Below are 62,534 nucleotides of genomic sequence, written 5' to 3'. Positions count from 1 at the left end.
GGACCAATAGGCAGGTGACGTAGGGGATGAATGATACCAAGCAACGGTCTTGACCGGCTTTAACATGGCAAAGCCCAGGATTTATCTTGGTCCCTCTTTCATCCACTGACCTCCCCGCGGTGTCACCTGGGGAACTGTCTATAACACCCGTTAAAGGTAGTGAGCTAACATGTGCCGCGTGTTCTCCCATAAGAACGTTAAAAACTTGGGTTTGGGCGTCGGGTTAGTAACCCTCCCCTAGAAAAAACAGCATACTATGAAAAAACGAAAGAAAAGAAAAACAACCCCCTCTAAAGTTGACGAACCCCGCAAACGTTTTAAGGACCATGATCTGCGAATCTGCACCTGGAATGTTCTCACACTTTATAGAGAAGGTGCAGTCTTCGCATTGGCAGACGTACTTGAAAAGTACAAGGCCGATATTACTGCCATACAGGAAATACGATGGATTGGGAAAGGCGTAGTTAGTCGGAGACTAAAACATCTGGTATCCAGCTTCACTCCAGTGAATTAAAGACTTGCTGCAATTCGAATAAAAGCTAAATTCTTCAACATCAGCTTTATTTGCGCTCATGCTCCCACTGAAGAAAATGACGAACAGACCAAAGATATATTTTACGAGCGCTTAGAAGAAACATATGACAGTTGCCCTGCCCATGACATTAAAATCATTCTAGGCGATTTTAATGCCAAAATTGGAAAGGAGAATATCTTTGGCCCAACAGTCGGGAAATTCAGCCTCCACAGTGAAACATCTGACAATGGTATGAGGCTGATAGACTTTGCAGCTGCAAAAACATGGTAGTTAGCAGTACCAGATTTAATCATCTCGATATTCATAATCAAAGATAATCAAAGATCAAGAGAAGAGAAACGTCTTTTCCTCAGGAAAAAGAGAGAGATGGAAAAGCGGGAGTGTGCACAAATCGAGATGTACAGGAGCCAGAATGAAGTCCGAAAATTCTACCAAAAAGTCAAGCATCAAACTGATGGCTTTGGTACAGGCACATCCTCCTGTAGCAAGGTAATTTGGTAACTGATACAGATAGTGTACTCAGGATATGGAAAGAACTTTTTTCAAAACTGTTGGTATCCCATAGCAGCGAAGACGACGAAGATACCACAGTCCCAATCCTAGAAGATGGTATGTATACCGCCCAGCCAAGATGGGATAAAGACAGCAATAAATCGGCTGAAGAATAATAAGGCTGCAGGAGCCGATGGCTTACCAGCCGAGCTGTTCAAAACCGGAGGCGACACGCTGATAAGGTGTATTCAGCAGCTAGTTAGCACCATCTGGCAGGAAGAACGAGTACCCGACGATTGGAACCTGAGTATTCTGTGCCCCGTCCACAAGAAGGGAGATAAGACTGTATGCTCTAACTATAGGGGCATAAGTCTACTCCCTATTGCCTACAAGATCGTGTCAGGGATATTGTGCGAACGACTAAAGCCTATGGTCAACGAGATAATTGGACCATACCAATGCGGCTTTAGACCTGGCAAGTCCACCATTGACCAGATATTTACCCTGCGGCAAATCCTGGAGAAGACCCAAGAGATGCAGATCGACACCTACCACCTTTTTGTCGATTATAAAGCAGCCTTCGACAGCCCGCTGCGTTCAAAGGTATTCCAAGCCATGTCTGAATTTGGTATCCCCGCAAAGCTCATCCGTCTTTGCAAAATGACTTTAACTGACACGAGATCCTCAGTTAAAATAGGAAAGAACCTCACCGAAGAGTTTGGTACCAAAAGAGGTTTCAGACAAGGAGACAGCCTTTCGTGTGATCTCTTTAACATACGAGAGGCAAACGTCAAAAGAAGTGGCACAATCTACACCAATAACCACATGTTACTTGCTTATGCTGATGATATAGACATCATAGGCCGATCAGTAAAAGAAGTAACTGATACCTTTATGAAGGTCGAAGGAGAATCTGCTAAAGTGGGTCTGGCGGTAAACGGTGAGAAGACCAAGTTGATGGTGTCGACGCGCAATGCGTCCATTGAACTCGGACCGACTGTGGAAGTTGGTTCCTATAATATTGAGGCAGTCAAAGACTTCGTCTACCTCGGCACCTCCGTAAACACAACAAACGACATCAGTTGTGAAATAAAATGAAGAATTATATTGGCCAACAGATGTTACTTTGGTTTAAATAAGTAGTTCAAAAACAAAGCCACATCTCGTCAAACAAAAATAACGCTCTACAAAACACTGATACTACCCGTGCTGATGTATGGCTCCGAAGCCTGGGTACTTGCGCAAGCAGACATGGTAGTGCTTGGTGTGTTTGAGAGAAAAATTCTTCGAAAGATTTACGGACCAATCTGCGTTGACGGTGAATATCGACGTCGCATGAACCAGGAGCTGTATCTGTTGTACAACGACATCAATATTGTTAAACGTATCGAGATGCAGCGATTGCGTTGGCTAGGCCATATCATAAGAATGAGCGATGATGACCCCGCTAAAAAGGTGTATAAACACGGACCGCTTGGCGGTGCACGCAGAATTGGCAGGCCAAGGAATAGATGGCGCAAACAAGTGGATGATGAGATGAAAAGGCGCGGTATACCAGAAAGCGAAGCAACAAATAGAGATAATTGGAGATCTTTTCTTAGTTCGGCCTATAGAACAAATGTTCTGTAATGGGCCAGCTAAGTAAGTAAATAATATTTTGTCCAAGCATAGTTTAAGTTCGAACATAAGCCATATCCGTCCACTCCTTCAGTTATCTCCCACACAAAAGTTCAAAAATGTTCGGAAAAATTTTTCACACGATAACTCTTAAAGGGAATGCCCGATTTGGTCCATACTTTAAAAATCCTAATATATCTACTAGATATATATCAGGTTCGAATATGGACTATGTTTGTCCACTCCTTTGGGTACCTATCACACAAAGTTACGGATAGTTTCACTTTAAGACCTGCTCTCGAATCAGTTTGATTTTTTTGAAGCAACTTGCATGAAGGTCCATGCTTCTTGAGAAAACACCCCGAAAGGTGTAAATCATACTTTCAGTTCGAAGATAGGCAATACAGGTAGTTCCCCGAATATTTAAAAATGGTATGCACGAATCTCTTGAATAAATGTGGTCCAAACTTTCGATTTCCTAAGTCCATAAGTTATATGATGACCCACTGAAATGACTAGTGGGCGCGGTATCTATCGAAAAGATTTGACTCCCAAAATAAGATCCACTTCATAATTGACTATGTCGGTCCATTCCTTTAAGTACCTCCTCTGCAACACTATTGAATCTTAATCCTAATCCATATTTTCATCGGCAAGTTGAAATGTCCAAAAAATGGCCACAAATTAATGAAGTGACCATAAATACATTCGATCTGACAGTAGATGAAAGTTTCAATTCGCATAGGCTGAGGGTATATCTGAAGCCGACTGATACTGTCTTACTTGTTTATTTTGTATTTTATATTTCATATTTTATTTGATATTTTCCCTTACCTAGATATCCAAACTCTAAATCCTACGGTGACCAACTAAAGTGACCGATAACTATCCCGAGGTGTGGGCACAAAATGACTCAGTGAAACTTCGAAAGTGCAGTTAAGTTCAAGTTTTTGTTTTTACATAGTCCCTTCCCATTATTACAATTTATTATGACATTTTTATAAATGATTTACATATTACAAACTTAGTCTATTTACAAAGTTTCGCCATGTGTTTCTATCGTTCGCTAAATACTGTAATTGATCAAGAGTTTGATTAGTTTCTGACATGATTGTTCTTCTCCATGTAGTTCTTGGTCTGCCTCTATTGCGACGTCCTTGTGGATTCCATCTAAGTGCCGAGTGGGAAATTTCGTCCTCGCTTTTCCTTAAAGTATGACCAAGCCAACCGTATTTTCTTCTGGTCATATCGGATCCTATTCCATGCTGCCTTGTAACTATCCACAGTCGCTCATTAGATATGGTTTGCGGCCACCATATTTTCAAAAGTCTACGGAGGCATCTGTTTATAAAAACCTGCAATTTGTTAGTGATGCTGCTGGTGACGAGCCAAGTTTCGGAGCCATATAATAGTGTAGATTTTACACACGCATTGAAAATGTCTATTTTTGTTTTTAGATCTATCGTTTCCGAAGACCAGATATTAGCAAGAGACGCAAAAGTACCTTGCGCTTTTCGTATGCGGCTTTCAACGTCTTCAATTGTTCCTCCCGATATAGATAAAATGCTACCGAGGTATTCGAATCGGTCTACATTTTCAATTTCTTTGTCATAGATTTTAAACGGGGTATTATTGTTTGCGTTGACTCTCATCGTCTTTGTTTTTCCGCAGTTTATCCTAAGCCCGATTTTGAGAGACTCCTCAGATAGTGCATTTAACTTGGTCTGCATATCCGAAAATGTTGTTGTCAGTAATACGGCGTCGTCTGCATATTCCAAATCACCAAGTTTGTCAAACATTCTCCAATTAATACCAGTTGGGGCGGAATCTAGGTTTTCGAATATTGTGTCAAGAACTGTTATAAAGAGTAAAGGTGATAGTGTACAGCCTTGACGTACTCCACTGGTGGTAACGAAGGCTTCACTCACATTGCCATCGTGCAAGACTCTAGACGTTGTTCCCTCGTAGTTTTTTTCTATGATATTCACAATTTTCTTGGGTATTCCTTTTGATGAGAGTGCTTCCCAGATATAGCTTCTATTAATGGCATCGAATGCTTTCTCGTAATCAACGAAGGCCAGATACAAACTTGCATTGTATTCAATCGATTGCTCAATTATAATCCTGGTTGTGCATATATGATCTATGCATGAGTTACCAGCTCTGAATCCTGCTTGGTTTTTTCGTAGAATTTTTTCCAAGGGATCTGCTATTCTGTTCAATATTATTTTGTTGAATATCTGTAATATTGATGGTAGCAACGATATGCCTCTCCAGTTACCACATTTAGTCTTAGGACCCTTTTTATGGAGTTTTACTATTATTGACTCTTTCCAGTCCATAGGGATACTTTCTTCCACCCATATTTGTTTGAATAGAGGAAATAATGTATCCGCCATTATTGTGCTGCATGCCTTATAACATTCTGATGGTATACCGTCATTTCCGGGAGCTTTTCCATTTTTTAGGCTATCAATAGCTTCTTTAATTTTCAATATTAATTTGCGGGTTTGATGGATGGGATCTATATATGTGAAATTGTTCCTGATGATGTTGACTAATATTCAAGGTTTTTTCGAAATGCCTTTTCCAAATTTTTATTTGGTCGTCTTTTGCTGTAACAAGACATCCCGTTTCGTCTTCTACCGGAGTACGATTAGTCTGAGAAGTAGCTTTTCCACTTAGCTTTCTAATGACATTGTATAGCTCTTTAGTGTGTCCACTGTTTGCTGCATTTTGGGCCTCACTACCCATTGTATTGTAGTAATGTCGTTTGTCTCGTTTTATCTGTTTCTTTATTTCCTTACTCAATTGTTTATATGTTGCTTTGTATTCTTCTATGCTGGTCTCTTCCTGTTCATTGAGCATTTTAAGCTTTAGGTTCTTCCTTTTGTCGATAAGATCCCAGGAGAGATTGGTCATCCACTCCGCATCTTGTTGCCGTTTCTTGAATCCTAAGACTTCCTTGCATATATCTGTCATCTTGTCTTTAAACCGCTTCCATTTTTCTTCCAGTGTTTCATTGGTATTTATGTTTATTTCTCTCACTTTGTTTGAAAATATACTTTTCGTTTGGCTCATTTTTAGTTTTTCAATATCAAATTTTCTCACCTGAGGTGATTGATTATTATGTTTATAAAATAATTTTAGTTTTATCTCCGCTAAAAGTATGTAATGGTCGCTACCAATTTCTGCGCTTCTTTTGTTACGAACATCGCATAATATGTTGCACCATCTCTTTGAGATACATATGTGGTCTATTTGATTTTCGTAATTTCCACTAGGTGCTTTCCATGTTGTTTTATGTTTCTGCTTATGGGGGAATAACGAACCACCAATCTTTAGGTCAAAGTTCATACACAACTCTAACAGCAATTCCCCGTTTATGTTGCGATTTCCTAGCGCATGAGCCCCAATTACATGTTCAAAACCATCAATGTTTGAGCCTATTTGGGCGTTAAAATCCCCAAGTAGTAATATTATGTTTTTCTTAGGTATATTTGTCAGTACACTGCTCAACTGACTGTAAAAACACTCTTTCTCAGTGAGATCACTCTCCTCCGTAGGGCCATAGCACTGAATTACTGTTATATTATTGCATTTTTCTTGTTCTTAAGGTGGCTGTAATAATTCTTTCGGAGATACCTTTCCAATTTATAAGTGCCTTGTACGCTGCTTTTTTTAAGAATATGCCTACACCTCTAATATGTGGATCATCCTGGTTCGACATACCAGAATATAACAGTACATCATCTTTATTGTTCCGGACTTCTCCGCTGGAGTTCCATCTTACTTCGCTCAGACCGCAAACACTAATATTTAATCTGTCACATTCTCTTGATAATTCGGCGAATTTTCCAGTTTGATAAAGCGTCCTCACATTCCATTGTGCAAATCGTATCCGTTTAACGTAGCGTTTATTCGTCATCAAATAATTCCGATCATTTTTTCTCTTTGTAAATACTCGAATCAGTGAAATTTCAGTAATCGATGGTAGATTAGACCAACGATACCTAGTTCGGTGATAGGGCTGCTATCTTTGGTTTTACATTTGCTTGCAAGTTCTGGCCTCCGAACATGCCATACTTTTGCTGTTGTTCCTAAACATTTCCTCTTAGAAACAGGTGTTATGGTTATACCGCCAATGGTCGGTCGTCAGAGCCTACTCTGCTAAAGACAGGGTCCACCACTAGTCGGCGAGGTTGACAGTAATGCAGGAGAGGCTTTAATTTATACATATAAGATATGTACGCTTCACTACACCTTAGACCCCATTTATTACAATAACCGTTATTATTGTTTTACACAACATCACATTTTACTCACCACAAAAGAAAAGACAAGAATTCTCATTGATGTTTACACGATTTTTTTCATATAAATTAACATTTATATATGTATATTTTTATTTTTTATATATTCTTTTTGGTTTTTTGTTGGTTGCATTTGTAAACATTATTCTTCAATGGTAAAAATAACTATAACAGAAAACAATTCGCTAATTATAACAAAGACACAAAAATAAATACATTGCTTCATATTTGTAGTAATAATAATAATTTCATATTTTTTGCACTATTACTTTTCTTTATATGTATATAATCGGTTATTTCCTATGTTTTTTGTTATTTTGGTAACTAGGTTTTGTAGGGTTGTGTTTGAGTGTATTTTTTTCAAAAAATTTTTCGTTACTTGGTTTTCTTTTTTTTTCAATGCAAATCGTTTTTAGGGGGCGTTGATTCTTTTTTAGTTTTCCATTTCAAGAGAGTTCAGCTTTTGTGTTCCGAATAAATCATTAAAAATTATTAATAAATAAAAAAAGAAATAATTGAAAAAATGCAATAATTGTTGAAGTAGGACCAAATATAGAATACCTTACATGACACGAATTAATTCATTCATATGCGGAATATGAATCCGCCACTAAATCTACTGCCACACTGTTCACCACCTAGACGGCTGAAATAAGGCTCCCGCAGAACATATTTGTCGATTGTGTCCCCACGATATAGGGTGTAAGGTTCGATGGAATGTTTAAGTCGTCAGCGCATGCCACTGCTATCTGTGATAAGATCACGGTTCTCAAGACGCTGGCCGGCAGCACTTAGGCTGGTGACAAAGAAAGCTTGTTGAACTCTTAAAGAACAGAAGACCGGTGTATTATAACCACTATGCTGCGCCTGTGTGGAAGAATATTCAAATCTGCTAGATAGACGATTTTTGCATTCCCGTAAAAAGATGTTGTCGATGCAATACTTGCTTTTGTGTTATCATCGTAAATATCCCTACCAGAACCTTTTGGAGTGTCTTTCCCCTCCCAGGCACAAGACATCTTCATGATTTAGAGAGAGAGGGACAATAGACAAACGAGAACATCCAGGTCAATACGCCTATCACATAGCCACTTTATACTTGGCTGTTCCTTTACTCTTTAAACGCGGTTCTGTTCTGCATTCTACTACTTTTTGAAGTAACGGAATTGGTAAAACTTGAACATAAGAACATACGTAGCTAATGATTTCAAAGACATTGTGTGAATATCGTACTCGTAAACCATTTCCCAATCCAATGCATCAGAAGAACCGTCAGGCTGTCAAGGCAAAAACGAGTGGTTTTTGGAGCCCTATTGGGTCCCAATTGACAGCACCATACCTAACTTACATATGTCCTACATATTGACTGGGACCGATCGATATGCTATATATTTGTATCTGTCCAGCAAAACCCACTCACATATCTCCCGAGGTTGTAGAATTTTTAAATGTGGACACAGAATCTGCTTCTTTCATAACTTATAACTGAAAAGCATACACGAACAACTCTTTACTATGATCAGTGGTAGGAGTATAGTGAGACTTCAGTGGTTAAATGGTTTCTGGAGGCACTAGAGTCGGCCACAGGGTGATGCATGCGTTATGCTGGACACACACCCTTGGTTGGTAAACGATATACATCGATACCCAAGACACAAACCAGATGTAGATAACATTCGACACAATATACGTATCACTATATTTTACACTAGGTGGCGCCAGTGTTAACAGATAGTTATTTTACTGATTTATGTTCCGGCTGACATAGGGGATAAAAGATACCAAGAACGAAATTCTGACCACATTCAACATATCAAAGCCCAGGTCTTATCTTGGTCCCTCTTTCATTTCATGTGTAAGCATTTGACAACGGAATGAGGTGTATAGACATCGCAGCGATAAAAACCATGGTAGTTAGCAGTACCTGATTTAAGCATCTCGACATTTATAACCGCCTGTCAACAGATCAAGAAACAAGAAAACAAACTGATCGAGCGTGTTGGATGTACGATTGTTCCGAGGATCACCACCGTGTTGCTACAAAGCTGCGCACTATATTAAACTTTCCGTACGAAAAGACACAACACGGAAGTTGAACATCGGATCAGATTGCTGCAGCATATTCCACCAATAGATCAAATTGCTTATCATGTAAATGGTCGCAAAAGCCAAAAGTGGATACTAAAAGGCTCCTCCAAGGAACCAATGATATGGCCAGAAGTGTTGTACTGCTGCCGAGTAGATGGAAGAATTGAGAAATGGAGAAGCCGGATTTTGAAACAGGAGCCAGAATGAAGTCATTCAGTCTACCATAGAGTGTAACATCAAACTGATGGATTTGGTACAGGCACATCCTCTTCTAGAGACCAGCAAGGTAATCTGGTAACATATAAGTACAGTGTGCTCATGTTATGGAAATAACATTTCCGATTCTAACAAGGATGACGAATATACCACAGATCCACTCTCAAAAAATGGTATTGTGTGTATACCGTCCGGCCAAGATGAGGTTAAGACTGCAATAACCCCGCTGTAGAATAAGAAATTAGATGGAGACGATACCTTACCATCCGAGCTGTTAAAGACTGGATACGACACGTAGATAAGGTGTATGCATCAGCTAGTTAGCACGATCTGGCAGGAAGAATGCGTACCCGATGATTGGACCCTTAGCATCCTGTGTCCCGTCCACAAGAAAGGAGATAAGAATAGATGCTCTTACTACAGGGGGCATAAATCTTCTCCCTATTTCCTACAAGATATTATGCGAACGTCTAAAGCCAGGCAAGTCCACCATTGATCAGATATTTACCCTACGGCAAATTCTGGAGAAGACCCAAGAGATGCATATAGATACCTACCACCTTTTTGTCGATTATAAAGCAGCTTTCGACAGTTTCGTGGCAAGTCCACCATTGACCAGATATTTACCCTGCGGCAAATCCTGGAGAAGACTCAAGAGATGCAAATCGACACCTGCATGCATGCGTTATGCTGGACACATACCATTGGTTGGCAAACGATATACATCGATACCCAAGATACACACCATATGTATTCAATCTACACGTATATATTTGACACTAGATGGCGCCAGTGTTAGCAAATCGTTATTTTACTCATGACTGATGTTCCGGCGGACATAGGGGATGAAAGATACCAAGAACGAAGTTCTGACCAGATTTAACATATCACAGCCCAGGACTTATCATGGCCCATCTTTCAATTCAATTGCATGTATCTGACAACGGAATGAGGCGAACTACTAAAGCCTGGCAAGTCCACCATTGACCAAATATTTACCCTGCGACAAATCCCAAGAGATGCAGATTGACACCTACAAGATTTTTGTCGATTATAAAGCAGCCTTCGACAGTCCCCTACGCTCAAATGTATTCCAAGCCATGTCTGAATTTGGTATCCCTGCAAAGCTCATTCGGTTTCGTAAAATGACTTTAACTGATACCCGGTTCTAAGATAGAATAGGAAAGAAGCTTTTCAAAGACTTTAGTACCAAAAGAGGTTTCAGTTAAGGAGACAGCCTTTCATGTGACTTATTCAACATCCTGCTGGAAAAGGTTATACGAGGACGATCAGTAAGTAACTGATACCTTTAAAAACGTCGAAGGAGAATCTGCTAAAGTGGGTCTGGCGGTAAAAGGCGGCATGGGTAATATTAAAATAATGGTAATAATAATAGTAATTGTTCCTCAAACATCCCAGATGGGACAAGGGAGACAGACCTCTCTCATATCAATGAGTGCACCCCAATTTGCATTAGCTCAATGATATGCGCCGAGTCCGAACGTTCTTAAGACACCACTTGTAGATAAGTTCTACATGGCGGAAATACTCAGGAAATGTCCACAACATTACTGAGGGGTATTTTGCCACCGTTAAAAATTTTTTTATGTTGCCTGGCCGGGGAAACGAGCCCACGACCTTCAGCGAGCAAGGCGGATGTGATGCATACTATTGCATCACGGTGGAACCCAAGTTGATGGTGTTGACGGGAAATGCGCACCCAGGACTGCGACCAGCTTTGGAAGCTGGTTGATATAATTCTGAGGTAGTTAAAGATTTCGTCTACCGTGGCACAGCCATAAACACAACAAACAACATCAAATGTGAAATTAGAAGAAGAATTGTATAGTAATGACGTAGTATGAAAAACGAGCTGTAGCGGCTATACAACGAGTTGCAACGATTGCGTTGGCTAGACCAACTCATAAGAATGAGCGATGATGATCCACCTAAGAAGGCGTATAAATTCAGGTGGCATGGCGGTACATGCAGAACTGGAAGGCCAAGGGTTCTATGGAGTAAACAAGTGAATGACGAGATCGAAAGCAAAGCAACAAATATGTTCTTTGTTCGGCTTATACGAGTGCGGCACGAAAACTATCTGGCCTAGGCAACACCGTGTGTTGCCAGGCGCCATTTGAAATTATTTTGGACAGTTTGACAGTTTTGAAAAAAATCACTTTGCCCAAAAAATTTCATTTAACTGTGAACATGTTCGTCCGATCATTTTTTACAACTATGAAAAAGTGGTTTAATAAATTCAATCGTGGCCGACACTAGCCAAAAAAAAAAAAACGAAGGTCGTGAGGGTCGCCCAAAATCGGCCGTTGTACCAGAAAATAATTAAGCCGTGCGTGAACGGATATATACCACGAGATAGAGGACATTGGACATTTTTTCCACTAACTAACATTTGATATTGCATGAGCACCTGGCCGCAAAAATGGATTTATCTCGTTAGATCCAGCACAATTGGACAATCGCTCAAAAAGAGGCTCTTGTGGATTGGTGCAAAGAAATTGTGAATAAAAACGATCGTTGTGCTTCAAACGACGTTTATAAGATCGTCGTAGACTGTGACTCTTGGACATATGCTTGGGAGCCCGAAACAAAATAGGAATCGACCGTTTAGGTCTTCGAAATCGAGCCAAATCCAACGAAAGTTGTTCATATAAGAGGCACTTCGAAGCAATTGGTCGCCTGCATCATCGGCAAAACTGACCGTGTGGGGAATATACGGCTTCAGAAATGTAGAACGGTTCATTCTGAGTGGTACACTACCGGGTATATTCTGGGACACACTTCACCTCTCACTTCACGTCTCAAGCATTTTGTTCACACTATTTACTCCTATTTTTCCGAATTTCTTGGGGTTAATATTCATTAGGGTATTTAAAAAGAAGAGTACAACCTAGTCCGCTCGTAAATATTAAAAAATAAGCGAAAATGCGGTGAACAAAATGCTTGAGGCGTGAAGTGAATGGTGAAGTGTGTCTCAGAACATACCTGCACAATTTGTTTGCCAGAAATCTCCAGAGAAATACGAAAAACAATAGAAGACGAATCAATCTCCATCATTATAATGCGTTCAATGCTTCAGCGGACAAAACGTGGAATTGATGGGTCACCCAATCCAATAACTTTATTTGATTCCAGCATATCAAGAAAACAAGGAGTGGTCAACGATTTTCGTAGCCAGAAAATGCCGTTCAAGCGTTCAAAAATCATGTTTTCGAGGTGTCTAAATAGGAGTGGAAAGGGATATTCAACAATTGGTTTGTGTGCATGAAAAAGCGTATAAATCATGCTGGAGACTACTTAAGAAAACAATAAAAGTAGTTTTGATGGTAAATATTCGCGTTTTTATTGGTAGGCCAAATAGTTATCGCCCTCTCTAGAGGGCCATCTAAAACGCATTTTACATTAATATGTTTTATAAAACATGCATCATTTAAGTTGTCAATTCCATGGAATATCTGTCAAGTAAATGACGTAAACTCCCAAAACAACTGTTTTAAGTGCAATTGTAAAATGCGTTTAAGTAGGCAAGTAACCGAATATCCTACTTCGTAAAGGTAACGTAAGAAAATTCATAGCATTTTGTAATTACTATAGACGTGATCTGATTTGCTTTTTAATTCAATCACTCCCTCATCATTAATTACACCTCGGCACCGAAATAAATAAAACAGATAACATTGCTTCGCCAGTACCACCATTCTTTACTTTGACCGATAGTAGGAGTATAATGAGACACGATGTAAAATCTCATTTAAATGGTTGATATAGGCACTAAAGTCGCCACATGGTGATGCTGACTTTATGCTGGACACATACCATTGCCAGGTATTGTATATTCAACGTACCCCAGACACAAACCATACGAAGTTAAGACAAAGATATATAACATAACAAGATGGGAACTTTCCATTGCTACTATACATCGGCAGATGGCGCTGGGGGTCTAACATATGTGTCTGAATTTGACACTAGAAGGTGACTGTGTTAACATATCGATATTTAACTCGAGATTAAGTAGGGGTACTCTTGGTATGGAAGGTATTCAAAGTAAAAAAATATTTCATGTTTGTTATTTTTATAATTTTGCTAAATGCTTTTTTGTTTTATTAAAACAAAAACAAAATTACTATTACAATAGAAATAAAAAAAAAAATATTACGACAAATTAATAAAAATTAAAAACTTATAAACAAACAGAAAAGTAATAATAATAAAATTATGTATGAAATGCTTATTTTACAATAAATATGGAATTTTTCAATACAAAAATTTGTGTCTGTTTTATTGTAAACAAAAAAGTGTATATTAGAGTCAGCAAATTGGCCATCATTTTGAATTAGATGAGTACACTGTACCCTCTAGATCCAAGTCAGAGAGTATGTTTGAAAGTTGCAGAGATGTTCACTGGCTATAATTCATAATTTTACTAGAGACTTGTAATTGATAAAGGCTGTTTCAGAAAATATTATGCATCATTGATAAATGTTGGCTGATATTAGACTGTTTTACTCCAGACTGTTCCAAAAAAATTAATGCACAATTGACAGATTTTGGATTATATCAGAAATTTCTTGGAACGTGGTATGACAATTAAGTCATTGGAAATTAATTGGCTGCTAAATACGATTCCTCTTATAGAAGTTCTGATTTACCGATATTTGGGTTTACCTGACCAATTAGTTTAAACTGTGCGTAAATGAATTTAGCTTTTTTGACAAAAACTACTGTAGTTATAATTTAATTTAAAAATAAGACTAATTAGTTATAGAACATATGATTTTAGACCCATTAATAGTTGATTTTTTTTGTAGATTGATAATGAAAAAAAATTCCAGTGGGGTTTCCTGTGGTTCATGTTTATTTTGATTCCCATTATAAAGGGTCGATTATGGCGAATTTTTTTCTTTTTGGTGATATTTTAGCTCTCCATTGCTATTGAATAATAATCTAAAAATATCCCTAAATAAAAACTTTCAACATCTACTCTGTCTTGAATCCCAAAACGATGGTTTTACACTTAATTTGTTTCATTAATTTTTTCAAAATTTTTTTTATATATTACATATTATTTTGTGGTTGTTTTTCTTTTTTTTTTGGTGAATTTTGTGGTGGTTTTCAGAATAGATATTTTATTTTAAAGTTAAAGATAAAACTATTTATATGTAAGTTTATATTTCATGTGTGTATAGTTTAGCTTGTCTCATCAATTTGTTTTTATTTTTTAAGTTACAATTCAACGTACTTAGACTACAAAAAGAAATGTATTTGGTTGTTTCTATTTATATGTATGTAATAGGTAGGTGTTTGTTTGTATATATGTATAGTATATAATTCCATGTTAATGTAATGTTGTCCTTCAGCCATATATTCTGTGTATGTAATATATACGTATATGCCTATGTATTTATAGTTATAGAGAGAGGGGAGTAGAGAAAAAATAATTATATAAAGTTTTAGTATGTATATATATTGTGAGTTTGTTTTCCTGTCTGTTTTTTGTTGTTGTTGTAATTGTTTCTCCTCTCCACTCTATTCATGGGCCTGAGATTCCTGTTGCACCAGCTTAAAACGTCTGGGCGATTTAATCGATCCTTGAGCATTGAATAGACTCTTCAGCTGGCCCTTTTGGGCTAATACTTTGCGTATATATCGCGCTACAAGAATTTGTGGTCGCGCCTGCCATTCATTCATAGCTTCTTTGGGGGCATTGACCTGTAAAAGAAAAACATTAAATTAATAATGATTATGATATATAAATTGGTATAACTATTCTGGGGATATGGTGTTCTAAATATAATTTTAATATGGGGTATCTAAATAATCTACCGGGGTTGCATATGCATTATTTATAACAGCTACTTGTAGAATATTTTTGTGAAATAAAATGCTCTATTCGAAAGCCTGCAACTGTAACGATCAAAAGTCGTTGTCTAGTTTTTGATTACAATATATTTTATTTATTTCTTAATTATATTGAAATAAATAAAATTTCTAATTAGCAATTGAAATTAACGGACGCCCAAGGGGAATAGGGCGAATGTAATCAATAGAAAGACAACGAGAGGTACTCTGGTGGCCAATAGTATAACTACAGGACGACACCATACTATCAGCTTGGCAAACAACGTCACCATACAATCAGCTACTTAAGCTAGGGTCACATTAGGCAAATATTTGCTCTATCCACCGGCAGTGTGCGCTTACTGAGAGCAAATGAGCGTAAATAATGCATTGAAATTTATGCTCACTTACTCTCAGTAAACACACACCCCCTGTCGCTGGAGCAAATATTTGCCTAGTGTGACCCTAGCTTAAGCCAGCTGATTGTATGGTGTGATGGCCAGCCAACTAACGGGTATAAAAGAAAGTTGCAAACAGACAATCGGGGCAGTCTTCTGTTGATGGCTGCCGTGATAAGTGGGGTTTATAACGTTCCCTTAGCAAAGTGGATGTAGTGTAGCATTAGTCTGTTGAGTTGAGTGGGGGATTGCCGTGCCCTCAGCGAAACAGAAATTAGTTTTTGTTTGTGTTGTTTGTTTAAAGTCAGGAGGGGGATTGCCGTGCCCTTGGCTTTGGACATATTTTTGTGTGTGTTTAGAGTCAGGAGGGGGAATGCCGTGCCCCTGGCTTTTTAAAATATTTTTGTTGTGCTTATAGTCAAGTGGGGGATTGCCGCGCCCTTGGCTGTAGACATACATATATCTGTGGTGTGATGTTGTCGTCAGTATTCATCGGTCTGTTGCTATTATGCCAAAGCCGACGCCAAATATACCGTCGTCAGCATTCATCGGGCCGCTGCTATGAGCCTAAGCCGCCAACAACTATTCTGCCGTCAGCATTCATCGGGTCGCTGCTAATGAGCCAAAGTCGCCACCAACTATTCTGTCATCAGCATTCATCGGGTCACTGCTATTGAGCCAAAGCCGCCACCAACTATCCTGCCATCAGCATTCATCGGGTCGCTGCTAATGAGCCAAAGTCGCCACCAACTACTCTGTCGTCAGCATTCATTGGGTCACTGCTATTGAGCCAAAGCCGCAGCCAACCGTCATGCCATCGGTATCTACTCTCATCACGTCGTTCTACTGTAAAAACATCGACTGCACCATATATTATATATCTAAAACATCGTATCGACTCTGCCGTTCGCAACGATAACGTGTTTAATGTTGTGTTCAGTGTGATCTTTGTTTGTAAATAAAATGACTGTTTATAGCTTTATACTTATATATAAAAATAACTTTGTGTCTTTCTCTCTCAAATGTCCTATAACAAATAAATACTTGTGACTACCCTGGCCCCGCTGAACCTACCCCAGCTTCAAAGTGAAAATACGTCGTCACACAACAATGTACAATTTTTAAATTTTTTGACAAATTTATAAAGTAAAAATGGCCAAAATTTAAAAAGTAGCAGACTTTGCAGATTCTGGAATAGAGTATTGTTTAAAATTTCAAATTCATTTAAGAACTACAAGCTAATTTCAAGTTCGAAAAGCCGTAACAAGCATGCATTTAATCCAATTAATAGAATTCCTACAGCAAATAAGTACGCTGATTTCAAATTCTAAATATTTTCCGAAAATGTTAAAACCGTTTAATTTCGATTTATGTTTTTTTTTTTTTAACTTAAAACTTTCATCAAACTATCAGTCGGCTTTGTGAATAGAGATATAATCTAACTTGTACCTGTAAAAACTCGCAAAATAATATTGTAAAGTGGTTCTGACCCGCCATAAATAGCTACTACCAATTTCATACTTTGACCAATAATAGGAGTGTTATGAGACGTGATGAAAAATCTCAATTAAATGGTGCATGAATGAGCTACAGTCGCCAAAGGGCGTTATCTTGGACACAAACCATTAGTAGGAAATCTATATTATGTCCATACCTAAGACAAACCATATAGGTATCAAAGACATACAATCTTAAAGATTGGACATCATGCAAAATTTTTTAAATTTTCATATTCAAGCATAGAGGGCGTATATGTATGTATAACATACAATTAACAGAAACAAAAGCGTCCACCAATGTGAACTATGTTAAATATAACATAATTCATGTCACAATATTGTAACTTCACATTATGTTAGACCACCAGCACCATCTGCCGATGTATAGCAATGGAAATGTCTCATCTTGTTATGTTATACATCTTTGTAGGTATCTATATTCGACACTAGATGACGCCAATGTTATCAGTTAAATATTTAACTCACATTTATAGTTCATGAACAATATTGGCAAGCCAATCTATGCCAAGTTTATATTTACCTTCAAAGTACATGAAATACCAAAATATTTACCTATGTCAACATTTTTTTGTAAGACAACCAACCAAACAAAGTTGGACTATTGTAATAAAAACCTACTGCAGCGTGGTGCAGTGGTAACAACATCCGCCTTGCACTCAGAAGGTCTGATTTTCAATCCCTAACCAGAAGATCAAAATTTTCGTCGGTGGCAAATCCCCTCACCGTGGAATGCTGGTTTACATGTCCCTAGTATTTCAGCCATTAAAAACTTATCTAAAATTAGTTTCCTAACACACACCGTTCGAACTCGCCGAATAAAAATTTAGGTCCCATATCATTGGGTCAGTATGAATCGGGGTGCAGTCATTCATGAGAGAAGTCTACGTAGAAGTTGTGGGAACGTATGTCTGTATGTAAAAATCGCGAGACCTATCCGAAATAACATTTTAAATCTATGTGCGACCAAGTCTCAAAATCAACTTAATCCAAAATGTATGAACTTTCGTAGGGGAGGTACCAGAATGGAAATTGGTCACAGGTTTTTACAACTTTAGAGTAACACTATGAAACACGAAAATTACTAACCATATTCTGACACCGCAGTGTAATAGAAGACCAAAAAAGAGAAGACACATGTCTCGCCGTTTTTCCCTATCTCATCAAATTTCGCGGTGATAGGCCTCCAAAGGGTTTGAGACTTTGATCTAAAAGGGCATCATTTAGTCAGGATCATATTTTCCTAACCGTTAAGAAATGTGATTTACTTTCAGAGACAAAGTTGTAGCCCTTGTCCTAAAGAAGAAAACTTGTGAACACATTAAATCTATTCAACTTCATCTGCAAGGTCAAAATCGGCAAGGTCAAATTTTAATTAAATTTTTTTTCTCGGGTTGTGGTCTACAGGTGTCAAACCGATCAGAATTGAACCAAACAACCAACTGCAAAAATGTACCTTAGATCTCAATAAACAACTTTTTAGAGAATACGAAATCTGTAGAAACTGTCCTTAAAGTTCAAAATAGCAAAACAAACCTGACTTTTATCTAGTTTGCTCTGGTTCTGGTCCACAGATACTAAAACGTTCAATATTCAAGAAAACAATCAACCACAATAATGTAGCAAAGATATCAGTAAACAATACAGGGGTTTTAAAAAATCGATGTCTGATTTATGCGGCAACCCCCTAAAGTGTTTAGTTTTGTTAGAGTTTAAGATTGCCAAAGTTTGAGCACAATCGGAATATGTTAACAGCTGCCACTGGGGCCTCAAAGTTCCCATGGGCCCTATATATAGGTAATATCAAAATCCGACCCGATTTTCAAATTTTTTGTAGGATTACTTGTTTAGCCACAGAAATGAACTGGTAAAAATTTCTCATCGATTGGACAATAAATGTGGCCGTTAGAGCAATTTCGTAAAAAATCACCTTTGGCCCCATACAAATCACTATGGAAACTTTGAGGCCCTCAGTGGAACGTGTTAACATATTCCTCATATGCGCTCAAACCAATTGTTGAAGCACTTTTTTAAGTCCGATTGGGGCACTTCCAAAATATGGTTTTTGAACGCTTTTGCAGCATGTTCTTGCAACGAAAATCGTTGATCACGACTTTTTGTTGATACGCTGGAATCAACTAACGTTTTGTCCGGTCAAACAGGCGCTGCACAGAGAACGAAATCATTGAACTAGCGGCGCGAAAGTCAAAAAATCAAAGTATAAAATTGCGAAATGTTTTCCATTATATCGATTACAGACACTCTGCTGACTAAGATTTTGTTTTCACTTTTTTGTTGTTGTAAATATTTACTCAGTTATTCAGTGTCAAGTGCAAGAAATTTTGACGGATCAGATTCTAATAAAATTGTTGCTAAAACCCTGATCTCATATTTGTTTAATTGTTAAATAAATTCGTAATAAAACTAAAGAAAGTTTATTTTTTATTGATAGGGGAGGGTTTAGGTTAAATTAAAATAAAATGTTTTGGGCCTGAAGTTACATAGTTATAAAGCAATAAATTTTCAAAAATTATTATTTTTTGTATGTTTTTAGTGCAATATACTTTTGTTGGATGGAGCGTAACTACAAAGGTCCACCGAGGTTCGGTCCAGTTATTTTTTTAATAATTAAATTGGACTCCGTAGATTTCGAATAACTAAAATTTAGCTGCAAATCTTGCTGATAAATGGTCTTGTAAAATAGCTTAAATCCTCAAAATACCCAAAATCTGTCGGTACGGTTATATGGGGGCTATATCAAAATGTAGACCTATGTTCGCAATTTTTGGTGGAGAATTTTTGTGTCCACTGGGAACCCCTAATACCAAATGACACCTAATTTGGTCGGAAAATGTAGCTTTAAATCCCCAAACTACTGAAAGTCGGGAGGTACCTTAAAAGGGGCCTATACCCAAACGTGGACCTATGTCCACAATTTTTGGTGGAAATGTTTAGTGATCACTAGGAACCCTAAGTACCAAATTACAACTAATTTGTAAGGAAAAGGTGGCTTAAATCCTCAAAATATCGAATATCAGGAGGTACCGTTATATGGGTGCTATACCAAAATATTTGCCTATGTTGTTCATATTTAGTCCATAATTACCCACAGACACAGATTGAGTTTGTGCAAAATTTCAGAAAGATATCTTCATTCGTTTCCAAGTTATCAATTTCGCGCCGCTAGATCAGTGGTTTCGACCAATGTGCGCTGGTTTGAATCTATGTGTGAGAGCTTCCATTGCCATGATGCAGAATTATTCATCTTTTCTTGTTCGTTTTTGGAATTTCTCAGGAGACTTCTGGCAAACAAATTGTAGTGTAGCACTCAGAATTAGCCTCCTCCTAGATTTCTGAAGCCATATATTCGCCACACGGTCAGAAGCAGGCGACCATTTACTTCGAAGTGTTTCTTACAAGAACAACTTTCGTTGGATTTGGTTCGATTTCGAAGACCTAAACGGTCGATTCCTGTTTTGTTTCGGGCTATATATAATATAAACGTCGTTTGAAACACCGCGATCCTATTTATTCACAATTTCTTTGCACCAATCGGCAAGCCTCTTTTTTTGGGCGATAGTCAAATTTTGCTGGTCCTAACGAAAAAAATCCATTTTTGCGGTTGGTGGAAGAAATGCCCAGTGATGCCTCTATGTCACTGTATATAACATGGCGATCTTGCATAATCACTCACGGCTTAATTTTTTTGTGGCACAACGGTCGTTATTGGACGACCCTCATGACCTTCGTTTTTTAGCGAGTGTCGGCCAAGATTGAATTCATTCAACCAATTTTTCATAGAGCTATAAGATGTTCCTTTATCGACAACTCCATGGGCAATTAAGAATACTTCAAGAGTTATCGTGCACCCAATTTTTCCGAACATTTTTGAACTTTTGTTGGGGGAGGTACCTGAAGGAGTGTACCGATATGGCTTATCTTCGAACTTAAACTAAGTTTGGACAATATATATTATTGCCACCAATGAAAAGTGTTTGATGTTGACTGGCCGGGGAATCGAACCCACGACCTTTAGCGTGCAAGGCGGGTGTGCATACCATTGCACCACGGTGGCACCCAATATATTACGAAGGACAAATTTTGCACCGAATCGGCAGATCCGTTCGAGGGTTATCATGCGCACCAACCCACTATACACGGTGTCATAGGAGTTTTTTGCACCTTTCTGGCTATTTTCTCAGGAAGTATGGACTTGCCCCTGATGAAATCTGTGGACAGTGAATTCAAGTTGTTACAACAAAAATCAAAGCCATTCGAGAGCAGGCCCTAAAATAAACTTTTCCGAAATTTTGTTTGGGAGGTACCCGAAAATGAGGACCGTTTGTATCCATATTAAAACGTAAACTAAGTTCAAGAGTTATCGTGCGCACAATTTTTCTGAACATTCCGAACTTTTGCGGGGAGGTACCGGAAGAAGTGTACCGATATAATCCATCTTCAAACTTAAACTAAGTTTGGACAGACTATTACGAAAGCCAAATTTTGGACCGAATCGGTTGATTCGTTCAAGAGTTATCGTGCTCACCAGTCAGACAGACAAACAGACGGACGGACATGGCTAAATCAACTCCAAATTGTCTAAAACGGATTTCGTCCAAACATACTTGGAGTTTAAAACCATTATTTTGATGAGGCACATTTTGCCGGTATGAAAATGTAAGTATATACCCTCGTTAGCATAAATGCTGAGGGTATAATAATTGGGTAATATAGGTCCGTGCTTTAATATAGCCCCCACAGAACGGTACACCCCGATTTTAGGTATTTTAATAGTTTTAGGGCCATCATCACAACGAAATTTGTCAGTATAGAACCAAATTCGGTATAACCGCCCCCATAGAACGGTACCTCCGATTTTCGGTATATTGAAGGTTTTACCTCTTAGCGAAATTTTATTTTCAATATTTTTTTTGGCTTTTTCTAATGGCCAAGTTATGTTTGTATTGGTAGGAAAGGCTTTAGGCTTCTAGAGAAGGCTTAATTTTTATTAGCAGTTTACTAACGAGGTATTTATTTCCAAATTCAATGTATATATTTGAAAATTGGAACAGGAACTAGCATTCAACAGGCTGATTTAGTCTATGGCTTTAAAACCAATTTTGAATAATAAATGTGGTGGGCTATTAAAATCAACACTACATAATAATATTACTAAAAAATCAATACAACTTTTTAATTATAAGAAAACTCTTTGAAAACACAAACTCCACAGTATTTGCCGCATTTGTTTGAAAAAAGTTACGTAAAACATGTGTCAATTGTGTACAAAGTTTGAAGAGAAGAAAAAAAAAACGATCATACAACATCAATGATCTTCTTCTTACCTGATCACCGTTGAGACGATTGAGAAAGGCCACACAAACAACGGCAGCTTTGATGCCAGCATGATATGTAAGGGCAGAAAAAATGGTACTTTCCATTTCAATGTTGACAACACCATTGTCGGCTAATTTTTGTAAATATTCCATTTTATCGGCTTCACTAAAATCACAGAATGCGCCATCCAAACGGCCTTGACCTGAAGAAGAAAACGAATTTTCATAAAAATTTGTCTACAAGAAAATTACTCAATTTTCCACAAACCTTCATAGAAATCATTGGTACACAATGTCTTGCCAATTATGGTGTCATAGGGATCATCTGGACTGGCCAAGGCCTTAAGTTCACGGGCCAATTTTTTGTCCAATTTGGCGGGGCGATGTATGGTTTTACCCAAAATGGTCTAAAATCAATAAAAAAATATTTTTTATTTTAATTTTTATTTTTCGATTGTTTGAGTGGAGTATTCCCCCAACAATAAACAAAACAAACAATTTTTATTTTTTTTTTTCGTTTTACTTACAAATTCATGCGAATTCCTCAATTGACCATCCAAGGCATCCTCGGTGATGATGACAGTGCCACCCTCCACACCAATGCCACCACAAGTGCCAATGCGTATGAATATAGGATCTTGGCACTTGGCATGATACATCAGTTTGATCATTTCATGCATCAGAATGCTAAGAGAGGGCGTTCCCATGCCGTGACTAACACAAAGCACTGGTCCAACTTTGTACATCGAATACCGATGCGAGTAGGCGGTGATGTCTTGTAACATCGTGCCTGCAGGTAATTTGTAACCGATTTCATTCATCATGAAATGTGCAAAGTTCTCCATACGCTGTGGTGTCCCGCCCATGCAAACAAACTGTAAGGAAAGAAAAGGAAAAAGAAGAAGATATTAGTTAATAATAATAATTTAAATTGTTTAACAATAAAAGTTCTTGGAATTTAGACTAAGCAACGCAACGCCGCACAATGGTTCAGGAATCGATTTTCCTGGGATTCGATAGTAAACATATTGAAACTAAGGAAACCAAAAAATTAGGTCAAAATATTGCAAGGTGTGGGCGTGGTGTGCCCCTAAACACGAACATTTTCCCCATTTTTGGGAAATACGTATTTTTTGCAAATTTCTGGAGAAAGACGTAGCTATTTCTCGGAAACTATAACATGTGTTGTGTTCATTGTTTTTTTGTAAGGTAGGCAGGATTGTGGCCTTTAAAAATCGTTTTAGTAAATAACCGTAGCGTTTACACAACATGATCTATTTTAGTTTTCCTCCGATACTAAATTTTATGAAGTTACAAATTTAGTGGACTAGAACTTTTGTGGAACAACATGGAACAAAGTTCTGTTTTCACAGAAAGATGCCCGAGAGTCTCCTCTTTTAGCCCATATACACTTTTGTACCCGTCCCGTTCCGTCCGTTTAACACTTTTTTCAATTTATTGAAATTACATGGTTAAAATTGTGTGTTTTTTTATACTTTTTCCATATGAATTACAGATTTTTGATACAAATTAAAATTTTTTTGAGTATATGAGTTTTTATACGAGTTATATTACTTTTATAAAACCCCAAAGAGTATTTTTTAATTTTTGAAAAAATTCAAATTTTTTTGTAAAATTTTTTATTACAATTTTTTTGAAAAAATTTTTTTTCCAAAATGTATTTTTTTGATTTGTTTAGTTTTTTGGTAATTTTATTGTTTATTTGTTGGTGTTTGATCATCATTAATACATAGGAAGATATAAAAACCACAAAAACACGCATATTTTGATGAAAAATAGTTTAAAAAACCCAAAAGTTTAATTTTGACCTTGAATTTCTTTGCAACTGCCAGACCGAATTTGACCGCCTATGATTCGTCTGAAAGCTGGTTGTGTTATCTGTCTAACAAAAAAAGAAATATGAAAATATCTCCATCCGTTCAAAAGTTACAGAATTTTGACCAGGAAAAACCCATTCTGAACCACTGTGCGCCGATAATATTTGTTTTTGTTTTTTTTTTTTTTTTTGACTTAACATCCTTGTAAATTAGATATACATAAACCCCAATTTAAGCATATCACGGTGCGCCTTAACTAACTTTAAATGAAAGATGCTTACGCCTGAAAAGTTTTTGTGGATTTTGAAACAACAAAGTTCATAGATGAGAAAAATCAAAAAACAAAAAAAAAAAAAAAAAAAAACAACAACAAGTAAAAAAGTATCAGTCATCAATCAGGCTTTGCCGGCAGAGATGTACCCTCAGCCTATGTGAATTGGAACTTTCATCTACGGACAGATCGAATGTATTTCGGGTATTTTCAGAATTTTGTGGCCCTTTTTGGAGATTTGAACTTGCCGGCCTAGGATTAAAGTTCAAATGTGTTGCGGAGGATGTAATGGATTACGGAAGTGGATCTTATTTTGAGAGTCATATCTTTTCGATAGATATCGCGCCCACTAGGAGGTATCCTAAGGAGAGGACCGATATGGGCTATTTTTGAAGTTAAAATATGTTTGGACAAAATATGACGAAGGCCAAATTTTGGACCAAATCGGTTGATCAGTTCGATAGTTATTGTGCTCTCCAGCTACTACATATGGCACCATAGGGGTTTTCTACAACTTCGGGCTGTTTTCCCAAGAAGTATGGACTTGCAACTAAAAAAAGATATATAGCATATAGTAGGATGTTTAAAGTATGGACCAAATCGTTCCCTCTCTTCAAGAGTTATCGTGCGCACAATTTTTCCAATCATTTTTGAACTTTTGTGGGGGAGGTACCTGAAGGTGTGAACCGATATGGCTTATCTTCGAATTTATACTAAGTTTGGACTAAATATGCAAATTTTTTTAACGAATCGGCAGATCCGTTCGAGAGTTATCTCGCGCTCCAACCACTACACACGGTGTCATAGGGGTTTTTGAACGATTCAAGAGCAGGTCCTAAACTGAATTTTTCCGAAATTTTGTGTTGGGGGTACCCGAAGGAGTGGACCGATTGAGTCCATACTTCGTGCAAAGTATAGACCAAATCGGTTACTCCCTTCAAGAGTTATCGTGCGCACAGAAAACACCAAAACTCTAAATCGTACCTAAACGCCAGGAATCTGCCAAAAGTAAAATCACGATTTAGGGTTAATGTTGTACTTTATCTGAGATTATTACGTTTTGTCCCACAAAACTTCATTCTAGATAGAAAACGCCAAAGACAAAAATATTCTATATCAAATTTCAATATAAGTCGCCAAATAAATGAAATATGTATTTACAATATATATCAAGAAAATATATACATCAAATTTACTAACAAAACACCCAAATATTTTTTGAATAAATTTGGTTTGTTCCTTTTTCGGGTTGATGCATGAAAGTAACATGAAATTTAGTTTTAGACGAAAGTTGTTAAAAGAAGAAATATTCCACACAAAATTTCACTATAAGTCCCAGAATAAACTATATATCTAAGTAAAACACTTTGTTAAGAAGATTACGTTACAAAATTAGATATTATAGGTAGAAATTATTTGCTAACCTTTAAGAATCTTAATTGAAATTTATTCCATTCTTAGTCAAAATCTCCTAAAGTACTTCACTTTTTGGGGATTGTGTCAAAAGAAGAAATGTTCCAAATCAAATTTCATTATGAGTCTCTGAACAAAAGAAATTAGTAGCTATAGTATTTAACATATCCAGGAGCTTTCGCTTTTCATATATGATTTAGGACCATATTCTACCGTTTTTATTCAATTTTGTCAGAGCAGGAGTAGCTGCCACCATTTAGTATTTAGGACCATGCCAAAATCATGGATGTTAGGACTCGTATGTTAGATATAATCACTGGAGAATAGCCGTAGACTATCCCCGCATTTTTACATACAATATCAGGAACCTATGACTTATCCTGATGACGTTATTTTAGTTTATAGTACTAAAATACGTATTTTTTCAAAGTCCGATCTGGGTTATCAATATTTTCCCTATATATATTCACCATAGATATTTCAAAAACAGTTTGGATCGAGCACGCATAATCTTCTGAAAGAATTTATTATGAAAAAACATCAATAAAATATATTTTGTGACCGCAGATAACGAAAATGTGAATAAAAACGGTAGAATATGGTCCTAAATCATATATGAAAAGCGGAAGCTTCTGGAGATGTTAAATACTATAGCTACTAATTTCTTTTGTTCAGAGACTCATAATGAAATTTGATTTGGAACATTTCTGCTTTTGACACAATCCCCAAAAAGTGAAGTACTTTAGGAGATTTTGACTAAGAATGGAAAAAAAATTCAATTAAGATTCTTAAAGGTTAGCAAATAATTTCTACCTATAATATCTAATTTTGTAACGTAATTTCCTTAACAAAGTGTATTACTTAGATATATAGTTTATTCTGGGACTTATAGTGAAATTTTGTGTAGAATATTTCTTATTTTAACAACTTTCGTCTAAAACTAAATTTCATGTTACTTTCATGCATCAACCCGAAAAAAGAACAAACCAAATTTATTCAAAAAATATTTGGGTGTTATGTTGGTAAATTTGATGTATATATTTTCTTGATATATATTGTAAATACATATTTCATTTATTTCATTATTGAAATTTGATATAGAATATTTTTGTTTTTGGCGTCTTCTATCTAGAATGAAGTTTTGTGGGACAAAACGTAATAAACTCAGATAAAGTACAACATTAACCATAAATCGTGATTTTACTTTTGGCAGATTTTTGGCGTTTAGGTACGATTTAGAGTTTTGGTGTATTCTGGGACCTATAGTAAAATTTTATGACAAATAATTTTGTGGAATATTTTGATTTGATACGATCTCATTTTAAAGGAGTTTTTAAACTTTTTTGAAAAAATGGACCAAAAAGACCCCTTTAGTGACTCGCATGAGTGTTAATTTTTGTCATAAAAAGATAACCCGCATTGTTGTCAGTAATATTGCCAAACACACTTTATACCTAAAATGCAAGGATTCCAAGGAATCTGATGTCGAATATTTCAAAACCTGTAGAAATGGGCGGAACTTTCAAAACGCCGATACACGTGTCTTCTATTTTTCGGTCCTCTTTCATAATTTGTGCGGGGTTTCTAGTAATTTTAAAAAAAAGTTCAATTTTGTTGTACAGTGAAATCTTAAATGTTGGAACAAGTTCAGTATGTCCGTAATCTGCAGTACTTGGGGTGCAGATGAAGAAACATTTTTGTGCCTCCTCATGTCATTAGTGGACCATCTGCATAAGGAGAATAAGATTCTTCGTATGCGGCAATACAATGACATACACTGATTGGAGCACATCTCGGATGTTATCCCAATTACAGTATGGTGGATAGGACACCCAACACAGGCATATTAAAAGGCATCTTAATGATATGGATAGAAAGGTCCAACTATATAAGAGATAACTCTTAGATCGGCAAGCCTTTCATTCAGATTTGGATAGCATTCACAATGATGCAGTCGCAAATGTTTTTACAACAACAATAACTAAAATAAATTTCAAAACTATTCAAGACATGTTCTTCATATGCACTTTTGCGACCAAAAAGGTGAACTGATATAGACCTCATCTATTTCTGGAAAAAATACCATGATGTGCAAAGTTTAGACCAAATCGAACGTCAAAATGTAATTGGGGTCAATGAGACACATTTTTGATCGCCTTTGAATACCCTCGTAAAAGTTCACAAAATATTGTCAATATTCGTAAAATATTTTATTTTTTCGTTATTCGGTATGCAATTTTTAACTCACCTTAACATCACCGAACATTTCATTGAAATCGTGAGATTCACTGCCCAAAGCCAAATGGTATAGAATATCTTGATCCATGAGTTCAATATTTGGGTTACGCAATTTGACGGTGCCATCGGAATATCTAAAATAAAAAAAAAATTAAGAAACAATGTATCGTTAATATTTGGATAATGATTTAAATAATAAGAATATATTTTTGTAAGAAGATACAAATTTCTGTAATGCGAGTCTGTAACTAGTTAACGATAGAATTAACGAAAATCGTCGGCAAGTTAAGATTTTTAAGAGCCCAATGGTAGATTGTTGTCTTCCAAATTAAAAGTGTAACATATATAAGTCCCTTTTAATTATTTTTATGAAGATATAACAATTCAATTCGCCGATCAATATTGCATAAAAATTTATTGCAACAACTTTTTTCTAGAAGCTTTCACTTTCAAATTTATGAAAATAGTTATGAAATTATTTTGTCACCACTGTGGTGGTTCACTGTGGTGGTTTAAAGTTTAGTTAACACAGGTTACCAAAATTTTGCTATTGTTTTTTCCTTTATCCAGTGCGTTACTATTCAATTATTTATTATCGTCTAAACAAAAGTGGAAAGTGTTATTTTTTGACAATTACATTTTGTCATTTCCGCTTCGTTGGCAGCACCTTGAAATGATACTAAAAATTTTGGTTTCACTACAAAGATTTTAAATTGCATTGTATGCAATGAAATGACTTTACAAATTTTAAATGTATTACCACAAAGAAGAATTTTGAAACAAAGTTTTCTTAATAATTGGTCTGTTCCAGTACTGCAAGAATCTACTCATTTTTACTATTTTTTCCGATAACATAAAGGAAAATATGTTATCGTAGTAAAAAATAGTAGCTTCTTGCAGGTTCTGGAACAGAGCAATTATTAACGACAAGTGGTAGTCACAATTGTCATGCTGATTGAAATTTTGTTTCAATTGTCGCACTCAGCCACTGGTTGTGGTTACGCTTCTGTTATTATTTGTTTTGTTTATAGCTACTATTTTTTCATGGAAAATTTTTAATCAAATGTAATATATTGTAATTTTTACAATCTTGTTTTTGTTTTTAACACAATCGTAAAGTGTTATAGTCTAAAGTAATAATATAGGTATGACAAGTGTATATTTGCTGTCATTAAAACGGTTAAAAATTGTCCAACGAACTATACTATCATTGTAAGAAATATATGTACATACATATGTATTTGAGTAGTAGTCGAGGATTGCATACCACGCATGCACATTTACACGGATATGTTAATCATGTATTTAAAGTTTGAAGCTAACTTTGGTATATACACATTTACTTACTTAGTTGGCCCATTACAGAACATTTGTTCCATAGACCGAACTAAGAAAAGATCTCCACTCCTCTCTGTTTTTCGCTTGACTTTTTGGAATACCGCGCCTTTCCATTTCTTCATCCACTTGTTTGCTCCATCGAAGCTTAGGCCTGCCGATTCTACGTGCACTGGCGGTGCATATATTCATACGCCTTTTTAGCGGGTTCATCATCGCTCATTCTCATGATATGGCCTAGCCAACGCAATCGTTGCATCTCGATACGTTTAACTATATGCATGTCTTTGTATAGCTTATATACATAGCTCGTGGTTCATACGACGTCGATATTCACCGTCAACGCAAATCGGCCCGTAGATCTTTCGAAGAATTTTCCTCTCAAACACACCAAGCACTGCCTTATCTGCTTGCGCAAGTACCCATGCTTCGGAGCCATACATTAGCACGGGTAGTATCAGTGTTTTGTATAGTGTTATTTTTGTTTGACGAGATGTGGCTTTGTTTTTAAATTGCTTACTTAATCCATAGTAGCATCTGTTGGCCAATACAATTCTTCTTCTTATTTCACAACTGATGTTGTTTGTTGTGTTTATGGCACTGTCGAGGTAGACGAAGTCTTTAACAACCTCAAAATTGGAGGTACCAACTTCCACAGTTAGTCCGAGCTCTATGGACGCATTGCGCGTCGACACCATCAATTTGGTCTTTTCGCCGTTTACCGCCAGACCCACTTTCGCAGATTCTGTTTCGACCTTCCTAAAGGTATCAGTTACTTCCTTTACTGATCGTCCCATGATGTCTATGTCATCAGCATAGGCAAGTAACATGTGGCTATTGGTGTAAATTGTGCCATTTCTTTTGACATTTGCATCTCGTATTACCTTTTCCAGCAAAATCTTGAATAGGTCACACGAAAGGCTGTCTCCTTGTCTGAAACCTCTTTTGGTACAAAATTCTTCGGAGAGGTTCTTTCCAATTTTAACTGAGGACCTAGTATCAGTTAAAATCATCTTACAAAGCCGGATGAGCTTTGCGGGGATACCAAATTCAGACATTGCGTGGAATACCTTTGATCGGAGGGGACTGTCGAATGCTGCTTTATAATCGACAAAAAGGTGAAATATGTCGATCTGCATCTCTTGGGTCTTCTCTAGGATTTGCCGAAGGGTAAATATCTGGTCAATGGTGGACTTGCCAGGTCTAAAGCCACATTGGTATGGTCCAATTGTTTCGTTCGCACAATATCCCTGACACTATCTTATAGGCAATAGGGAGAAGACTTATGCCCCTATAGTTTGAGCATACAGTCTTATCTCCTTTCTTGTGGACGGGACATAGGATGCTCAGGTTTCAATCGTCGGGTACGCGTTCTTCCTGCCAGATGGTGCTAACTAGCTGATGCATACACCTTATCAGCGCGTCGCCTCCGGTTTTAAACAGCTCGGCTGGTAAGCGATCGGCTCCTGCTGCTTTATTATTCTTCAGCCGGTTGATTGCTGTTTTTACCTCATCTTGGCCGGTCGGTATACATTCTATACCATCTTCTGGGATTTGATCTGTGGTATCATCGTCTTCGCTACTATTGGATATCAGCAGATTGGAGAAATGTTCCTTCCATATCCTGAGCACGCTATCTGTATCTGTTACCAGATTACCTTGCTGGTCTCTACAGGAGGATGTGCCTGTACCAAAGCCATCTGTTTGATGTTTCACTCTTTGGTAGAATTTTCGGACTTCATTCTGGCTCCTGTACATCTCGATTTTTTCACACTCCCGCTTTTCCATTTCTCTCTTTTTCTTGCGGAAAAGACGTTTCTCTTCTCTCCTTTTCTCCCGATATCTCTCTCGTGCGCTACGCGTTGCTACTGATTGCATAGTAGCTCTATATGCCCCATTTTTCTCTTCGGTAGCAGCACGACACTCCTGGTCATACCATGAATTCCTTTGTGGAGGTCTCTGGAATCCAAGTATGGATTTTGCGGCTGTTTGCATGGAGTGGGCAATATGTTGCCATTGTGTTGTTATGTTATCGGGACAAGGAGTGCTCGCGTTAAGCAATTGGGCTAGTTGAGTGGAATATGCTGTGGCTATCTGTTGTGTATGCAGCTTATCGATGTCCAACTTCCGCGTTGAGTCTGTTCGTGCTTTATTTGCAACGTTTAGACGGGTACGTACCTTTGCTGCAACAAGGTAGTGGTCCGAATCAATGTTTGCGCCTCGGAACGATCGTACATCCAACACGCTGGATGAATGTCTTCCATCTATTACAACATGATCAATTTAATTACTTGTTCTTTGATCTGGAGACAGCCAGGTGCCCTTTTGAATATCGAGATGATTAAATCTGGTACTGCTAACTACCATGTTTTTTGCAGCTGCAAAGTCTATCAGCCTCATACCATTGTCAGATGTTTCACTGTGGAGACTGAATTTCCCGACTGTTGGGCCAAAGATATTCTCCTTTCCAATTTTGGCATTAAAATCGCCTAGAATGATTTTAATGTCATGGGCAGGGCAACGGTCATATGTTTCTTCTAAGCGCTCGTAAAATATATCTTTGGTCTGTTCGTCCTTTTCTTCAGTGGGAGCATGAGCGCAAATAAAGCTGATGTTGAAGAATTTAGCTTTTATTCGAATTGCAGCAAGTCTTTCATTCACTGGGGTGAAGCTGGATACCAGATGTTTTAGTCTCCGACTAACTACGAATCCGCAACCAAACTCATGCTTTACGTCATGGCAGCTATAATACAGTGCGTCACCTTTAGGTGTTGTTGTGACGCCTTTCCCAATCCATCGTATTTCCTGTATGGCAGTAATATCGGCCTTGTACTTTTCAAGTACGTCTGCCAATGCGAAGACTGCACCTTCTCTATAAAGAGTGCGAACATTCCAGGTGCAATTTACAATTTACTATGCAAAATTGAAATCTAAGATGGCCGCCGCTACCAAATGGCTGATAACAATTTTTTATCAATCCCACCAATATGGATATCAAATAAAAGGGCTTGACAAGAAGAATACAGGGCACTATACAGTACATCTTATACACCCGAAAGCCATACAGTTCCCAGCTAAGTACAATTACGGGACGGCTGAAAGAAGAATGTTGCCTTTAATACTATCATGGGCTTCTACTATACATAAAATGCAGGGCAGCACTGTGGATCACGCAGTCGTATACTTAGGTGCGAAGCTGTTTGAAGAAGGTCAAGCCTACGTGGCTCTTAGTAGAGTAAGATCTTTGCAGGGACTACGTATAGAGGAGTTGGACTGCAACAAACTAATGGGCAAGAAACCTTGCAATAATGAAGCACTAAACGAATTAAACAGAATGCGAAATAAAAACTAAAAAACTAGAAAATAAAAATAGGTAAAAAAAACTTTTTAAGTTAAACGGTTCAAATAAAAAATAAAATCAGCTGAGCCAGGCTGGGGTTTGAACCCACGTCCTTGAAAAACACAAGAAAAAAAGTGTTGTCACGGCGTGTTAGCGTTCAGAGCCAAACTCATTACTTTCAAAGGCAGAGCTAAGCGTTTGTCATGAAAGCACAACTAAAATGGGAAAATCCCCATTGTTGTTGTAAAAAACAAAACAAAATGCATTTGAAAGAAGAAAAGTTAGTGGACATCGAAGCCGCTCCACATCCGATATGTCTGAGGAGACTTCACCAAAGTCGAAACATGCATGTCACATAGTGGTGGGTGTGTGGGTTCGAATCGTCGTCGGCTTCCTTTTTCACTTGCATTATTCATTGATCATCAAGCTCGATTCCAATGAGAAATTCATTAAAAACGGTTTTATGTTAAACATACATTGCAATGTTTAAGATAAATGTACTAAAAACCAAAAAATAATAAAATAGATACAGTCGTGGGAATTATAAGCATATGCATAGACTAGACTAAAATAAAACCGTGGGGCACGTCAATTGTCTACAAATTATCGACTTAATGTGCGATAGAAGAATCGTTTAATTCGTCGTTAGGCAGTTGGCCCGCAGACGATGAGGAAATTACTTACTAATTTCTTGCTCATGGAAATTCCAATAGTTATACACTCCATGTAAATAAAAGAGATGTTTCAACTAGTTTATCGTTGGATATTCACACTGCTGGCTGGCGAGGAATCGTTTCACTGCTCGTAGTTTGTCTTTAATCGACAAAGTACTACTCGCTCACCACTATGAAACCCTAAAACTCGCTTATAATCGAGCTTGCTAGCTTGTTTCTACATTCTAGCCCACTGATGGGCAGAAATGCTCTGCCTCACACACAAAAGTGTAAAAAATACATGAGTCTCTCGCAATTTGCCCATCAGTGTTCTAGCCCTACTTATCACACGTCCATCGTTGTCGGTTGAACAACTGCCTAATTATAGTGTAACATTACAAAACAAACATTTTAATCAACGATTGTAGAAAATTGACGTGTCCCACGGTTTTATTTTAGACTAGTCTATGCATATGTTTATAATTCCGACGACTGTATTTATTTTATTATTTTTTGGTTTTAGTACATTTATCTTAAACATTGCAATGTATGTTTAACATAAAACCGTTTAACTTAAAAAGTTTTTTTACCTATTTTTATTTAAATTATTTTTTTCATTTCACTTCCATTAAAGCGTAATGACGAAGGCTAATTGCAAATTCTTCAGAATTAAAAATAAACAAAACTGAGTATGCAAAGCGAACAAATAAATAAATATACAATATAAACGCAAAACGAAAAATAAACAATTCATTTTAGAAAGAAAAGGGGGCGTGTCAAATGCGAATGTTTGTTTATAGAAACACATTTTTATGTTGCTTGCAGTCATAAACTTCAGACATTTAGTCTGACTTATTTAATGGTAATCAAGATATGAGTGTTTGAGAAAAAGGTTCTTGACCAAGGACAGACACAATGATAACTATGTATAATGATAAGAAATTTACGAAATATGTCAAACTTGACACTATCAACAGTTATGAGGAGCAATAAAAAGGGAATACCCCCAGTTTCTTTATGGTCTCATAAATAAACATCATCATAAAATATTATTTGAAATTAATGGGAATATAATATAATTTTGGTTTATTATGGGTAGTTTATAACAAAACAATAAAGGCTTCTGTTTAATGGAATTAGTCATTTAAAAATAATGTTAAAACTATGAAATTATTTAAAATCGTTGACATCAAAATTGTGCAGACATTCATTAATTGATCTTTAAATTATATATAGTTGTTGTTGTGTAACTTACACAGGTCAGAAATGATTTTCAAACAATAATTTCCAGTGTTCTGGGGGGGCCAATAATAGCACCACCTATCTTATCTGAACAATTCATATTTCTCGGAACGAGTTAATGATAAGGGTGGTGAATTTCAAGCCATTTCAAAAACATCAATAAAACTACAATCTATTTCCGCTAATGTTATGTGATTTAAAGAAGAAGAAATAATAACAAAATTATACGCTACCTTTCAATTTTTATAAAACATTCAAAAGAGATAATGAAAGTAAACAAACTGAGTCATTGAATGCGTGTATAAAAACCACTTGAATCGCGTTGAAAACAAACGTGACTTAAGTTGTGAAGATAAAAAAAATTGTGAAATAGTATATAGACAACTAAAAAAGAATCAATCGACTTTTCTGCACTGCCCAAAAAACAATTAAAGGATTGGTGGAAATAAATGTTTTATGAACAGATCACTAACTTTTAGGCGTTTCACACTGCCTATAGATTGCTATACCAACAAGTAAAAAAGTGTCAGTCGGCCTTGCCGACAGATATATACCCTCAGCCAATGTCAAGTGAAACTTTCACCTACGGCCAGATCGAATGTATTTAAGGTCTCTTCAGAATTTTGTGGCCCTTTTTGGACATTTGAACTTGCCGACAAACATGTGGATTAGGAATTAACTGCACTAAGGCACAAATATTGAACCTTTGTGGGGGAGGTACCCTTAGGGAGGACCGATATGGGCCATTTTAGAAGTTAAACTAAATTTTGACAAAATATTAGGAGATCCAAAGTTTGGACCAAATTGGTTGCCCCATTCAAGTGATATCGTCATAGCATATTAGTGAAATTTTTTAAATATTGGAGAGAAGTACCGGAATTTGTGGACAGGTATTGCCCCATGAATCTAAGTTTGGATATAATATGACGAAGACCAAATGTTGGACCAAATCGGTTGAACAGTTCGAGAGTTATCGTGCTCTCCGACAGCCACATATGGTGACATAGGGATTTTTAACACCTTTCGCGCTGTTTTCCTAAGAAATATGGACTTGCCCCTGAAAAAAACCTTTACCGTCGTAATGGAGGTAGCGAATGCAAATCGCATCAACAAAAATCAAAGTGATTCAAGAGCAGGTATTCAAGTGAACTTATTCGAAATTGTGTGTGAGAGTAACCAGAAGGCGCAGAAAAATATTCGAACCTGATCTATATCTGGTAGATATATAAGGATGTGCAAAGTATGGATTACATCGGCACTCCCTTCAAGAGTTATCGTGCGCACAATTTGTCCGAACATTTTTAACTTATGTGGGGGAGGTACCTTAAGGAGTGGAACGATATGGCTTATCTTCGAATTTAAACTATATTTTGATAAACGGCCAAATGCTGGACCGAATCGGAATCCATTCGAGAGTTATCTTGCGCTCCAACCACCTCACACGGACCGAATCGGAATCCATTCGAGAGTTATCTTGCGCTCCAACCACCTCACACGGTGTCATAGGGTTTTTTGCAACTTTGGGGCTTTTTTCTCAGGAAGTGTGGACTTGCCCCTGATGAAACTTGTACCGTGGTATAGGGGGCAGTGAATACAAGTTGCTAAAACAAAAATCAAAGCGATTCCAGAGCAGGTCCTAAACTGAACTTATCCCAAATTTTGTGTGGGAGCTACCCGAAGGAGTGGATCGATTGAGTCCATATTGGAAACTCATCTAAGTCTGGTAGACATTTCACGATTTTCAAAGTATGGACCAAATCGGTTACTCCCTTCAAGAGTTATCGTACGTACAAATTTTCCGAACATTTTCAAACTTTTGTGGGGGAGGTACCGGAATGAGTGGTTTTTAGCTATTTGATAAAAAAAAATTCAAAGATTCAATCAAAAATTTATCGATTTTCCGGCGATAAAAAAAATTGTCATATTGACAAAATTAGATAAAATTGTTTGATCACAACGTAAAAATACAACTGATAAAATATTTCACATATTGACAATAATATTTATCAAAATATTCCACATTGTCAATATGTGAAATATTTTATCAGTTCAATATAAAAAATCGATAAATATTTTAGTCAATATGTGAAATATTTTATCAGTTGTATTTATACCCTATACCACAATGTGGAAAAGGGTATAATAAGTTTGTTTTCCCAAAAATTCATGTAACGCCGCGAAATATTCGTCGTAGACCCCTCATGTGGTATACCAAACTTCATATCTCGACGAGATAAAGCGATTTAGCGATGTGTGTCCGTCCGTCCGTCTGTCCGTCCATTAAAAATTGTAATCAAGCTAGAGGCCGCAATTATGGACCGATTGTCACGAAATTTAGTATGGAGGTCGGGTTTGGACCAGAATAGAACTGATTAGTTTTTGGCGATGATCGTGAAATGTTAAAGGGATGAAATGGACCAAAAACAAAATTTTTGCTCGATTTTGTAGCCGCTCTGTAGGTCGCAATAATAGTCCGATCGGCGCGAAATTTTAAACGTAGTTTTGGTTTGAGATGAAGAAGTAGCGTGCAAGTCAACGGTATGATCGGATAATATTTAGCGGGTTAAATTGATCAAAACTTTTGTGTGAAAATTGGTAAAATTTCTAATGCACATCTTATAACAGCTAGCCCGGAAAGCTAGTGCACAGGGATAGTGGTATAGGGTATCACATGGTCGGCCCCGTCCGACTATAGTCTGTTCTTACTTGTTTTACTTTGTGATCATATAATTTTATCGAATTTCATCGATATGATAATTTTTTTATCGCCGAATTTTTTTTCTGTTTATTTTGGTCGTATATGTCATGGAAATATTGTAATGTTGTAGTAATATTCGCAAGGACCAACCTCTATGAACATTTCAACACGATCCGAGGAGAAGTGGAAACATGATTTGAGCGCCAAAGTGTTTATCTTTTGTGGAGGAGGTACCTGATGTAGGAATACGTAAAGTCGATTTCGGTTAATCGTTTACACTGTGAACCGAAATTTTGGGGGCAGAGATAATTCCTTTGGTGGATGAAAGCACTTGGTGATTATATTAAGAATCGCGAAGGACAGATCCGCCGTGAGTCGAACTTCCGAGTTATGGCGTGATGAAGTTTCTGCTGAAGACCCTGTAAGGCATCTGAAATTAGCGTAATATCTTTGTTAACTGTTGTTTTAGCTTATTTATGAGATGACATGTCTTCAGTCAAGTCGAATGAGGATTATTTTCGTAGAGTATTTCGACCTTCTAACTCGCTTCCTTTATTTTAATAACCGCTATAAAAGCACCACAAGATGACGTTTTTCAGCTTCGAAATGTTCTGCAAAGAAAATTTTAGGTACGGCTCTGATTGACAACTAATCTATTTTGTATCGTCTTCATGGTCCTTTTGTGCATTTACCTGGGTTTTTTGTTCAGAAAAAAATATGTTTTTTTTCTGTATATTCGTTATTTATTGGTTGTTCGAATATACAAAAACACAAAACCTAGTTTTTTCCTGAGCCAAAACAGGGTAAATGTCAAAAATGACCATGAAAACGCGACAAAATCGATTAGTTGTCAATGAGAGTCGTACCTTAAATTTTCTGAGCGACATTTTTGCAGAACATTTCGAAGCTGAAAAAACCTAATCTTGTGGTACATTTATAGCGGTTCTTAAAATAGAGGATGAAAAGGACATTGAAGGAAAGATTTTCCTTCGATGAAAATTTTAAAACAATCATCACATATGCGAACCTTTTGAACTTTTGTGAGGGAGGTACCGGAAGTACTTGTCTCATGTTTGTTTATAATTTGTTCAGAGATAAACAAGAAAATCGTATGACTATTTTGCAAACGGTCCATTAATAAAAAATAAATATGAAATGAAAACTATTTGGACTGTTATATTTATATCACAGTTCATAAACCCTAACGACGTGTGAAATATTATGCAAAAAACCGTATGCATCTGAAAATAATAATATTCCACAGTAGATGGTGGCTACGATGAATTACCGGTATACATAAAAAGTTTTGAATACGGCATTATTTATATTTGATCATATTATATTAAGCGGTTACAACAACAAAACATCTAAGCACGTTTTTCCTTTCCAGAATGAAAAGAAGATTTGAATTTTGGTCCCTAGCCAAAATGTGACGATGTTGTCTAAAATAAGTATTTCCCACGAGGAATACAAATGGATGGTGTGGTATAAAGAAGAACAAATTTGTTAAAAAGCATAGACAAGAAAACAAAATTACCGCGAAATTACAAAACAAAATTACCTCAAAAAAAAAAAAAAGAGAGATGTCAACATGTGATGAAAATTGCAAGAAAATAATCGTAGGATTAGGAAAACATATTAATCATAGGCTTATTTTATTTTATTTGTTAGCTTCGCTTTTGTGGGTGACGTAGGGGATGGAAGATACCAAGGAACGGTCCTGACCGGTTTTAACATGGCAAAGCCCAGGATTTATCTTGGTCCCTCTTTCATCTCAAGTGGACACTGACCTCCCCGTGGTGTCACCTGGGGAACTGCCTTTAACACCCGTTAAAGGTAGTGAGCTAACATGTGAGCTAACCCATAAGAACGTTAAAAACTTGGGTTTGGGCGTCGGGTTAGTAACCCTCACCTAGAAAAAACAGCCTACTATGAAAAAACGAAAGAAAAGAAAAACAAACCCCTCTAAAGTTGACGAACCCCGCAAACGTTTTAAGGACCATGATCTGCGAATATGCACCTGGAATGTTCGCACTCTTTATAGAGAAGGTGCAGTCTTCGCATTGGCAGACGTACTTGAAAAGTACAAGACCGATATTACTGCCATACAGGAAATACGATGGATTGGGAAAGGCGTCACAACAACACCTAAAGGTGACGCACTGTATTATAGCTGCCATGACGTAAGCATGAGTTTGGTTGTGGATTCGTAGTTAGTCGGAGACTAAAACATCTGGTATCCAGCTTCACCCCAGTGAATGAAAGACTTGCTGCAATTCGAATAAAAGCTAAATTCTTCAACATCAGCTTTATTTGCGCTCATGCTCCCACTGAAGAAAAGGACGAACAGACCAAAGATATATTTTACAAGCGCATTCTAGGCGATTTTAATGCCAAAATTGGAAAGGAGAATATCTTTGGCCCAACAGTCGGGAAATTCAGTCTCCACAGTGAAACATCTGACAATGGTATGAGGCTGATAGACTTTGCAGCTGCAAAAAACATGGTAGTTAGCAGTACCAGATTTAATCATCTCGATATTCATAAGGGCACCTGGCTGTCTCCAGATCAGAAAACAAGAAACCAAATTGATCATGTTGTGATAGATGGAAGACATTCATCGAGCGTGTTGGATGTACGATCGTTCCGAGGCGCAAACATTGATTCGGACCACTACCTTGTTGCAGCAAAGGTACGCACCCGCTTAAACGTAGCAAACAAAGTACGAACAGACACAACACGAAAGTTAGACATCGGTAAGCTGCAATCACAACAGATAGCCACAGTATATTCCACTCAACTAGCCCAATTGCTTAATCAAAGCCCTCCTCATCCCGATTACATATCAGCGCAATGGCAAAGCATTGCCCACTCCATGCAAACAGCCGCAAAATCCATACTTGGATACCAGAGACCTCCACCAAGGAATCCATGGTATGATGAGGAGTGTCGTGCTGCCACCGAAGAGAAAAATGCGGCATATAAGGCTACTTTACAATCCGTAGCAAGGCGTAGCGCACGAGAGAGATACAGGGAAAAAAGGAGAGAGGAGAAACGTCTTTTCCGCAGGAAAAAGAGAGAGATGGAAAAGCGGGAGTGTGAAAAAATTGAGATGTACAGGAGCCAGAATGAAGTCCGAAAATTCTACCAAAGAGTCAAGCATCAAACTGATGGCTTTGGTGCAGGCACATCCTCCTGTAGAGACCAGCAAGGTAATTTGGTAACTGATACAGATAGTGTACTCAGGATATGGAAAGAACATTTTTCAAATCTGTTGGTATCTAATAGCAGCGAAGACGACGAAGATACCACAGTCCCAATCCCAGAAGATGGTATTGAATGTATACCGCCCAGCCAAGATGAGGTAAAGACAGCAATAAATCGGCTGAAGAATAATAAGGCAGCAGGGGCCGATGGCTTACCAGCCGAGCTGGTGTATTCATCAGCTAGTTAGCACCATCTGGCAGGAAGAACGAGTACCCGACGATTGGAACCTGAGTATCCTGTGCCCCTTCCACAAGAAGGGAGATAAGACTGTATGCTCTAATTATAGGGGCATAAGTCTACTCCCTATTGCCTACAAGATCGTGTCAGGGATATTGTGCGAACGACTAAAGCCTATGGTCAACGAGATAATTGGACCATACCAATGCGGCTTTAGACCTGGCAAGTCCACCATTGACCAGATATTTACCCTGCGGCAAATCCTGGAGAAGACACAAGAGATGCAGATCGACACCTACCACCTCTTTGTCGATTATAAAGCAGCCTTCGACAGCCCGCTGCGCTCAAAGGTATTCCAAGCCATGTCTGAATTTGGTATTCCCGCAAAGCTCATCCGGCTTTGTAAAATGACTTTAACTGACACGAGGTCCTCAGTTAAAATAGGAAAGAACCTCTCCGAAGAGTTTGGTACCAAAAGAGGTTTCAGACAAGGAGACAGCCTTTCGTGTGACCTCTTCAACATCCTGCTAGAAAAGGTTATACGAGGGGCAAACGTCAAAAGAAGTGGCACAATCTACACCAATAGTCACATGTTACTTGCTTATGCTGATGATATAGACATCATGGGACGATCGGTAAAAGAAGTAACAGATACCTTTATGAAGGTCGAAGGAGAATCTGATAAAGTGGGTCTGGCGGTAAACGGCGAGAAGACTAAGCTGATGATGTCGACGCGCAATGCGTCCATTGAGCTCGGACCGACTGTGGAAGTTGGTTCCTATAATATTGAGGTAGTTAAAGACTTCGTCTACCTCGGTACCTCCGTAAACACAACAAACGACATCAGTTGTGAAATAAAAAAAGAATTGTATTGGCCAACAGATGCTACTTTGGTTTAAGTAAGCAGTTCAAAAACAAAGCCACATCTCGTCAAACAAAAATAACGCTCTACAAAACATTGATACTACCCGTGCTGATGTATGGCTCCGAAGCCTGGGTAATTGCGCAAGCAGACATGGCAGTGCTTGGTGTGTTTGAGAGAAAAATTCTTCGAAAGATCTACGGACCAATCTGCGTTGACGGTGAATATCGACGTCGCATGAACTACGAGCTGTATCTGCTATACAACGACATCAATATAGTTAAACGTATCGAGATGCAGCGATTGCGATGGCTAGGCCATATCATAAGAATGAGCGATGTTAGCGGGTTCATCAAAGGCGTATGAATACATGCCACATGGCGGTGCACGCAGAATTGGCAGGCCAAGGAATAGATGGCGCAAACAAGTGGATGTTGAGATGAAAAGGCGCGATATTCCGAAGTGCAAAGCAACAAATAGAGAGGAATGGAGATCTCTTCTTAGTTCGGCCTATAGAACAAATGTTCTGTAATGGGCCAGCTAAGTAAGTAAGTAAGCTTCGCTTTTGTAATTTGGAGACAAAAATAGCACAATAACTCAACCACTAGGAGAACAAATTATCAATACAAAATCTGAAATTGTGAAATAAAAATAGTGGCGTCTATATTAGCAGAAAATGAAAGAGGAGAACGTACATATTTTAACAGAAGATAAAATGAAAACTAAATAACGTGAGCGTGACAATTTGAGGTGTACAGGAATTAGAAGCGCGAAAACTAGAGCAGTGAGTGAAAAAATAAATTGACTACAATGATGTAGACTGATTGTTCTCAGCTAAAATTTGGGAGCAACATGAGCCGAATAACCCCTTACAAAGTTATTTAAACAATCCACTTTCTGCATTACCAGCAAGATAAACAATAATGGGCTGTTTTATAAAAATTTTACAATTTTACTCCTAAGTAATGTGCACGGTGCACTGTGGTTCAGCCCGTGGACAAAAATCGAAAAATTTATGGAGACAAATATCCACAAAGCATTCGTAGCTTATAAGTGAAATTATAAAAAATTGAAGAGGTAAATGTACAATTTCAAAAATGAAACTTATAGTTATGGCATTGACAATATTCTTACGAAAAAAAAATCATAATTCGTTTTCTAAAGGCCTGCGTTCATAAGCTGCCTTGCCTGGTTGCCTTGTTTTCCTGCTTTATTTCCGACATAATAAAAATAAAAGAATAAAGAAGGCTGAGCAAATTTCGAACTGGGTTGCCCTTTTCTTTTTTATTCTTTTATCAGGAGTAAGCAAGGTAAGCAAGGTAAGCAGGCAAGGCAGCTTATGTACGCAGGCCTTAACTTCCTTAAACATAAATTTTTTCTAAATGACTTTTTGTGCTATTTTCAATATCATTGCTATAAATTTATGTTGAGATATCCATATTTTTTTTTTTTTAAATACAGTCTCTAGTTTACGATTAAAAAAATCCAGTTGCCCCCATCTAGTCCGGTCAAAATAGACATTGAAATAGCGAAAATTCCCACAGTGCTGAATTTTGGTGGAGAGCTAGGGTTTGCCATTAGAAGCAATGTCCTAAAAGTCCCCATCGATCCCATGTGTGCAAAAAAAAATTATTCGGGGTCAAAGGTCAAATTTTAAGGGTTTTTTAGGTTTTCGGATTTATTTTTTGAGAACGGTTGATCTAATCAAAAAGTGACTAAAGTAAATATTGTAGACAGAAAAATTATCTACAAGTTTGACCTTTATAATTTTTTTCCTAGAAGGAACCATTCTTGAGATATAGCTGTTCTAAAAAACACATGATTTTTATGCACTTATAAGGGAAATATGCACATATCCTCTAAAAAAAATTCCAACAAAATCGGAGCGTGTTTAGTAGAGTTATTCAATGTTAGAGTCATTTTATGCAAAAATAGCCCATTTAACCCACATGTACAATCGAAAGCCCAACGGGAACGACCCCAACGAAAACTCTCCGATTTTTTTCAAGTATTGTCCAACGGTAGGGATTGTTGCGCTGATTACGGAAATGTATAATTTTCAACGGTTGCGGATCCGGTTCGCCGGTTATTCGACCAGAAAGGCCAAATTTAAAAACCGGGTTAGACCCGGTTCTACTGAACCGATTACTGCAAAGTGGATATCGTTTGAAAGCTTACGGAAGTATCTAACACATAGTGTCGTTACTTTGACCGGTTTGCCTCACAATGAACTTACGCGGCTAATTTTTTATTTGACTTTTAGATCGCGATATCTCGAAAATGGTAAGTCTTTTTTAAGAATCATAAAGACCACTCTTGTAAACAATTATTGAATCTACAACTTTTACTTTAGCCGGCTTTTGCTAAGTCTTACTGTTTTTGAGAAAAATTAAAAAAACTGAATAATGCCTCCAAAAATGACCTTTGACCCCGAATAACTTGTTTTGCACACATGGGATCGATGGGGACTTTTAGGACGTTGCTTCTAATGGCCAACCCTAGCTCTCCACTAAAATTCAGCTTTGTGGGAATTTTTGCTATTTCCCCCTTATACGCATGTCTATTTTGACCGGACTACATCAGCCACGCTGTAAGTTATTCTCCTTGTAGAACACGTGTAAAATCGCCAAAATTCCGAAAATCGGGAGGTTTGGCCCAACATTTTTTTGGCCCAAAATTGAAAAATGACGATTTTACGATTTTATGGTGTAAAATTACGATTTTTCACGTAAGCCAAAATTGCATGGAATAAAACAAAATTATCATATTTTGACCAAAATTTCACGAAAAACTTTAAAGAGCAGTACACATTGTCAGTTTTGAATGTCGATATTTCGCAGTTATCGATAACTGTCCAACCGTCCAGCAACCACAAAATATTTTGTGGTTGCATGATGAATGACAAAAATGAACGGCCACACTAGCAAGCACCAACAAAGCTGTCATTCAAAACTGGCAATGTGTACTCAGCTTAAGGAATACAATGTTGCAAACTCGATGTTATGAGCGTTTTTAATGTTCATAGCAATTCCCAGCCAGAAAATATAAAAATACGCATATTCCAGAAATGTACCTAAATATCATTTCTGGAAGATGCGTATTTTTATATTTTTTGCCTCACCTTCGAATTATATCAGCTGAAAATTTTCGTTTAGGATTGTTGATAGATGAAAATCTTCCTTGGATTTTTTTCGAGGTAAAATGCGATTTGTACCTATCTCGTTGTGAAAAAATGTATAGTCCAGCATTATTAACTTCCTGATAATGTCCTCTTTAATCGGTCAGTCAGTCAGTTTTCAAAGACAGTTTCAATCGAATTCCGACTGTCCAACAACCAAAATATACGTGGATGACCGACAAACATGGACGGTCGCACGGTCAAGCAAGCGACATTTGAACAAAACTGCCATTCAAAACTGGCAATGTGTACCCAGCTTTCCCTTGCATAATTACTGCAAACTCGATAACCATAGGGGAAACTCTCATCTTGTGAAAGCTCTTTTTTAAAGGGGTATTTAAGTGGAATTGCTTTAGAATAATTACTGCGGGTTGTGTATTTTATGTAGTTTGTCTCATTGCCATAACCATCCGTGAAAAATCGCATTAAAATTCGCATCAACCCTAGTTTTTGAACATTTTGACGATTTTCAAAATTATATTGACGATTTTTTTTGACGATTTCCGACCAAAAACTGTCGGTAACGCTGGTGCTACCCCAAATCCATTAAAACTTTTTTCTCTCTATAGGACTCGTTATAAAACTATGTTTAAAATCTCGAGACGGTAGCTCGATTAGAACTATTTTTGGCACTTCTTTCCATGCAAGTGGGATTTCTGTGCGGTAGCACAGAAAATGTATGTCAGATTACAAGTCCGCGGTTTTGTGTTCTACGCTCACTTTTGGCAAAATTACGAAGAGTCGGTGGTGCAAACAACCCTTAAAGTTCCTACACGTGGCACAGTGTGTAGTGTGTTTGGTTACAGTATTTCGCATGTTTATAGCAAGCAAAGGTCAAAATAAAAATGTAGAATGGTTGAAATTGAACACAAAACAATCTGTTCTAAAAAAAATATATATGGGGATTTCTGAGTGAAATTGGACACTTTTTCATGATGAGGTTTTTGATACAGCTTGGGAATTATATGAATGGGCATCCTAAACGAATAATCCACCGAATATTAAAGTGATATTTTCACCAGAAAATGTCTATTTATGTATGAATTGGAGATAGTAAATTACCAAAGTTATCGCGGGCATAAAAAATTCATGCAGTAATACGCACTAATGCTGATACAGTAATTCAAAACCATTCTTTAAATCGCAAAATGAAGAAGTTTTTAAGATGTTTAAGACATATTCCTAAATAAAACATCAAAACAATTGTTTATAAATGAATCTATTTATTTTGTTGGTAAAATAACAAAGGTTTCACTCTGTTATAAAGCAAGAATTGTAGTGACAACTTTTAAAAAAAAATTAAGAAAAACTAGTAATCATTTGAATCCCACTACCAAACAGGTCTTAACATTTTTGTAATTAATGGTAGTTTAATACAAAACAGATTTTAAGAAAATCGAAGAGTACAATCATTGATTTTAAATTTTAAATCGCGAAATTTGCATCCAAGCCCACTGTGCAAAATTTTTTTCTATATGAGTATTTTTTGCACATAGTTTTTACAGAATTTTACTTTTTCAAGGAGCGATATTTCTTGAACCGTTAGTCAAAAAAATTTCTGAAAATATACTAAAATGTTTTGCTGATGTGCAGCATCACCACAGCAAAAAAATAAAGGAAATCTAAAACCTCATATTGAAAATGTGTTCGATTTCACTCAGAAATCCCCATATATAATTTTTTAGTTTATTTTTCTACTTCTACCAACCATAGAATAACTAGTTACTCAGTGCGATATAACTTTGTTAAAATAATGGGTTAGTAAGGTGATTTGTAAGTAATTACGACTACAAAAAGTTTTATAATAATTTGGTAATGGAAGTTTTTACTGTGTCCATTTAAGATTATGAGGAGTATGTGCCAATAATACAACTTATTTACCACCAACTCACCATCAAATCTCCGGAATATGATCAAAGAAAGAACATATCTAAACAATCTATATGCTCCTTATTTAAAAAACCGTAGTCTAAGGTATGCGGGAACAAATTGATACGGCTTTCTAGGATAACTTTCATTGAAGGTTTCAAACAAGGTTTCAGACATGCTTGCACTATTTTTTTCACCCAATTAAAAACCACACAAAATACAAAATAATTGGTTGTGGATTTGTAGCAAGTCGGAGGTTTAAACATTTAGTCTCCAGAGTCACTTCGTTAGATGAAAGACTTGGATAAAAGCTAAATTTCAACACAAGTTTTATTTACGCTCATGCCACAACTGAGGACAACGAAGACCAGTAGTGCGATTCTGTAACTCCTTAACGACAGAATTAACGACGAATGTCGGTAGTTAACGACAATTTTCGGTAAGTGCTGTTCTGTAACCAGTTTTAACGATTTTTGTCGGTAAATTTTGTCGTTAATTACCGAAAATTATTGTTAAGTTAACAACCAAAAAAGAAAAAATGAAGTCGTTAAGTCTTAACGACAGTACATTATTATAATAATTCGCTGATTTCTTTCAACAACGGCGTTTTTATATGAACATATGTTATGTTAATAAGGAGGGTAACAAGGTAAAGTCCGCTGTTGTACTTACGCCAGTACCGGTTTTATTGAAGCTGCATAAAGGTCATTAAAGATATTTTGTAGATCTTCGATTAACTCATAACTTTCTCTTGGACCACCTTTATGTAGCATCAATTAAATCGGCGCTGGCGAAGGCGCAACAGTGGCGAAGCTGCCCCATGCTACCCTACGTATGAAGACTGCTCTAACCTTTGTTTTACTTATTAAAGAGGAACAAGTAAGAAAAGCGTTAAGTTCGGTCGGGCCGAACTTTTTATACCCTCCACCACAAATTTCAGCCATTTCGGTGGATTAATGTGGCCACAACCTTCAAAATACCGAAATTCGGAAGGTACCGTTCTATGGAGGCTATATGATGGCGGGGACCTATACCTACAAATTTCTGGGGGAAAGTTGTATACGCCTAAAGAAGACTAAACACCAAATTTCAGCCATATCGGTGTGATAATGAGGCTAAAACGTTCAAAATATCGAAAATCGGGAGATATTGTATTATGGGGGCTATATCAACACGTGGACCTATATAAACATTTTATGGTAGAAATGTTTCTTAGCCTCTGGAAACACAAAATACAAAGTTACAACCGATTCTTTGGTCAAATGGGTCTAATACATTCAAAATATATTACAATGCCGCGTACTTTATAAGGGGTCTTATGTGGGGACTATACCAAAACGTGGACCTATAAAACCCAACTTTTGTAGGAATGTTTTCTGGCCTCTGAAGACACAAAATACCAAATTACAACCAATTCTGTGGTCAAATGGGTCTAGTACATTCAAAATATATTAAAATGACGCGTACTTTATATGGGGCCTTATATGGGGGCTATACCAAAACGTGGACCTATATAAACATTTTATGGTAGAAATGTTTCTTAGCCTCTGGAAACACAAAATACAAAGTTACAACCGATTCTTTGGTCAAATGGGTCTAATACATTCAAAATATATTAAAATGCCGCGTACTTTATAAGGGGTCTTATGTGGGGACTATACCAAAACGTGGACCTATAAAACCCAACTTTTGTAGGAATGTTTTCTGGCCTCTGAAGACACAAAATACCAAATTACAACCAATTCTGTGGTCAAATGGGTCTAGTACATTCAAAATATATTAAAATGACGCGTACTTTATATGGGGCCTTATATGGGGGCTATACCAAAACGTGGACCTATATAACCCAACTTTGGTAGGAATATTTTTTGGCCTCTAGAGACACAAAGTACCAAATTACAACCAATTCGGTGGTAAAATGGGCCAAATATCTTAAAAATTCCTTAAAACAACGACGCGTCACGCGTCATTTTGTATGGGGGCTATACGAAAGCGTGGACCTACATAGCCCGCTTTCAATACCAAAAGTCCTACGTAAATATAACATATTTTCTCAAAATTTCATCAACCTACGTCAATCCGTTCGGACGCTAGAGTGATTTCCACAGACGGACAGACAGACAGACGGACGGACATGGCTATATCGATGTAGAATTGCACGCTGATCAAGAATATATATACTTTGTGGGGTCTACAATGATTATTTCGAGTAGTTACAAACGTAGTGACAAACTTAATATACCCCCATCCTATGGTGGAGGGTATAAAAACGTTAGCTAATGCTTCAAAAGAACTCAAGTGCGGTACTGCTATGTAAGACCTATGTCCTTAACACTATCTTTCGAAGAGGCTTTCGTTGTCTTTAATTTAGCATTGAGGCCAACACGTGAATAGTTTTACTATAAGCTACTTTGTTCTGTGATAATCTTATAGATTTAAACGCAGCATCACTAACAATCAGAATGCTAAAAATGGCATATAAGCTTGGATTTTCGAACTTTTCATACTCTTCACTATGAGAAATTTCATTTAATGTGGGCGTGAATTGAATATGTGAATATTCAAACTCAAATGATCCACGATCACTGAAGGGGCTTAAGTCATGTCAAATTTCAAAGCTCAAGCATCATATGGCGAAACTAGCTCTTTTTACACTGTTCTGAATTTCCATACAGAGCGCCACAAACCAAAATATGATCCCAACTTTTAATTAAAAAAATATAACTGCGCTTTTAAAAAGATTAATGTTGGTTTTATCACTTTTATTACTTTTAAATCACACACACAATAAAAACATCTTAAGAAATGCTTCTTTACTGGCATCCGTAGTCATCCAAAAGACACACATTTGAGCCACATTCCTTCAAAAATCTGAATTGTTTCCTTCTTAAATGCTTTATGTTTTGTATTCGCGACGAAATTTCAAAATATATGTATGTATTTTAATTAATATTAAAATATAATAATTGACATTTTTCTTCACATTGATATTCGTCGGTATGAGTTAACAATTTCTACAATCGGCAACATAAAGTTACGGAATAGCACGTTCGTTATCTCAACCGAATATTTTCGTTAACTACCGATATTGGTTCGTTATTAAAAAAAGTTACAGAATCGCACTACAGAAGAAAGATACATTTCCGGAGCATTTAGAAAAAAACATATGACCTGTGTCCTGCTTCTACCCGATTTGCCAAACGCGAATACCAAAATTAGAAAGTAGATTATCTGTGGCCCAACAGTCGGGAAATTCAGTCTCCACAGAGAAGTATCTGACAATGGAATGATGCTGATAGAATTCGCAGCGGCAAAAACATTGTATGTAGTTAAGCATCTCGAAATTCATATGGGCACCTGACTTTCAACACATCAAAAAACTTAAATTAAATTTATCTCATTGTGATATATGGTAGACATTTATCGAGCATGTTGGATGTACAATCGTTTCGAAGACGTCCCGATTAAACGTAGCAAATAATGTATGAACCGGCACAACACGGAAGTTGGACATCGGCAAGCAGCAGTCACAACACATAGTCACAGCGTATTCCACTCAGCTGGTGAAAGCGCTCCTCGTTCGGATAACATAACAACACAGTGGCAAAGTATTCTGCACTCCATGCAAATACATACTAAGATACCAGAAGCCTCCACCAAGGAACCCATCCATGGCACACCAAGGAATCTATGGTATGACCAGGAGTGTCGTGCTGCTTCCAAAGATAAAAATGCGTCATATAGGGCTAATTTACAATCAGTAGCAACGCGTAGAGCACGAGAGAGGTATCGGGAGAAAAGGAAAAGCGGAAGTTTAAAAAATCAAGCAGTTCAGGAATCAGAATGAAGTCCGAATACTCTACCAAAGAGTGAATCATAAAACTGATGGCTTTGGTACAGGTACAACTAATCTAGAGACGAGTACGAATTGCGGTACACGCAGAAAGATTTGGTCGAAACTTTTGACATTCTAAAAATTCTGTCAGGTTCTGTTGGTTCGAATATGGACTACTCGAAGGATCCGAACTATTTATGCTGTTTATAGACATGTTTCTGATCGAACCACGCATAATTTTAAAAATGTTCGCAAACGTGCAGCTTAAGGATATGTCTCGGATTGTTTGAAACTTGTTTGCAGCAGTTGGTCCTCGACAATATTTTTCAGGAGGGATTTTCGAGATTTTTTTTCTGATTATAACGATATTGAAAATACCACGGTGACCAACTAAGATTATTGCTTGACACGATAAATATCGAAAGGAATGACTCCCAAAATAAGATCCTTGGATCTGAATGATTCTTTCCGTCAAGTAGCTTGTACCCAAAAGATCAACACTTTTGCTCTTCAATTCAAATGTTTCAAAATTTACACTTTAAACTTCCAAAATTTATTTTCTTCCACCACTACTGTGATTGTTTTTGTAGCTCACTGTCGGCAAAGCTGATTGACTCTTTTTTTATTTGTTGAAGTTGCAACTCCTATTTATCAACATAGTCTTCACAATGACTAAGGTAAAAACAAATATGACCACGTCTTTGACTATGAACCACGTCCGCAACCACACTGCAATTACTTACTTACTTACTTAGTTGGTCCATTACAAAACATTTGTTCCATAGACCGAACTAAGAAAAGATCTCCATTCCTCTCTGTTTTTCGCTTGACTTTTTGGAATACCGCGCCTTTCCATTTCTTCATCCACTTGTGTGCTCCATCGAAGCTTTGGCCTGCCGATTCTGCGTGCACCGCCATGTGGCATGTATTCATACGCCTTTTTAGCGGGTTCATCATCGCTCATTCTCATGATATGGCCTAGCCAACGCAATCGTTGCATCTCGATACGTTTAACTATATGCATGTCTTTGTATAGCTTATATAGCTCGTGGTTCATACGACGTCGATATTCACCGTCAACGCAAATCGGCCCGTAGATCTTTCGAAGAATTTTCCTCTCAAACACACCAAGCACTGCCTTATCTGCTTGCGCAAGTACCCATGCTTCGGAGCCATACATTAGCACGGGTAGTATCAGCGTTTTGTATAGTGTTATTTTTGTTTGACGAGATGTGGCTTTGTTTTTAAATTGCTTACTTAATCCATAGTAGCATCTGTTGGCCAATACAATTCTTCTTATTTCACAACTGATGTTGTTTGTTGTGTTTATGGCAGTGCCGAGGTAGACGAAGTCTTTAACTACCTCAAAATTATAGGTACCAACTTCTACGGTTGGTCCGAGCTCTATGGACGCTTTGCGCGTCGACACCATCAATTTGGTCTTTTCGCCGTTTACCGCCAGACCCACTTTCGCAGATTCTGCTTCGACCTTCCTAAAGGTATCAGTTACTTCCTTTACTGATCGTCCCATGATGTCTATGTCATCAGCATAGGCAAGTAACATGGGGCTATTGGTGTAAATTGTGCCATTTCTTTTGACATTTGCATCTCGTATTACCTTTTCCAGCAAAATGTTGAATAGGTCACACGAAAGGCTGTCTCCTTGTCTGAAACCTCTTTTGGTACAAAATTCTTCGGAGAGGTTCTTTCCAATTTTAACTGAGGACCTAGTATCAGTTAGAGTCATCTTACAAAGCCGGATGAGCTTTGCGGGAATACCAAATTCAGACATTGCATGGAATACCTTTGATCGGAGGGGACTGTCGAATGCTGCTTTATAATCGACAAAAAGGTGAAATGTGTCGATCTGCATCTCTTGGGTCTTCTCTAGGATTTGCCGCAGGGTAAATATCTGGTCAATGGTGGACTTGCCAGGTCTAAAGCCACATTGGTATGGTCCAATTATCTCGTTGACCATAGGCTTTATTCGTTCGCACAGTATCCCTGAAACTATCTTATAGGCAATAGGGAGTAGACTTATGCCCCTATAGTTGGAGCATACAGTCTTATCTCCTTTCTTGTGGACGGGACATAGGATGCTCAGGTTCCAATCGTCGGGTACGCGTTCTTCCTTCCAGATGGTGCTAACTAGGTGATGCATACACCTTATCAGCGCGTCGCCTCCGGTTTTAAACGGCTCGGCTGGTAAGCCATCGGCTCCTGCTGCTTTATTATTCTTCAGCCGGTTGATTGCTGTTTTTACCTAATCTTGGCCGGGTGGTATACATTCTATACCATCTTCTGGGATTGGATCTGCGGTATCATCGTCTTCGCCACTATTGGATACCAGCAGATTGGAGAAATGTTCCTTCCATATCCTGAGCACGCTATCTGTATCTGTTACCAGATTACCTTGCTGGTCTCTGCAGGAGGATGTGCCTGTACCAAAGCCATCTGTTTGATGTTTCACTCTTTGGTAGAATTTTCGGACTTCATTCTGGTTCCTGTACATCTCGATTTTTTCACACTCCCGCTTTTCCATTTCTATCTTTTTCTTGCGGAAAAGACGTTTCTCTTCTCTCCTTTTCTCCCGATATCTCTCTCGTGCGCTACGCATTGCTACTGATTGTAAAGTAGCTCTATATGCCGCATTTTTATCTTCGGTAGCAGCACGACACTCCTGGTCATACCATGAATTCCTTTGTGGAGGTCTCTGGAATCCAAGTATGGATTTTGCGGCTGTTTGCATGGAGTGGGCAATATTTTGCCATTGTGTTGTTATGTTATCGGGACAAGGAGTGCTCGCGTTAAGCAATTGGGCTAGTTGAGTGGAATATGCTGTGGCTATCTGTTGTGTTTGCAGCCTATCGATGTCCAACTTCCGCGTTGTGTCTGTTCGTGCTTTATTTGCAACGTTTAGACGGGTACGTACCTTTGCTGCAACAAGATAGTGGTCCGAATCAATGTTTGCGCCTCGGAACGATCGTACATCCAACACGCTGGATGAATGTCTTCGATCTATCACAACATGATCAATTTGATTACTTGTTCTTTGATCTGGGGACAGCCAGGTGCCCTTATGAATATCGAGATGCTTAAATCTGGTACTGCTAACTACCATGTTTTTTGCAGCTGCAAAGTCTATCAGCCTCATACCATTGTCAGATGTTTCACTGTGGAGACTGAATTTCCCGACTGTTGGGCCAAAGATATTCTCCTTTCCAATTTTGGCATTAAAATCGCCTAGAATGATTTTAATGTCATGGGCAGGGCAACGGTCATATGTTTCTTCTAAGCGCTCGTAAAATATATCTTTGGTCTGTTCGTCCTTTTCTTCAGTGGGAGCATGAGCGCAAATAAAGCTGATGTTGAAGAATTTAGCTTTTATTCGAATTGCAGCAAGTCTTTCATTCACTGGGGTGAAGCTGGATACCAGATGTTTTAGTCTCCGACTAACTACGAATCCGCAACCAAATTCATGCTTTACGTCATGGCAGCTATAATACAGTGCGTCACCTTTAGGTGTTGTTGTGACGCCTTTCCGAATCCATCGTATTTCCTGTATGGCAGTTATATTGGCCTTGTACTTTTCAAGTACGTCTGCCAATGCGAAGACTGCACCTTCTCTATAAATAGTGCGAACATTCCAGGTGCAGATTCGCAGATCATGGTCCTTAAAACGTTTGCGGGGTTCGTCAACTTTAGAGGGGTTTGTTTTTCTTTTCTTTCGTTTTTTGATAGTAGGCTGTTTTTTTCTAGGGGAGGGTTACTAACCCGACGCCCAAACCCAAGTTTTTAACGTTCTTATGGGTGAACGCGCGGCACATGTTAGCTCACTACCTTTAACGGGTGTTAAAGGCAGTTCCCCAGGTGACACCACGGGGAGGTCAGTGTCCACTTGAGATGAAAGAGGGACCAAGATAAATCCTGGGCTTTGCCATGTTAAAACCGGCCAGGACCGTTCCTTGGTATCTTCCATCCCCTACGTCACCCACACCACACTGCAATTAATGTTGTTAAACTCCATTGTCGTTTATCAAATTATTTACCCAGAAAGATTATTGTTTGTATTACTTGCTGCTTGATTCTTCATTTGTAAAGTCTTGACAATGAGTAAGGAATGAAGAAATATGATCAGGGACATAGTTTAGATACTTTATTTCAGATCTTATCATTTAAACCACGTCTGCAAACTCTATTGACCTTACTTTGATTACACTGTGCAACAAAATTCAATTTTTTTCAAAATGATGGGAAAAACTGAGTAGATTATGAAAGTAGAGCTAAAAATATGAGGCACGTGTATCGGCGTTTTTAAAGTAACCAAAGTGGGCGGGACAAGTTCCGACCATTTCTAATTTTCTTCGAAATATTTGAATTAAGATATCTTGGAATCCTTGCTTTAGGTATATAGTGTCTTTGGCAACTTTACAGAGGAGGATGTGGGGAATATTTTTCCAAATTTAAAACAAATAATTTCATTCTAAAATGTATAAATTTGTAATCTAATTTTCTTAGGAAAATAGTATACCTAGATATATGATTTATACTGAAACTCATCATGAAATTTTGTGTAGAATTTTTCTTCTTTTGACACTTATCACCTAGAACCAAGTTTCATATTACTTTCATGTATCAACTCGAAAAAAGAAGGAAAAAAAATTTCATTAAAAAAAGGGACATGTTTTCATGGTTTATTTTCAGCAAAATTGATACTGTATAATCATGATATATAATGTAAATAGACATTTCATTTCTTTGGTGAACCATAGTGAAATTTGACGAAGAATATTTTTGTCTTTGACGTCATCTATCTAAAATTATGTTTGGTGGGACAATTTTGAATAAACTCAGATGAAGTCCGACTTTAACCCTAAAACGTGTTTTTAATTTTTAGAGATTCCTGGCGATTAGATAATACTTACAGATTTGGTGTATTCTGAGACATATAGTAAAATTTTATGGCGAATAATTTTGTAGAATATTTGGATTTGATATGATCACATTTCAAAGGAGTTTTTGAAAGATTTTCGAAAAAAAGACCAAAAAGACCTCTTTGATAAACCGCATGAGGGTTAACATTTTTAACAAAAATATTCCCCACATCTTTCTCTGTAAAGTTGCCAAAGACACTATATACCTAAAATGCAAGGATTTTGTAGAATATTTGGATTTGATATGAACACATTTCAAAGGAGTTTTTGAAAGATTTTCGAAAACAGACCAAAAAGACCGCTTTGATAAACCGCATGAGGGTTAACATTATTCCCCACATCCTCCTCTGTAAAGTTGCCAAAGACACTATATACCTAAAATGCAAGGATTCCAAGATATCTTAACTCGAATATTTCGAAAAAAACTAGAAATGGGCGGAACTTGCCCCGCCTACTTTGTTTACTTTAAAAAGGACGATACACGTGTCTCATATTTCTAGCTCTATTTTCATAATCTACTTAGTTTTCCTTGTAATTTTTTGTTGTCGCACAGTGTTATTTACCTAGAAAGAGGAATGTTTTTATTACTTATTGCTGTGGTTCACAGTAAAGTAGCTGTTTTTAAACTAGTTGAAGTATTGCAGAAGCCTTAGAGCCCTTATCAACATTGGATTTGATGCGACACTTTTCTTACTTGTTTGCCTTATTTTATTCTGCCGTCCAATCATTATAAAAATAATTTTAAACTGATACTATTTATATTTGAAATTTTTCCTGTTAGGGCGAATATCATTTAATATTAATTTTTCCTTGGAATTCAGCTGAATGATCGTAGATTTTAGCACATGAAAGCCGAAGAGATTCCCACACAACCACCAAATTATGCTATTTTTATACCCTCCACCATAGTATGGAGGGTATATTAAGTTTGTCATTATGTTTGTAACACATCGAACTAATCATTTGCGACCCTATAAAGTATATATATTCTTGATCAGGATAAAATTCTAAGACGATCATGCCATGTCCGTCTGTTGTAATCACTCTAGCGTCCGCAATAATTGAGATAGAGTGCTGAAATTTTGCACCCGAGGGTCTTTTTACCATAGGCAGGTCAACTTCGAAGATGGGCTATATCGGTCCACTTTTTGGTATAGCCCCCATATAACGGTACCTCCGGATTTGAGGTATTTTGACGTTCTTCGCCACATTTGCAGATCGAATTAGCTATAATTTGGCACTTAGGGTTCCCAGTGATCAACAAACTTATATCCCAAAGGATATGGGTATAGGTCCTTGTTTTGGTATAGTCCCCATATAACGTTACCTCCCGATTTTCGGTATTTTGAGAATTTTAGCCACAATTTTTAACCGAACTAGCTGCAATTTGCCATTTGAGGTTCTCAGTGGTCATGAAACATCTCCACCAAACATCGTCAACGTAGGTCCATGTTTTGGTATAGCCCCCATATAACGGTACCTCCCGATTTTCGGTATTTTGAGAATTTTAGCCACAATTTGTAACCGAAATATCTGCAATTTGACATTTGAGGTTCTCAGTGGTCATGAAACATCTCCACCAAACATCGTCAACATAGGTCCATGTTTTGGTATAGCCCCCATATAACGGTACCTCCCAATTTTCGGTATTTTGAGAATTTTAGCTACAGTTTTTAACCGAAATAGCTGTAATTTGACATTTGAAGTTCTCAGTGGTCATAAAACATATCCAACGAAACATCGTCAACATAGGTCCATGTTTTGGTATAGCCCCCATATAACGGTATCTCCCGATTTTCGGTATTTTGAGAATTTTAGCTGCAATTTTTAACCGAACTAGCTGTAATGATCGGTATTTTGAGAATTTTAGCTACAATTTTGTCTATTCAAAAATAATCGTCAATATATGTAGGTCCATGTTTTGGTATATCCCCCCATATAACTGTACCTCCCGATTTTCGGGAATTTTCAGTGGTCACGAAATTTCTTCACTAAAATTCGTCAACATGGGTCCATTTTTGAGGGTCTACATTGTTTTGATGAAACTACCCTCAATTTAACTCTTGAAGTTCCCTGCAGCTATAAAACTTTTCCGACAAAAAATTTAAAGATAGGTTGACTCTTGGATATAGCCCCGTAGGTGGTACCTTTCACCTAGCTGAACACATTTTTTTAGATTAGATCAGATAACACTGTGCAACAAAATGGAGGTGAAAGTCTGGGGCACAGAAAATTCCTCTTGGGGAAGAAAGGCCTTGGTGAGTATATTATGAACCCCGAAGGACAGATCCGCCGTGAGTCGAACTTCCGCGTTATGGCGTGCTGAAATTTTTGTTAGAGACCCTGTGGGCCATCAGGAATTAGCGTTATATCTTTGTTCACTGGTGCTTAAGTGCTCTACAAAAACAACAAACAAAGATATAATGCTAATTCATGATGGCTTACAGGGTCTCTTGCAAAAACTTCATCACGCCATAATGCGGAAGTTCGAATCACGGCGCATCTGTCCTTCGGGGTTTTTAATATACACACACCAAGGGCTTTCATCTCCAAAAGGAATTATCTCTGTCCCAACATTTGTGTTCACAGTGAAATTTAAGCAATAGTGGGAGGCAGGAGGAGTCTAACCATTGTCGAAAAGTTGTTCCACCTAAATTTGCAGAAGGACCCTAATTATTCCATTTTAATTAAGACTATTTTATGGTGGAGGGTATAAAAAGTTCGGCCCGGCCGAACTTAACGACTTTTTACTTGTTTCTGTTTAAATTGCTACAAGGCTTTGGAATCGAGCCGACTTCAATCCATTTTTTTTTTCTCTACATGACATCCCTACTGTATTCTTTTTTTTTTTGTGAACACATCTGAACATTTTTAACATTGAACCTGGTCGCCGCCATTTATTGCTAAAAATGTGACCAGTTGTTTGTTACCAAGCACAGAAAGTGCAGAATACAAACGCTTCCTCCTCTTACCTTGTATATTTGCGGACTTCTGTATAAATATCCTCTTCGTCGTCATCGGCTATTTGTGTACCATTTCCATTTACATGGGCAGGATCAAAACGATTTTTATAGTCATGATGTGAGTGGTGGCGATCAACTTCGTCGAATGAGGTACCGGTGGGTGGCATAATTTGTGATTTGTTTGTTTATGTCTTCTGTTTTAATGTTTTTTAACTTTGTTTATTCCAAAGTGATTTTTGTAATTAATACACCGAAATTTCTAGACGTTTGTTTTGTCTTCTTCTTTTTTGTATTGTATTTCACTTTTTGGCTTCACAAATTTAAACGCACTGCGATAAATTGCAGCAAGCAAGAAAATATGTTGGGTCAAACGCAACAAATAAAACCGGATGATACGAACGCGTCAACGTCTAAATATCAACTGATGTGTTTCGGCTTTGTTTAATGATCTTTTATTAAAAACGTAAAACCTAAAACAGCCAAACCACCAGCAGCAGGCAGCACCAGTGTGTGCAAATAGACGGGTGCATGAGGAATGACTAGGTGGGTAAACAGAAACAACGGTGGCAGCAAACAAATACTACGATTAGAATAAAACGTTTTAGAAACGGCTGTTCCGTTGTACACTCACTCGACTGTCTATATCACATACATGCATATATCTGCATAGTACGACGTACCCTATGCAGGCAATAACAATAATTGATGATGAATGGCAAAACAAAACAAAAAAGTGAAAAAAAAAACAATTAAACTCACACATAGAGGTAAATACGTACGGTGCTATCGGAACTATCTCGTTCACTTCGCAGTTCCAATGGCCCATATTTTTTCTTTGAACAAACTGCGTATACTTAATATCACACTCCATATTTCATGATGTTACTCATACGTTTTGGAACTAGTACAAGGAACTAGGAACTAGATTACCCAACTCTAGTGCATGGGGGTATGTAGTACACGTACATACACATTATTTTTAATCAAATAGCTTGCAACTCTCGCTCTTTTTGAAATCGGCTTAGCAGATGCAAGTCGGTCTTTTGCAACTGCTTCCATTCAATTGTCCATATGTGGCATATCCAAGTCGCAATCTATAGCACACACAAGGAGGAATTTTAATTTACCCTGCCAACTCACAAAATTTGCATTTAAATTTGTTTTGAGTAGGGTATTGCATTAGGTTCGGTATCACTTTTTTCAGCGATGAGTAAGATGTATAAGTTATTTCTAAATCTTCTCCCCACATCCGAATGAGAATGTTGAAAATAAAAAATGCAACAGATAAACTGTTTTGCGAAATTAATGTTACAGTTGGTGTCAAAAATGAGTATACATTGAGTGTCACTGAAAATGATGCAACCTGAGCTAAAAAAATTAAATGTTGATATGTAACTTTAAAACTTTAAACCTACCTTTATATACAAATTTTACCGGAAAGCAAAAAAATTAGCATTTAAAAATGTAAGGATATATAGCAGGAGTAACATCCCTATATCCCTAGCCAACATAAACCACTCTGAAATAGAGAATTGGAGGGTATCTGAAAAGTTGTCTTTCTCGGGTCACAAGATTCCACATCCATGTATGTTTATACTTGGATTGATATAAAGTCCCCATAGAAATCCGAGGAGAACGGACTGGGGTAAATTCGAATCTCTGACGGCTTCAAAATCACACAGTCGAATCCTAACTAATACTTTCCTAAATTGCTGTGAGGACTTCTGTCCAATCACTTATTCTGGGAAGAAATCCAACCGGTTTGGTGGAGAAAAAAATTAGCCAATCGTCGTAAGGCAAGAACATCCTTCAATAAGGCCATTAAGACGAATCTCAGTACGAATTAAGATGCCTGCAATGTTAATTTCCATAAGTACAAGAATGAGATCAGTAAAGCTTAAAGGAACTCTTGGGTTAGTTTCATTGAGTCTATAGGGGGAGTTAATGAAGCGGCTAGAATTCGCAAGATACTATCTAAGGATCACAAATCCATAGGTAGTATCGAATTGAGAGATGGTTCCTGGACTAGAGACTCTAGATCTGCTATCAGGGATTCACTTTCCTGTATTTTCATGGCGTCCTGCCTACAGCAAGCCACAATCAAACCAGAACAGTCGAGGAAGAGCAGCTGATAGACAGACTAAAAAACCGCTCAAGACTTCAGTAAGCTATATTAATTCGGAGTGGTTGGTATAATGCCGGCAATGCCTCAGAATATGGCGGAGCCAGCACTATCTATCCTGGCGGAGATTTTTAAGACCTATTTGCGTTTCTCGTAAATACCTGATCTGTGGGGAGAGGTAAAGGTGACCTACACCCCCAACATTAGCCAAGGACTATAAATCAATTGGGTGACGTAGGGGATGGAAGATACCAAGGAACGGTCCTGACCGGTTTTAACATGGCAAAGCCCAGGATTTATCTTGGTCCCTCTTTCATCTCAAGTGGACACTGACCTCCCCGTGGTGTCACCTGGGGAACTGCCTTTAACACCCGTTAAAGGTAGTGAGCTAACATGTGCCGCGCGTTCACCCATAAGAACGTTAAAAACTTGGGTTTGGGCGTCGGGTTAGTAACCCTCCCCTAGAAAAAAACAGCCTACTATGAAAAAACGAAAGAAAAGAAAAACAAACCCCTCTAAAGTTGACAAACCCCGCAAACGTTTTAAGGACCATGATCTGCGAATCTGCACCTGGAATGTTCGCACTATTTATAGAGAAGGTGCAGTCTTCGCATTGGCAGACGTACTTGAAAAGTACAAAGCCGATATTACTGCCATACAGGAAATACGATGGACTGGGAAAGATGTCACAACAACACCTAAAGGTGACGCACTGTATTATAGCTGCCATGACACAAAGCATGAGTTTGGTTGCGGTTTTGTAGTTGCTACAATTCGATTTAAAGCAAAATTCTTCAACATCAGCTTTATCTGCGCTCATGCCCCAACCGAAGACAAGGACGAACAGACCAAAGATATATTCTACGAGAGCTTAGAAGAAACATATGACCGTTGTCCTGCCCATGACATTAAAATTGTTCTAGGCGATTTTAATCCCAAAATTGGAAAGGAGAATATCTTTGGCCCAACAGTCGGGAAATTCAGTCTCCACAGTGAAACATCTGACAATGGTATGAGGCTGATAGACTTTGCAGCTGCTAGAAACATGGTAGAGCAGTACCAGATTTAAGCATCTCGATATTCATAAGGGCACTTGGCTGTCTCCAGACCAAAGAACAATAAATCAAATTGATCACGTTGTGATAGATGGAAGACATTCATCGAGCGTGTTGGATGTACGATCGTTCCGAGGAGCAAACATAGATTCGGACCATTACCTCGTTGCAGCAAAGGTACGTACCCGTCTAAACGTTGCAAATAAAGCACGGACAGACACAACACGAAAGTTGGACATCGCCAAGCTGCAAACACAACAGATAGCCACAGCATATTCCACTCAACTGACCCAATTGCTTAATGATAGCGCTTCTCGTCCCGACAACATATCAGCACAATGGCAAAATATTGCCCACTCCATGCAAACAGCCGCAAAATCAGTACTTGGATACCAGAGACCTCCACCAAAGAATCCGTGGTATGACCAGGAGTGCCGTGCTGCTACCGAAGAAAAAAATGCGACATATAGGGCTACTTTACAATCAGTAGCAACCCGTAGCGCACGAGAGAGGTATCGGGAGAAAAGGAGAGAGGAGAAACGTCTTTTCCGCAGGAAAAAGAGAGAAATGGAAAAGAGGGAGTGTGAACAAATGGAGATGTACAGGAGACGGAACGAAGTCCGAAAATTCTACCAAAGAGTGAAGCATCAAACTGATGGCTTTGGTACAGGAATATCCTCCTGTAGAGATCAACAAGGTAATTTGGTAACTGATACAGATAGTGTGCTCAGGATATGGAAAGAACATTTTTCCAAACTGTTGGTATCCGATAGCAGTGAAGACGGCGAAGATACCACAGATCCAATCCCAGATGGTGGTATTGAATGTATACCGCCCAGCCAAGATGAGGTAAGGACAGCAATAAACCGG

At 37.6% G+C, this 62,534-nt stretch overlaps 1 protein-coding gene across 3 annotated transcripts; it reads right to left on the bottom strand.

Annotated features, from left to right (window-relative positions):
* Positions 1-14,361: 14,361 nt before the first annotated feature.
* LOC141389791 (uridine phosphorylase 1-like) lies at positions 14,362-59,130 on the bottom strand. 3 transcript variants are annotated; one of them, XM_073961877.1, is made up of 7 exons: positions 28,895-28,980; positions 28,772-28,831; positions 28,145-28,268; positions 22,902-23,249; positions 22,643-22,781; positions 22,384-22,577; positions 14,362-14,994 (listed from the first exon to the last, which is right to left on the bottom strand). In XM_073961877.1, exons 1-7 carry the CDS (start codon positions 28,963-28,965, stop codon positions 14,812-14,814), a joined length of 1,119 nt encoding a protein of 372 aa, XP_073817978.1. In that variant the 5' UTR covers positions 28,966-28,980; the 3' UTR covers positions 14,362-14,811. The 3 variants fall into 3 exon arrangements, with proteins under 3 accessions (XP_073817978.1, XP_073817979.1, XP_073817977.1); XM_073961878.1 differs by having other exon boundaries at positions 28,772-28,813; XM_073961876.1 differs by lacking the exons at positions 28,772-28,831; positions 28,895-28,980 and adding an exon at positions 58,497-59,130.
* Between the last annotated feature and the right edge of the window lie 3,404 nt (positions 59,131-62,534).

This window comes from Musca autumnalis, unplaced genomic scaffold (assembly GCF_047663935.1).
Source record: "Musca autumnalis isolate F117 unplaced genomic scaffold, ASM4766393v1 scaffold_1, whole genome shotgun sequence".
In the NCBI taxonomy this organism is placed as follows: domain Eukaryota; kingdom Metazoa; phylum Arthropoda; class Insecta; order Diptera; family Muscidae; genus Musca; species Musca autumnalis.
Note: the sequence above shows the minus strand (reverse complement) of the source record. Positions and strands in the feature narration are given on the sequence as shown.

Excerpts from the sequence above, each read along its gene's own strand:
- LOC141389791 (XM_073961876.1), bottom strand. The coding sequence starts at position 58,654 with ATGCCACCCACCGGTACCTCATTCGACGAAGTTGATCGCCACCACTCA. Across the intron at positions 28,269-58,496 it reads GAAGTCCGCAAATATACAAG|ATATTCCGATGGCACCGTCA; the intron begins GTAAGAGGAGGA and ends TTTTTATTTTAG. Across the intron at positions 22,578-22,642 it reads TACCAATGATTTCTATGAAG|GTCAAGGCCGTTTGGATGGC; the intron begins GTTTGTGGAAAA and ends TTTCTTCTTCAG.